The sequence below is a fragment of the Pinus tabuliformis genome, chromosome 5_2 (assembly GCF_031772625.1).
Source record: "Pinus tabuliformis cultivar Carrire ecotype Pingquan chromosome 5_2, CPIR1, whole genome shotgun sequence".
In the NCBI taxonomy this organism is placed as follows: Eukaryota; Viridiplantae; Streptophyta; class Pinopsida; order Pinales; family Pinaceae; genus Pinus; species Pinus tabuliformis.
This window is the reverse complement of record NC_142306.1, coordinates 583,402,744-583,474,832: the sequence shown is the minus strand read 5'-3', so window position 1 is coordinate 583,474,832 and position 72,089 is coordinate 583,402,744. Positions and strand designations below refer to the sequence as shown.

The window sequence follows — 72,089 nt, the reverse complement described above, 5'->3', positions numbered from 1 at the left end:
ACTATTGAAAACATATTGTGCAAAGGTAATACAATTTTGTGAATTACAAAGCAAATTGTATTATGGTTCTTTTAACATTTAACAAATAGTTTTTCTACACACCACACATAATGATGTATATTTATTCAAAAGGAAACTAATTGTTCTATTAACAATTAATTTTGTTGATGTACATGCATATTAATATAGTATAAACTATATTTAGTTTTGGTTAGTTTTAGTGTTTGCGTATGGTGTACATGTACATTAGCATAGCATAAAGCACACTTAGTTTTAGTTTTTGCATGTGGTGTACATGCACATTAACTTAGCATAAATCACATGTAGTTTTAGTGCTTGCATGCAATTAAGCTTAACTTGGTTGCTTTATGGATTCATTTTTTCATCACTAGTGAATATACAGAGTTCATTCTCTCTTCCAATTTTCATCAATTCTTGCAAGTTTATCCAATTATTCTCTAGCTATGTTGTTACCTATGGAGGATCTAATAACTTAACATGATATCAAAGCGATGAGGGGCTTGGAGAAGGTGCATGAACAATTTTTTGCAGATTTAAATATCAAACCATTGAAATCTACAAGGAGATTGAAAGTGCTTAAATTTTCCACAGATTGAAAGTGTCAAAAACTACTAAATGATGGAATTAGTGAAAGAATGGAATGCCCTGCTTCCACCATTCTCACATCGTACACTTATTATGAATGGAAGCCAGATTTTGCTTCATCTTAGGAGCAAAGGCTTGTACCAAATAGTCTTAGAAATTCAGAGGAAATCAATGTCAAAGGATGAGAAGTTTGAATGGCTTAATAAATCTGACATGACTTATGGAAGATTGTGTCTATGTGTGTCTTCTGATATTATTTATTAGATCATAGATATTGAATGGCTATGTGAAATCTAGATTACATTGAAAGGATTATATCGTGACGAAGATGTCCAAGACAAACACCATTTGGAGATAAAGAGCTCGATCTATTATGGTAGTCATGAAACCAATGAAGATTTCTTCAACAATGTGGACAAATATTTTGATACAGTGTTGCACATGAAGATTGTTTCTTATATTGTTGGTGAGACTTTGTACAATAATAAATATGTTGCACATGGTGAAATCTCTTTCTCTGCTAGTGATGAAGACTCCGTTACAGATGGAGACACTGCTTTTGAAAACATAGAAGAGAAGTTTGATTCATCTACTATTTATGATGTTGACAATGAAAATCTAATGAGGTCTCAATTTGGTGATACCTCGCATGCACTCTTTGTTGTAGATCCATGCCTGCATCCAAGGAGGCATCCATAACACCATGCATGCAGATGCATGCATCCATGAAGGCATCCCTAGAGTCATGTATCCAACCTGAGAGAAAGCCATGCCCATGCATGCATATATGGTATGTGCATCTGATCATCAAACACAAGTTGAGGTTGCAGGGAATCCAAATTGGCATGCAACCATGGATAAGGAGAATCAATCCCTGATCTAAACATGGGAGTTAATACCTCTACTTCCGAAAATGAAGTGTGTTCTTCCAGATACATTTGTAGGGAAGGAGTCCACCTTTGGCTATGTACTTAGTTTGGGATTTGTCCCTATTTGTTCATTGAGCAAGAAGCAGATTGTCATTACTTTATCATTAGCAGAGGTTGGGTATAGAGGAGCAGTCAATGTTGTCATTCAGACTATTTGGTTATAACATTTCCTTTTTGAGCTTGGTATCATTATCCATCATCTAAATGTCATATGGTATGAAAATCATAATACACTGAAGTTTTGTGGAGATCCAATGCAGCGGTTGCGATCCAAACATATTGAGATCCACATGCACTATATTAGAGGATTAATTCATGATGTGATCATCTTTCTATAGCATTGTCCCATTTCTGAGCATATTATCGACATCTTCACCAAGACTGTCATTGAGCAAAAGTTTCACTTTCTGTGGGATCATCTCAGGGTGAAGAACACAATTTCCTAGCAATTGTCTTTTCTTTTACATTTGCATTGTGTTTTAGGGAGGGGTTTTGTTCCCACTCAGTTTTATTCTTTCTTCTTTCATGCATTGTACATAGGTACCTAAAATGGCCTTGTTGCTAAGACTCATCCATATTGAATCATACTCACCTAAGTTATGCTTAAGGGGAATGTTGGTGCACATGCAATTAACATAGCATAAAGAACACTTATCTTTAGTTAGCTTTAGTGCTGGCATGTGTTTTACATGTACATTAACATAGCGGAAAGCATAGTTAGCTTTAGTTAGATTTAGTGTTTGCATGTGGTGTACATGCACACTAACTTAGTATAAAACACACTTAACTATCGTTAGCTTTAGTGCTTGCATACAATTAAAATTAATTTAGCTACTTTATGTATTGATCCTCTCATCACTAGTGAATATACATAATTCACTCACTCTTCAATTTTTCTCAGTTGTTGCAAGTTTATGAATTTATTCTCTAGCAAGGCCCTTATGTGTGCAAGTTCTAATGATTTAACAAATTTAATTAACTAACATCAATTGCAAAGTCAACATAAAGTTGAAAGTTTATTGAGAATTCAATTAAAGAATATACTTAAAGTTGAAATGAGCATGACTGTGTGACATATCCACTTTATGAATGGGGGCATATTATATTTATTCCTGACCCTTTTGGATAGGTGGCATTCTGTTGGTATATATGGTTTGTATGAATTGAAGAAACTGTTAGGCCTAAATGATATATTTTACACATAGTATCTGCCACTCACAAAAAAAACTTCACTTTCTCCTTCACTTCCTTTTGACTACAAAACGTGCTTGGGGAAGTGAGAATGGGTTCTTTAAGTTAATTGAATTTTGTATTAAAAATAGAGTAGTGATACATTTTTAAGATCTATATATTATATTATGGAAATAATTTAATAAGTAGATAAACTTAGTTAAAAATTATTCTAATAAATTCAAATGTGTGTACTGTAATAAATAATGGCATTTCAAGAAAGATTGTGAAAAGATGTGAGAATCTAAGCAAGACTCCAAAAAAGAAGAAAATCTAGTTGAATCAAGTGTAGGTATGTTTGATGAGGTATTATCTAAGAGTAATGTTTCAAAATACTATGAAGAATGGTTGTTAAGCTCTCGTGCTTCACATAATATATGTCCACATAGAAGTCAATTTTCTTCTTATCAAGTTTTTGATGGTGTGATGTAGGAGCATCCAATTAGGGAGGCGACAACAGAACATGCTGTTTCAAGATTTTTTTTTTTTTAATTTACTTTTTAGTTTAATTTTATTGTTATTCCTTTTCAAGAAGGCTGTCACAGCCAATGTCGTTGCTTTTTATTTTTGAAAGTAAATAGATTAGGGAATAGTCTTAAATAAATTAATACTTAAATAACAGCAAAAGGGAATGTAACTGCAAATTGCAACTGCAGGTAGCTCCTCAACTGAATGAGGCTACCAGCAACTTAAATAAACAATCAAAAGATGAACAGAGGGTTGCTGCCAACAAAGGAGGATAGAAACCAGAGAATGTAAACTCTAACAGAATATTTTAAAACAGTAAAGAGAAGCATTTCATGTATCAAATGGTTGTTATTATGAATGACTATAATCTGGTACTGTGCATGAAATTAACTACACGATTTAGGGACTGTTAATGAGAATGTGCATCACATCGAAGCAACTAAACACTGCAAGAGAACTCATTCAGGTACTTCACGAAAGCAAATCATTGAAATTCTTACAAGTAGAAGATTTATCATTTCTATATCTATATATATATATATATATATATATATATATATATATATATATATGCATATATATATATATGCATAAATATTTGTTAGTTCAGAGACAACATCCTGTAACCCAACACAGGTTCAGAGCATAAGGCATAGTGCCTTCCAAAAAAATATTCAATTGCCAAACAGTGCTCAAATATTTTCATTATAGACCAAGAAGGGTTCCTGTGACCCAGGACCAACTAAACAAACAGAGACGGGACAACGCTCAACAACCAGAGCCGAACTGTACAAAATTGTATTCAAATTCACAACCAAAATATCAGTAGTGCCACGGTCACCAACGACCAACTAATGACCAAGAAATTTCGACAGACAGACAAAACTGAGGACTAGCAAAAATGAGACTTTGTCTCTACAAGAACAACCTACAGGACTATAAAAGATAAACAGGAAGGACCCTACCTGGTTCAAGTGGAGATCGGAACGAAAGAGCGAAGAAACAGTAACCGTCAAGGACCAAACACTTGCCACCACCACAGAGGAGCGAATCACCTGCACAGTCAAGAGACAACAATTAGACAGGTAGCATAACCAGTTATGTGGAGAATAAACCGAGAGAAGGGTAAAGATGAGTACCCTGAAGGTTACCTGAAGTGGAGAGCAGGTTCCATAGTCGAAGCTAAGACCAACAACATTCAAGCCACAACCACAGAGCCACGAAACCCCAGCTGCTCACAAGGAGCGGAATTGTTAGTGGAGGAAAAGCAAAGAGGGAGCCTGAAATCGAAGCAGAGAGGTTACCTTGTGTTAGAGCTGAACTGTCGCCAGGGAAGTCGGACTGAGGACCTGACATGAATGTGCACCATAAACACAGTCAAACGCAGCAGAGACAAACCAGAATTGCAGGAAACCAACTAAAATTACAGAGAAATCACCGCATACCCAGGATGGCCACAAAGCCCAGTATTGTTTCGGAAAGCCACGCAAGAAGTAGCTACCAAACTCTTTGATACAACATCTTAACATTACCCAGTAAAATATAACCAGAGCTGAGGCTAGAACCAGCAGACAATGGAAGGCAGAGAGTCTTTACCATTTGGCGAAAGGAACCAGGTAAGGGCACAGAGGAGCAGAGCGAAACCAACAACAACAATAACCCAAGCTACAACCAAAACCCGCGCCATAGAACCATAACATGGTGACCATGACAACCTCGAAAAGGTGGCGGAGTTAATGCTCCATTAAAACCTCACCAAAAATCCCAGTTGCATATGAGCACGGGAACGGATCACGTGGGCTAGTTGCCACGAAGGCACTGTTGAGCCTCAACCTTGCACCCATTTACCTGTCCTCCCAACAGCTTTTCCCTATTCACTTCTCTCTTCTGACATCATTTCCTCCATCAACTTGTTCAATTCATTGCATTATATGTCTTTTTAACATGATTTGTTGACTGTGCTAATGATTGACTGTTTGTTTAGAATTTTGGTACATGTTCAGCAATTCCGCAGCTGTTCTGCAATTCCGCAGCTACTCAGCAATTCCACAGCTGTTCAGAGATTCCGCAGCCTTTTTGTTGTTTGCTATACTCCACGTGTCTTCTCCAGGAACGGGCCACATGGGCACGTTGGTATGGATGTCTACATGGTTCGTATGCTATTGGTTGGGCCAAATCAGTCACGTATGCCCCTGGTCAACGCAGGAGTACCCACGGTCAAACAGTTAAGTTCCAGACGGTGGCACGGCTCTGCGTGAGCAACTGAGACACGGAACCACAGCTGGCACTTCCTCCACGCCACGAAGACAGCAAGGGACAGGATCTAACCATAGATTTACTCCCCATGATGACCGTTTCCTCCAATCGTGCAAGGAGTTGCCTGCGTGTTGCTGCGTAGTTAATTAGTTAAGACTGTAGTTGCTTAGTTTACGCAGAGGACAGTTTGTCCCTGTGCCTATAAATAAAGCGTTTGCCAACGCTTAGAGATTAGCTTTTCAATATTGTAATTGCTGTAATTGTTTTGGTTATCAAACTCTGTTTTAAAGTCTGTTTCTACAGCACTTTTTGACTGTATTTTGACATGCTGGTTTAATATAAGAAGATTGTTTCTGCTCATCTCTGCGTAGCTAATCTTTAGCTGGTTGAGTGGATGGAGGGCCCCCATCTATCACAACCTATGTACAGTAGCATTTAACTTTATTTTCCTGCCTTTCTTTGTTTTCATTTTCACATGTACAATAATGTATAGTTTGATTTCTGCAGTTTTCGTTTCTTTGAACATGTATAATAATGTACAGTTTGATTTCATGCCTTTACATTTCCAGCACTTTTCAGAACTGATCAATTTGTTTATGCAGGTGTGTTAGGAGCCCGGGATAGTGTGTTTTTATTTCTTTTTATTACTGATGGTATTTGAAGTTGTCTTGTCTTAGCTGCTGGTTTTTACCTTGCTTACGCAGTTTCATTGCTAGTTTACTTTATCAAGTTTTTGACAAGTTGCTTACTAACCTTTTGATGGTCTTCTCATCATAATCGACTAACCTTTATTGGACCAAAATATCATTGAGTGGCAGCTTGGTTTGATTAGCTTTTTGACTCATATTACTGATTTCTTCTTAACTGTTTTTCACATGAACAATTACAGCTAGAGGCAGAGTGTTAAGCAAGAATGAAGTGTTATGATTTGTCATTTAAGTTTTGCAGTTAAAAGTAGTTTCTTTCACTTTCCATTGAGTTAACATAGATGCTATTTTTGGTTCTTATCAGCAGCATAGATAGTGGACTAGTGCCATTAGTCACTTTGTTTAATGCTTTGCTTTCATTTGAAGTTTCAATTCCATTGCAAGTCACTTTTCAAGTTTTCTCTTTAAAAAGTTCTAGAAGCATTTAGAAACCACCATATGCACACACTCGCACTCATTTGTTTATAAATCCATCACTCCATCTTAGGAAGTTAAATCAACCACAAACATCATCTAAAAACGACAAAAAGAACTAGGAAAGGTTGCTTAAGTACATACTGTACACTTCACTTCATCAGCTTACGAGCCCCGGGTTGACAATTTATGATAGCAATTTAGACAACACTAAATTGACTAAACATTTTGGCGCCGTTGCCGGGGAAGTGAAATTAGGTAGCCAATTCTAAAAAAAATTAAGAAAATTTCAAGAAAGGGAAATTGATAACCTCTCAAAGTATGCTCTCCTCTTGCACCTAGAGTGATCTGGAGGATCAGAAAAGAGAAAGTTATTGGTTTAATAGTTTCTTAAGTATGCTCTCTTCTTGCACCTAGAGTGACCTGGAAGAACAGAAAAAGAATTATTAGCCTGACTTGAAGAAAAATAAAAAAATGACATGCATAGAGCTAGAGATTCTAGGGGAAGGTTTTTAGCTAGAGCCAGAAGTTCGATTTTCACAAGTCCATCTGCTTCAAGGAATAGACAAGAGACACCTCCCTCATCTCCCACTGATACTCCTAGCCCTAGGATTCCTGGAATTCAAGAGGCAAGAATTGACTCTCCCACACCTTCTATTGAATTTGAATCAGAAAGAGATCCTTTCCTTTCTTCTACAGAAAGACCTATTGTAATTGAAGAAGTAGAATCATCTGAAGAAGAGGGAGAAATTCCTCCTCATTCACCCTTTGTAGAAGAACCAGAAGATTCTGAAGTCTCTAGGGAAACCATTATGACAGAGGAAGGAGGTGGTAGAGGTAGAGGTAGAGGAGGAGGAGGAGGAAACAATGGAGGAGGTAGAGGTCACATTGGAGGAAATAGAGATGGGGATAACTCATTTGGGTTTCCTATCGTTGATGAGGATTCCCGAGCCACTATGAAAAACATATCACCATCTGTCCTCCCAAACTTCCATGGGTTAAGAACTGAGGACCCTGAAACATTTCTATTTGAGTTTGAAGTCGTGTGTCGAACTTATGACTATCTGGATGACTCTCAAAAACTCAAATTGTTCCCTTCAACATTGAAGGATCAAGCTTTGAAATGGTTCATGGGGTTACTCACTCAATCCATTAGGTCTTGGGATGAAATGAAACAAACATTTTTGGATAGGTACCTGGACTATTGTATGCCTACTAATCACAAGGATGAGGTATTTAAAATGGTACAAAGAGAAGATGAGAGCCTAGAAGATTTACTTGAAAGATTTCAATATAACCTGAAAAGAGCAAAAATGAGTAACTTGGATGAGGAGACCTTGAAAGCCCTCCTATTAAAAGCCATTAGAGATGAATGGATAGATATCTTGAACATGATGGGGAAAGGAGATATATCTCAACTTTCACTTAATGATATAGCAGAACTATGTGTCCATCTCTCAAGGGGCAAATCAAAAACTCAAAAAGGGCCTAGAGATCCTTCTCTCCTTAGAGCAAATAAATCTGCAACTGGATCAGTAAGTAGGGCTGAGATCGGCAATATGCTTGATGAATTCAAAACTGACATCTTAGGGAGTCTTAGTGAACAATTAGATACCCTTAAGATTCACAATAAACAGAAAGCAGAAGCCGAGGCTTTGGCCATCTTTTGCCCAAAATGTAGAAAGAAACATGCTTTAAGGGAATGTCCCTTGGATGCACACGTTGCAGAAACATGTGTAATTTGCTCAGAAACTCATGAGACCAAGGATTGTCCTTCAATCCCTGGGCTCAAAGCAGTCTTTCAAGAAGATCCAAATACACTTGAATCTCTCTGTTTTGTTGCAAGGAAACCTTGGCAGGGGCAACAAAATCAAGGGTTTAACAACTCTATGAATTTTCAACCCCAACCAAATTGGAATCCTTGGCAACAACCTTGGCCTCAACCTCAAAATCCTTTTCAATCATGGATGCAAAGCATGCAAAATCCTTATGGGAGATTTGCTCAATTCTATCAATATCCTCCATCTTTTCAGAATCAGCAAGCTCCACAACTTCTAAATCAAAGTCAACAACTATCATTGCCATTCCCTCAACAACAACAACCTTCTCCACAAAATCAAAATTCTCAACTCTTGCTCCAATCCCAACAGAAGTCAAATCAACTTCCTTCTCAGCCATTGCCAAACCCCAATAATAGGAACCCTCAAAATGCTTACATGATGGAAGGTCAACCATTCCCTACCTATATGATTGTTCCTCTCAATGAAGTACAACTCAGATCAGGTAGAATCCTAGATCAACCTTCTATAAATGTTCAACAACCAAGCATTTCTGAGGAAGAATCTCTTAGAGCTAATAAGGGTTCTGAAGCATCCCTTCAACACCCAAACACTCAAACAGAAAAAGAAAAAGAAAAAGAATCAACCCCCACAACTCCCATAGTTGAGCAACCTACATCTGTGGCCACACCTCCTTTTCCTGAAAGGTTACAAATCGACAAAGGAGTGGAAAAGAAAATTTGGTTGCCTGACTATAATTTTCTAGATGAATTGAAGAATGTCTGTATCAAGATTCCCTTGTTACAAGCCATTAAAGAGATTCCCATTCTAGCAAAAACAATAAAGGAGTTGAGCCTTAAAAGACCAGGAAGGAAACCAAGAGATACCAGAAGGATCCACCTGGTAGGAAAAATTGCAGACATTATGATGGGAAAGATTACCATGCAGAAATATGTAGACCCCGGTAGTCCAATCGTCAAAACACATATCAATGGGGTAGAAATACCAAATACTTTGATTGATTTAGGGGCTGCTATCAACATTATGAGTAGACAGACCATGGACCAGTTAAAACTTCCTAACCTTCTCTTTACACCTACTTTACTGCAGCTTGCAGATAGATCAATCATTAAACCTGATGGTGTATTGGAAGACATTCCAGTCTCCCTAGACTCTTGGGAATATCCAGTTGATTTTATGATTTTAACTCCCAAGAACAATCTAGGAGGACATCCTCTTATTTTAGGAAGACCTTGGCTGGCCACAGCTGATGCTTTCATAAGTTGTAGGTCTGGGGATATGTATATTTCTGATGGCAATTCAACAAAGAAGTTCAATTTGTATCCTCCAGCGAAAGCAATTACAGAAATAGGAGATAATGAGTGGGTTGATGATGAAGATACTATACAACCTGTCTTTACCATTTCTGAGATTAGTGAAGATAGTCAAATTCTGAATACATTAGAAAATTTTGAACCATCTTCAGAATATGACTCTACACAATTTCAGTTGGATTCTGACATAAAGTGTCTATCATCTAGACAAATGTCTCTTTTCTCTATGGAAGAATTTGGTAGTTCTGCCATCGAAATCTTTCCAGGAAAAACATTAAACATTAACAAAAACTTGGAAAAATTTCAACAGGAAGAGCTAACCAAAGTCTTGCAAAGACATTCTACTGCTTTTGCATGGGAGTATACCGACATGAAAGGTATTGACCCTAAGACTTGCATTCATCACATCTACATTGAGGAAAACAGTAGACCAATCAGACAACCTCAAAGAAGGATGAATCCAAATCTTAGGGAGATAGTGAAAGAAGAGCTCCAGAAGTTACTCAATGTAAACTTCATTTACCCTATTTCAGATAGCCAATGGGTTTCTCCCTTGGTCATAGTACCTAAAAAGAATGGTAAATGGAGAGTTTGCATTGATTACAGAGAATTAAACAAAGCAACCTTGAAGGATCACTTTCCTTTGCCCTTCATTGATCAAGTATTAGATACTTTAGCAGGTAAAAAGTTTTTCTCATTTTTGGATGGTTTTAGTGGTTACAATCAAATTCAGGTAGCACCTGAAACCACATTTACTTGTCCTTGGGGAACTTTTGCTTACCGAGTACTTCCTTTTGGATTATGCAATGCACCCGCTACATTTCAAAGGGCTGTACTAGGAATTTTTTCAGATCTAATTCATGATTGTGTAGAGGTCTACATGGATGATTTCACAGTTTATGGTAACACATTTGAAGAAGCATTAGAAAATTTGGAAAAAGTTCTAATTAGATGTAAAGAAACAAATCTTTCATTAAGTCATGAAAAGTGTTTTATGATGTTTACTGAAGGAATTGTTTTAGGACATCATATTTCAGGAGATGGAATTAAAGTTGATAGATCCAAAGTAGAAGTCATCTCCAAGTTACCTATTCCAAATTGCCAGAAAGATGTTAGAAGTTTTCTTGGGTTTACTGGATATTATAGAAGATTTATTGAAAACTTCACTAAGATAGCATCTCCTCTTTTCAAATTACTTACCAAAGACTGTGAGTTCAAATGGGATCCTGAATGTCAGTCTGCCTTTGAAACTTTAAAGACTAGAATATCTGAAGCACCCATTTTGAGAGGGCCAAATTGGAAACTCCCTTTCCACATTTCCACTGATGCTTCAGATACAGCTCTAGGAGCTGTTTTGGGACAAAAAGATTTGGTCCCTTATGCCATTTATTACACCAGTAAAAATTTGACTCCCACCGAGTTAAATTACACTGTGACTGAAAAAGAATTCTTAGCCGTTGTTCATGCAATCAACAAGTTTAGACACTACATAACCGGCTATGAAACTTTTGTCCATACTGATCACTCCGCAATTAGATATCTCATGAACAAACCTATTACTAATGGCAGAGTTACAAGATGGCTTTTACTTTTACAAGAATTCAACATTACTGTGTTAGATAGACCAGGGAAACAAAACACAGTAGCTGATTTCTTGTCTAGAATCCAAAACACTAACGAAGATTCTCCTGTAGAGGATAAGTTTCCAGATGAATACTTGTTTGCAGTAACTACCAAAACTCCTTGGTATGCAGATATTGCTAATTATCTAGTGACAGGGAAGCTACCTCCACACTTATTTCCTAATGAGAAAAGGAAAATCATTCAGGAGAGTTCACATTATTCTTGGATTTCTAATGAATTGTTCAAAACAGGGCCAGATTGTATGATCAGAAGATGTGTTCGGGAAGATGAAATGCCTGACATCCTTAAGGCATGTCATGATGAACCATGCGGCGGGCACTTTGCTGACAAGAGGACAGCCTATAAAATCCTTTCTTTAGGATATTATTGGCCTTCTCTCTTTAAAGATGCAAAGCAGTATGTTAGAAGGTGTGACAGCTGCCAAAGAGTTGGGAGACCAACTCCTTCAAATGAAATGCCACTACAGCCACAGGTATGCATCGAACCCTTTGAGAAATGGGCTCTAGATTTCGTTGGACCTATTAATCCACCATCTAAGCAAAAGAAGTACATATTGGTTTGCACTGATTATGTTACTAAGTGGGTAGAAGCCAAGGCATTGCCTTCTGCCACTGAAAATTCAGTTGTTCAATTTCTTTTTGAGGATATTTTTACTCGTTTTGGTGTCCCAAGAGAAATTGTGACAGATCAGGGAAGCCAATTTACATCTAAATTGATGGAGAAGCTGATGGAGGAATACAAAGTCAAGCACAGAACATCTACTCCATACCATCCGCAATCAAATGGTCAAGTGGAATCTACAAATAAAGTCCTTGAAGGCATTATCACCAAGACTGTTCATCTTCATAGAAGAGATTGGGCGGAAAGGCTTCCTGAAGCCTTATGGGCCTATAGAACTACATGGAGGAACACAACAGGACATTCTCCCTATGAACTTGTTTATGGGAAAGAAGTCCTGCTCCCCATTGAGTTCCAAATCAAGACCTTCAAGATGGCAGTTCAATTGGGGATGAGCCTATCAGAAGCTCAAAAACACAGAATGGACCAGCTAAATGAGCTAGATGAAATAAGACAAGATGCAATTCTAAGGACCGATCTAGTTCAGCACCAAAGAACTAAATGGCATGATCGACACATCAAAGAAAGAAAGTTTCAGAAAGGAGATTGGGCACTATTGTTTGATTCCAAGTTTAAGGACTTCAAAGGAAAATTTCAAACTCATTGGCTTGGGCCATATGAGATTGATGAAGTCTTTAAAAATGGAGCAGTTCGAGTGAAGACCATTGATGAGCTTCAGACTCCTCTCATTGTGAATGGCCATAGATTGAAAGTCTACCACAAGCCACTCTCAAGAGAGGAATTTATTAAGTTGTTCCAAGAAGATTCTGCAATGAGGCTAGTGGAGAAGAACTCTTCTCCTCCATCAGCCTGATCTTTGTTTCTTTCAATTGAAAAAAAAAAAAAAAAATGAAAAAAATCTCTTGTATAAGCCTGAAAACCAATCTTGGATTGGCAGTCTTATGCAGAAAATATGAAGTGAAAATCAGGGTCACCTGACACTTTATATTTTCTCTTTTTCTGTTCATCTCATCCATCTCATCCATCTCATCATTTTCATTCCACTTCATTTTCTTTCAGTCCATTCATCCCATCTCATTTCCATCAATAAAGTCCCTCTCAGGACTATTCCATTCAGTCAAGTTGTTTTAATCCTCTTTGTGCAGGCAGAAAAGTGTTGCTGCAATTTCCACAGCTAAATTCCGCAGCTGATATCACGATTCCGCAGCTAATACACTCTGTCCCTGCAACAAAAACAAACTCTGTTTCAAAAAGAAAAATCTGCAGTCAAAAGCACCAGCATCATTAAAGAGCAAGGACACATGGCATATACAAAGGCAGCAATAAATCAAAGGTTAGGGATCAAAATGCAAATACACGAAGGTATGTTCTAAATTTCTAACTAACAGTTATATCATTTATGTATGGTTTTCGGATTATGGTAGGAGGCACGTAATGTAATGATGGACAAGATCCCCGTTCACTCCTTATAATCCTCATCCATTATGCTGCGTAATCCACCTCACCACCTTCCTAACGGTTCCCTAATTGCTGTTGATTTGAACTTAATACGGCCTGCTCTCTCTCATTAATTTTTCGTACCAGAGTGACGTGTACTGTTGTATCACGGCTCTCCAATTGATCATTCCGCAGCCAAGTGTACGCAGCCACCCGACGTTCAGGGATTTGGCCGTTGTATCCTCTACCCATAACTCCGCTTCTCGCATGCATAACCTCATCTTCGCATTGTTATCTACGCTCTTACCGTTTTCACTCTCGGTTTCATTCATCACGCTGCTTCACCGTGAACATCCTCTGTTCTATTTTCCTCACCTCTCCGCTCAAAACCCTGACCACCAGTCTCGTAATTGCATCACGGCCATTCTGCTGTGGCCGTAATACCCACTGCTGAGCACTGTTTTTTTCCGTATAGCTCTCTCTCCAATAGTCAAACAACGCTGTCAGAGCAGCAAGAGAGCTGGTAACCGAAATGGGCAAGTTATTAAGAGCAGAGCCGGAAGGTTCTAAATTTTTAGACGGTTACCCACAAACGAAGAATGCCCTGCAGAAGGCCAAGTGGTTAAAATTTATTCAGAAGTTCAAAGGATATCACAAGGAAGTTACCAAGGCCTTTGCTCGGTCGTTTGATGGAAAAACAAATACTGTGGAGATTGGAGACCTACAATTCACTGTCACAGAGAGCAGCTTGGCTCAAGCAACTGCTTTGCCTCGTACTGGAGAACGTTGGTTCAAAAATCGAACTGTTGAAGGCCAAGAGTGGAAGAACATGCTGAAAAATCCAGGTATGGATACCACTATCTTCACCAAAGGAATACCTGTAAGTGTCATTAAAAAGGAATGGATTGCCTTACTTTTGCTAGTTCAGAAATTTTTAACATGTGAAGGCAGATTTGGTATAATGTATGTTTATCATACAAAGATAATGATGCATTTTATGGGTGAACATACCATCAATCTTCCTTATTTCTTGCTAGCTAGTCTGAAAAAAATGAGTGCCACTGTTCAGAAAAACGTGGGAAACATTGAGCCCCACCTATATCACCATGGACTCATTAAAATCTTGATTGAGGAGCAGTTAAAAATCAGAAAGGATACATGGGAGAAATTCCTTGTTAGAAACCATTTTCAAGAGGCAGCAGAAGCCTCTAGTAGCTCTCCTAGGGTGCCAAAAAGAAGTAGAAGAAAAGGGAAAGAAATAGTTACCCAAGAAGAGACTGTTGCCCAAGACACTGCTGTAGAAGTTGAAGAAACTGCCCAAGAAATTGTTACAAAAACTCTTCAAGAAATTGCCCAAGAAACTGTCCAAGAAACTGTTCAAAAGGAAAAGAAAAAGGGAAGCAGAACAAAAAGACAAAAGGGGGATAAAGGGAAAGTTATTTTGCAAGAGTCATACCCTTCAAATGAACCTTCAAGTGAAGAAGATACCCAAACATTAGCTCATAGGCTTACTCAGCTTCATGAAACTGCCAGCTCCAAAAAGAAACAAAAGCAAAAACAGCAAGAACCAAAAAGTACTAGCCTGCAAGTAAGGAGAAGCAGTAGACTTATACAGAAGAAGAGTGTGACTAAAAAGAAACAGTCCCATTTCATTGATTTGGGCACACCTGAGAAGACTCCAATTCGGCTAGCTATTGAGCTAAGTCCTCCAAGAGAGGAAAGTCCTTTCCAGCAAGAGAGAGAAAGCAGTTTTCAAGGATTTGAATTTAGGCCAAGACAAACACCTGACATTGACCCTGTCCAGCAGGAAGCATATGATTATTTGGAAACATTAGAGCAATCTGTTGCTGGCCCTAGTACTGTCTTGCCCCTTGAACAGCAGGTTCAATCTTTGAAGCAAGAAGTATTTGAGCTAGAGGTCCTAAACCGCCACATCAAACAGGAAAACGAAGCACTAAAAGAACAAAGAAACGTGGACAAGATGATCCACGATAACACAATGCTTCATTTGGGTCTTTGGCAAAGAAAGAACAGGAAATTGAAGAAGAAATGCAGGAAACTGAGCAGAGCCTTGGTCAACTTGAAATTCAGGTGCTTGGTTAGGAAACCAAGAACAAATTTGGCAACAGGAAGGAAAAGGAGAAGGTTGGATGTCTTGGCAGAGGCATCTGAACATATGAACTGAAGGATTATTACAAAATTTTGGTTGCATGAGGACATGCAACACCCTCGCAGTGGGGGTATGTTGAGCCTCAACCTTGCACCCATTTACCTGTCCTCCCAACAGCTTTTCCCTATTCACTTCTCTCTTCTGACATCATTTCCTCCATCAACTTGTTCAATTCATTGCATTATATGTCTTTTTAACATGATTTGTTGACTGTGCTAATGATTGATTGTTTGTTTAGAATTTTGGTACATGTTCAGCAATTCCGCAGTTGTTCTGCAATTCCGCAGCTACTCAGCAATTCCGCAGCTGTTCAGAGATTCCACAGCCTTTTTGTTGTTTGCTATACTCCACGTGTCTTCTCCAGGAACGGGCCACATGGGCACGTTGGTATGGATGTCTACATGGTTCGTATGCTATTGGTTGGGCCAAATCAGTCACGTATGCCCTCGATCAACGCAGGAGTACCCACGGTCAAACAGTTAAGTTCCAGACGGTGGCACGGCTCTGCGTGAGCAACTGAGACACGGAACCACAGCTGGCACTTCCTCCATGCCACGAAGACAGCAAGGGACAGGATCTAACCATAGATTTACTCCCCATGATGACCGTTTCCTCCAATCGTGCAAGGAGTTGCCTGCGTGTTGCTGCGTAGTTAATTAGTTAAGACTGTAGTTGCTTAGTTTACGCAGAGGACAGTTTGTCCCTGTGCCTATAAATAAAGCGTTTGCCAACGCTTAGAGATTAGCTTTTCAATATTGTAATTGCTGTAATTGTTTTGGTTATCAAACTCTGTTTTAAAGTCTGTTTCTACAGCACTTTTTGACTGTATTTTGACATGCTGGTTTAATATAAGAAGACTGTTTCTGCTCATCTCTGCGTAGCTGATCTTTAGCTGGTTGAGTGGATGGAGGGCCCCCATCTATCACAACCTATGTACAGTAGCATTTAACTTTATTTTCCTGCCTTTCTTTGTTTTCATTTTCACATGTACAATAATGTATAGTTTGATTTCTGCAGTTTTCGTTTCTTTGAACATGTATAATAATGTACAGTTTGATTTCATGCCTTTACATTTCTAGCACTTTTCAGAACTGATCAGTTTGTTTATGCAGGTGTGTTAGGAGCCCGGGATAGTGTGTTTTTATTTCTTTTTATTACTGATGGTATTTGAAGTTGACTTGTCTTAGCTGCTGGTTTTTACCTTGCTTACGCAGTTTCATTGCTAGTTTACTTTATCAAGTTTTTGACAAGTTGCTTACTAACCTTTTGATGGTCTTCTCATCATAATTGACTAACCTTTATTGGACCAAAATATCATTGAGTGGCAGCTTGGTTTGATTAGCTTTTTGACTCATATTACTGATTTCTTCTTAACTGTTTTTCACATGAACAATTACAGCTAGAGGCAGAGTGTTAAGCAAGAATGAAGTGTTATGATTTGTCATTTAAGTTTTGCAGTTAAAAGTAGTTTCTTTCACTTTCCATTGAGTTAACATAGATGCTATTTTTGGTTCTTATCAGCAGCATAGATAGTGGACTAGTGCCATTAGTCACTTTGTTTAATGCTTTGCTTTCATTTGAAGTTTCAATTCCATTGCAAGTCACTTTTCAAGTTTTCTCTTTAAAAAGTTCTAGAAGCATTTAGAAACCACCATATGCACACACTCGCACTCATTTGTTTATAAATCCATCACTCCATCTTAGGAAGTTAAATCAACCACAAACATCATCTAAAAACAACAAAAAGAACTAGGAAAGGTTGCTTAAGTACATACTGTACACTTCACTTCATCAGCTTACGAGCCCCGGGTTGACAATTTATGATAGCAATTTAGACAACACTAAATTGACTAAACAGGCACCCACCTCGGATTTTGGGGTGATCCATCAAATTTTGGTATCAGAGCAGTTCTTTCCTTAGGGAAGAAAAAAAAAATTATGGAGGTAGGAAGAAGGAGTAGAGGTAGAGCTATTCGGAGGGTAGCCGATGAAGGATTGCGTGAGGAAATCGGGATCCTAAGTGCCAGATTAGCAGCAGTAGAAGCAAGGAGGCGCAGGGATCTACAAGGTGGTGATGATAGTGAAGAAGAAGCTGCAACTATGATAGATGGGTCCGATGAGGAAGGGCCAGAGATAAGATTGTTGAAATCTATTCTATTAGCAAGCAGCAAACCGAAGCCTGAACTGTCAAACTATGATGGCAGTTTATCCACTGAAGTATTATTGGACTCGATTAGCGAGTTGGATAAATACTTCGAATGTGAGGAAATCAGTGAGGATAGGAGGGTCAGATTTGCAGCTACAAAACTGAAGCGACATGCAACACTGCCATGGGACTGTGTGCAGGCGGAGCGAAGGAGATCAAATAAGCCACCAATTAAAAAGTGGACCAGAATGATCGCCAAGATGAAAGGTAAGTTTTTACCTAAAGACTATTAGATTGCTCTATATAGACAGGTACAGAACCTGAAACAAAGAGCAATGACTATGAAAGAATATACAGAAGAATTTTATAGAGTGAATCTGCGAGCGGGTTATGTTGAAGATACCCCAGAAAAGACAGCAAGGTTTGTGAATGGATTACGGATGGAGATACTGGATGAGATTAGTATTCTCTCTCCCAAATCTATAGAAGAAGCATATCAAAGTGCTTTAAAAGCAGAGGAGAAGATCACTAGGAGAAAAAATGCCAGGAGAGGACGTGGATTCGGCCGAGGAAGGGGACAGTCCTTTGGCAAAGGTAGAACTACCAGCACCAGTGAGGAAGGCAGTAGTTCCAAAACTGCAGGGTCAACTGATAAAGACGATAACACTAGAGGGGGAAGGCCTTACCAGCGAGGGAGAGGTAATGAAAAAGGTAGAGGGAATTCCTATCAGTGTTACAAGTGTCACAAATGGGGACACCGGTCTTTTGAATGTCCTGAAAGTGATCAAGCAGGACAAAGAGGAGCATATGTTGCTCAACCAGAGGAAGCTGAGGCCCCACCTCAAGAAGTGGAGAAAATGCCTAAAACAAGAGAGGCCTTGGTGTTGAACAAAGTCTTGTTGAAGCTAGCTAAAGAGTTAGCTGATCAGACATAGCAGAAAGCCCTGTTTTGGACTATGTGTAAGTCACATGGGAAGTGCTGTAAACTGATCATTGACAATGGAAGCATTGATAACCTGGTAGCCACAGAGATGGTAGAGAAATTGGGTTTAAAAAGACTGAAACACCCAACCCCATACTGGGTGTCTTGGTTACAAAAAGGGCATCAACTGCTTGTTGATGAGCAGTGTGAAGTGGAATTTCATATTGGCAGGTATAAGGATAAGGTGACATGTGACATTATGCTGATGGATGTGTGCCATATACTACTAGGTAGACCATGGCAGTATGATAGGAAGGTAGTGCACGATGGGAAGACAAACTGTTATAAGTTTGCGAAGGATGGGATCAAGCATACGTTGGTACCCATGAAGGAAGAGGACACAACAGAGAGCAGTGGGACAAAGGCATTATTATTAGGAGGAAAAGAGTTCCTACAACAGATTGGAGATGATGAAATAAAGTTTGCAATTGTGCGGAGGCCAAGGACAATGTTAATTCATACTGAAATTAAGGATTTGCTGGAGGAAATTCAAGATATGTTACAGGAATTCAGTGATATAGTAGTAGATGATTTGCCAGATAAGTTACCCCCAAAATGGAGTATCAACCACCATATTGATTTCATCCCAGGAGCTAGTTTACCCAACAAAGCTGCTTACCGAATGAGTCCAAAGGACAATGAGGAGATTAGGAAACATGTACAGGAGTTGTTGGACAAAGGGCTGATTTGGGAAAGTTTAAGTCCGTGTGTAGTTCCAACAGTCTTAGCTCCCAAGAAAGGAGGAGAGTGGTGGATGTGTATCGACTCTCGAGCAATCAATAAGATTACCATTAGATACAGGTTCCCTTTACCACGAATGGATGATATGATGGACTGCTTGAGTGGAGCAGCGTATTTTTCAAAGATTGATTTAAAAAGCGGTTATCATCAGATACAGATTCGAGAAGGAGACGAGTGGAAGACTGCTTTCAAAACCAATGAGGGCCTGTATGAATGGCTGGTCATGCCATTTGGATTGAGCAATGCACCCAACACATTCATGCGCTTAATGAACGAGATGCTGAAAGAATATATCGGGAAGTTCGTTATTGTGTATTTGGATGATATCCTTACTTTTAGTAAGACTAGGGAAAAACATTTCTGACACGTCAGGTGTGCCTTGGAAAAATTACAACAGAATAAGTTGTTGTTAAATTTGAATAAATGTGCATTTTTTAAGGAGTCGATTTATTTGGGATTCGTGATTTTAGAGAATGAGTTAAAGATGGATCTGGAAAAGGTTGCAGCCATAGTTCGCTGGCCATCCCTAAAAAGTTTATTTGAAGTACGGAGTTTTCATGGGCTAGCAAGTTTTTACCGGAAGTTTATAAAAAAATTTAGTGGGATTTGTGCACCCATGGTGGACACCATAAAAAAAGCAAATCAACCTCTTCATCGGACTGATTCGGCTAAAAAGAGCTTTCATCTACTGAAGAAGAAGATCACCAAAAGACCCATTTTGAGGTTGCCGGATTTCAACAAAATTTTTCAAGTTCGTTGCAATGCCAATGGGACAACCATTGGAGCGGTACTCAGTCAAGAGGATAAATCAGTGGCTTATTTCAGTGAAAAATTAAATGAGAGTAGACAGAAATATACGTCCTATGACAAGGAATTCTATGCAGTGGTGCAAGCGCTGAAACATTAGAGACACTACTTGTTGGGAAATGAATTTGTTTTGTTTTTGGACAATTCTGCTTTGCAATATGTCATGCAACAACATAAGATGAATCATAAACATGCGAAGTGGGTGGAATATCTCCAGAGTTTCACATTTGTGTTGAAACACATCAGTGGACAAGCCAACAAATTGGTAGATGCGTTAAGCAAAAGAGGTTTGATTTTACAAGAAATCAAAGTGCAGGTGTTGGGCTTTGAACATCTCAAAGATCTGTATGAGACAAATGCAGATTTTCGGGAAGCATATGAAGCTTGCCAAAATCCACTGTTGAGAGACAATAGTTTATGGTTAGATTATAACATACAGGAAGGATTACTATTCAAAGGAGGACAATTGTGTATTCCAAAATGTTCAATGAGGGAGAACTTAATTCAAGAGAAACATAGTGGTGGTCTAGCTGGACATTTTGGCATAGACAAGACTTTGGACCAGGTAAGTCATTTCTATTATTGGCCAAAGATGCGGTGAGACGTACAACGGTATGTGGCTAGATGTAAGATGTGTCAGCTGGCAAAGGGACACAATCAAAATATGGGACTGTATACGCCCCTACCTATTCTGGATAGGCCATGGGACTCAGTCAGTTTAAACTTTGTCTTGGGTTTGCCGAGGACACAGAAAGGATACAATTCAATCATGGTAGTAATGGATCGCTTTACTAAGATGGCACATTTTATTCCTTGTAAAAAGACTAGTGATGCCACGCATGTAGCCCATTTATTCTTCACAGAAATTGTCAGACTGCATGGCTTACCAAAATCTATTATTTCGAATAGGGACGTGAAGTTTACAGGCCATTTTTGGCAGACTTTATGGTAGAAATTAGATACTAAACTAAACTTTAGCTTAGCTTATCATCCATAGACCGATGGGCAAACTGAGGTAGTAAACCGAAGTTTGGGAAATCTGCTACATAGTCTAGTTGGAGAGAATTCATGACAGTGGGATTGTGTACTCGCACAAGTGGAGTTCACTTATAATGATTCACCCAACAGGAGTACAGGCAGAAGCCCTTTCCAGATCCTATACGACATGCACCCTCGTGGAGTGCATGAGTTATGAGATTTGGGTCGGTTGGAATGGAGGAGTGTTGACGGAGAAGATTTCGCCAAAATGATTAACGATCTTCACGAACAGGTGAAAGCTAAATTGCAGAACAACAGCCAAAGATATAAGTAGAAGGCAGATTTAAAACGACGGGAAGTGCAATTTAATGTAGGAGACCTGGTACTGGCACACCTATGAAAGGAGAGGTTTCCTAAAGGATAATATAACAAGCTCAAACTAAAAAAGATAGGGCCTTTCCGGATATTATGGAAATTCTCTGCCAACACATATGAACTGCAATTACCCCCGAGTATTAGGATCTCACCCATTTTCAATGTAGCAGATCTATACCCTTATATTTCTGCTAATATGGAGGACAATTCAACATGACACACATGGGACACCCAGGGAGACGAAGAGACAGGGACATGGATCAAATAGATGCCCCTAGCCAAGCCTTTGGAGATTGACCAAATACTGGACACTCAGGTAGCTAGGCGCACACGCCGAAAGGAGTACTTGCAGTACTTGGTTAAGTGGAAGGACAGTCCAATTGAGGACAGTTCCTGGTTGGATGCCGGACAGATTCAACGCGTCGGGTATTTGATTGAAGAGATCATGTACAGGAGCTATGAGTTTCATTCACCCCGGGAGCCTGATGCAGGAGCATCCAATTAGGGAGGCGATAGCTGGACATGCTGTTTCAAGATTTTTTTTTTTTTTTTTTACTTTTTAGTTTACTTTTATTGTTATTTCTTTTCAAGAAGGCTATCATAGCCAATGTCGTTGCTTTTTATTTTTGAAAGTAAATAGTTTAGGGAATAGTCTTAAATAAATTAATACTTGAATAACAACAAAAGGGAATGTAACTGCAAATTGCAATTGCAAGTAGTTCCTCAACTGAATGAGGCTACCAGCAGCTTAAATACACAATCAAAAGATGAACAGAGGGTTGCTACCAACAAAGGAGGATAAAGACCAGAGAATGTAAACTCTAACAGAATATTTTAAAACAGTAAAGAGAAGCATTTTAGGTATCAAATGGTTGTTATTATGAATTACTATAATCTGGTACTGTGCATGAAATTAACTACATGATTTAGGGACTATTAACGAGACTGTGCATCACATCGAATCAACTAAACACTGCAAGAGAACTCATTCAGGTACTTCACGAAAGCAAATCATTGAAATTCTTAGAAGTAGAAGATTTATCATTTCTATAAATATATATACATACATTGGATAAATATTTGTTATAGTTCAGAGACAGCATCCTGTAACCCAACACAGGTTCAGAGCGTAAGGCATAGTGCCTTCCAAAAAAATATACAATTGCCAAATAGTCCTCAGATATTTTCATTACAGACCAAGAAGGGTTCTTGTGACCCAGGACCAACTAAACAAATAGAGACGGGACCACGCTCAACAACCAAAGCCGAACTGTACAAAATTGCATTCAAATTCACAACCAAAATCTCAGCAAAGCCATGGTCACGAACGACCAACTAATGACCAAGAACTTTCGGCGGACAGACAAAACTGAGGACCAGCAAAAACGAGACTTTGTCTCTACAAGAACAACCTATAGGACTGTAAAAGATAAACAGGAAGGACCCTACCCAGTTCAAGTGGAGACCAGAATGGAAGAGTGAAGAAACAGTAACCGTTAAGGACCAAACCCTTGCCACCACCACAGAGGAGCGAATCACCTGCATAGTCAAGAGACAACGATTAGAGAGGTAGCATAACCTGTTATATGGAGAATAAACTGAGAGAAGGGTAAGGATGAGTACCCTGAAGTGGAGAGCAGGTTCCATAGTCGAACCCAGGACCAACAACGTTCGAGCCACAGCCACAGAGCCACGAAATCCCAGCTACTCACAAGGAGCAGAATTGTTAGCGGAGGAAAAGTAAAGAGGGAGCCTGAAATCAGAGCAGAGAGGTTACCTTGTGTTAGAGTAGAACTGTCACCAGGGAAGTCGGGTTGAGGACCTGACAAGAACGTGCACCATAAACACAGTCAAACGCAACAGAGACAAACCAGAATTGCAGCAAACCAACTAAAATTACAAAGAAATCACCACATACCCAGGACGACCACAAAGCCCATCATTGTTTCGAAAAACCACACAAGAAGTAGCCACCAAACTCTTTGATACAACATCTTAACATTACCCAGTAACATAGAACCAGAGCCGAGGCTAGAACCAGCAGACAATGGGAGGCAGAGAGTCTTTACCAAGTGTTTAGTCAATTTAGTGTTATCTAAATTGCTAGTATTTATTGTCAACCCGGGGCTCGTAAGCTGATGAAGTGAAGGTGTACTATATGTACTTAAGTATCCTCTTAGAGTTTTTCTTATCGTTGGGGGTGTTGTTGCGGTTTAATTATGTTCCTAAATGGAATGAGAATTTATAAACAAGTGAGTGATGGTGTGTGTGTAGAGTGAATTCTAAATGAGTGGAAGTGTGTGTTGAGTGATTTCTAACTATTTGCTTGAAAGGAAATGCTTGGAATGAATAAATGAAATTGAAATGACTTGAAATAAACTTTGAAAGCAAATGACCACTACCAATGGCACTAGACACCGTTCAAGTTGCTGCTAATAAAAGAAAAAAGAGTCACTTTTAAAACCCAAGAATGAATATTATCTCTCTCTAACTCAATGCCTCAAAGCACATGTACTGTGTAAAGCACGGAAAGAAAGTAGCTTAAGTGGAATTATAAAAGTGAGAAAAATATGCTTGAAAGACTAATGATAATAATTTGCTATTTCTAATACTCTACTTCAGCCATATGTACTATGGGAAGCATGATTAGAAAGTAGTGAGGAAATAGTCTAGGAAACACTTTAAAATCAAAACTTTTACTTTAAAGACTAGTGGTAATGATTTACTCTTTCTAACTCAATACTTCAAAGCACATGTACTGTGTAAAGTAAGGAAAGAAAGTAGCTTAAGAACAGTCCAAAAAGCACCCAAACAAGCTGCAAGTTAGTGATATTTTGATCTTAAAAGATAGTAGTTTATGATGAAGATCATTCATGTATGTTAACAGCTCTTTGAGAAATAAGATTAAAAACTAACTATAAAGACAAAGGCAGCACTTGAATTGTCAACTTCAAATACCATTAGCTGTAAAGCAAACACAACACATATAAAAATAAATCCCGGGCTAAAAGAAACCTGCAAAGAAATAACACTGATCAGCTGAAAATAAAGGAAAACAAGTAAATAAAACTATACATGCTTAAGGAAACAAATGAGAAAATAATGAAATGCTGCACATGAAATACTTTACAAAGGCTGAGATGAGCAGGGGCCCTCTGTTCATTCAGCCACGAGAACTCAAAGATCTGGAAACTTCAAAACAGTGCTATATTGATTTCTCCATTTGCAAAAAGTTTACAAAACAGAGTGCTGGAATAGCACTAGAAAACAGAGTTCACAAACGCTTCTAAATTCAACACGAGTGCAGCAAAATACAACTAATCAAAAGTTCTTTGAGCGTACGCAGACGCATCAATTTATAGGAGCTTCTAAGTTATCCTACGCGTACAACTAGTTAACAGAAAAACAATAAAACAGTATGCGTATTAATGGTCCTTGGACACATCACGGTTGCGTGGACGAGTTCAGTGGTTCTTGTCGACATGGATAATAAATCCCTGTTGGATTGCGTCCTCTGCCACCCGTAGATCATAGACAGATCACCATTTAAGGTGCCGTGACCAAACAGCTCTCAAACACCGTTTAAACCACCTTGAGTTGACCGTGGCTAAACCAGCTTTGACCATGGGTGAAAGTGACGTGGATGGCTGGAACAAAGGGACAGGAACCTCGAGCACACTGATACCTGAGTGCCCATGTGGCCCGTCTAGCAAACTGACACGTGGATCATAGTGTTTAACAAAAAGGCTGCAGGATCTTCAGATAGCTGCGGGATCATCAGATAGCTGCGAGATTCCTGCAAGTAAGTCAAAAACTAAACAAATAGTCATCCATTAGCAAAACTTGCTTGATCATGCTTATTGACACTGAATGTAATGATCTGAGAGGTTTTATGGTGAAAATGAGGCAAAAGTGAAGGAAAGATAAGGAAAAGTGGAGGAAAATGGTAGACAAATGGGTGTAAAATAGAGGTTCTACATACCCCCACTCCGAGGGTATTGCATGTCCTCATGCAATGAAAACACAATTCAGTCCATCTGCTGGGATGCCTCAGCTAGGACATCCAACCTCCTTCTCTTCCTTTGTGTAGAAACATTAACCTTTGGCCTTTTGAACATGCATCTGAATTTCAAATTAATTAAGGCTCTGTTCAGCCTTCTGCATCTCTTCTTGAGTCTGCTATGTTTCTTCTGCCACATGCTCATGTGAAGATAGGTATTATCTTGGATTGCCTTGGCAATATCAGCTTGCTGCTTCATTTCTTCATTTCTCTGTTTAATGTGACGGTTCAGCACTTCCAGTTCATAGATTTCTTGTCTTAGTAAATCTATTTGCTGCTCATGAGGTATGACATTACTTGGGCCAGCAGTGTTTTGCTCCAATGTCTCATAATAGTTGTACACCTCTTGTTGAACTGGGTCAACAATTGGTGACCTCCTTGGACTATATTCATGCTCAATTTCAGTTTCAAACTCCGGCTGAAATGGACTGTCTTCTCTTGGAGGAGTAGCTGCCTCACGTGATGATGGACTATCCTCAAGGTCTGCTTGTGTAGCACCCTTCTCAGGTGTGCTAAGATCAACGAAGAGTGTCCTCGTGGCTTTCCTTTTATTCTGCAATCTACTACTCCTTCTTACAGTGGCAGCACTATGTGTTTCTTTTTGTGCCTTTTCCTTTAGTTTTTGAGCTTTTACTTTCTCAAAGAGGGCAGTTTTCTCATGGAGTTTAGTTATCCTCTGTGCTAAAGGCTGGTTATCTCTTTCTTCACCACTAGAATGATCTGGGGTCTGGTCAGTTTCTCGGACTATGGATTTCCCCTTATCTTGTTTTTGTTTCTTTTTGTCCTCTCTTTTCTTTTTGGCAGCTTCCTTAGCAAGTTCAGCGAGGGTTTCCGAGATGACCTCTTGAGCACTGTCTTTAGTGGGTTCAATCTCAGGTTCAGGATGATGGACTTCTATTTCTTCTACAGTTTGTCCTTCTAAGACATCAGTCTCAGAGATACTTTCCCTTCTCTTCCTTCTGCCCTTTCTAGGTATAGAAGACTCTCCAGGCTCTGCAAAATGATTCCTTACAAGGAATTTTTCCCATGTGTCTTGTTTTTCTTTTAACTGTTCTTCTATCAATAACTTTACAAGACCATGGTGACAGAGGTAAGCTTCTACATTTCGTGGATTTCGTTGAGCCATGGAACACATTTTCCTAAGGCTTTGAAATAGGAAATAAGGAAGGTTTATATCATGTTCTCCTTGAAACTGCAGCATAATTTTACCATGATAGACATACAACACTCCAAATCTCCCTTCACAGGTGAAAAACTTTTGTACTAATAACAATAGAATTTTCCATTCTTCTTTAACATGGGAAATTGGGATGCCTTTGGTAAAAACACTTGTGTCCATACCTGGGTTTTTAAAAATCCGCTTCCATTGTTGATCCTGGACTGCCCGGTTTTTTAACCAACGTTCACCGGTTTGTGGAAGAGAGGTAGCCCTTGCTATGCATCCTTCGCTGACTGTAACTGTTAAATCTCCCACCTTTGCCTGGCTGTCCTTATCCGTAAACGATCTTGCAAAGGCTTTGGTTACTTCCTTATGGTAGCCCTTAAACTTTCTGATACATTGTAACCAATTGGCTTTTTGTAGTGCCTCCTCAACCTGTGGATATGCCTCCAAGAATTTCGAACCTTCCGGTTCAGCCCTCAGAAGCTTTCCCATCGACTCTTCAGCTTTGTTTAAACACAAATTTGATGGTGACCTTACACAGTAACTCCGTAACTTCACACAGTAACTTCTCGGTCTCTGTTCAGACTCGGTGGAACAGAGGGTATACGGTGCAAAAACAGTCTCAGACACCGGGAATTCACGGCTTGAATTTAGAGTTAAGCGGTGGAATTAGCGTGGTCACGGTAAAAACAGTGGCTAACAGTCGTAATACGACTGTATTACAGGTTTACGGCTATACGGCAGAGGGAAAACAGAGGATGGTTTATGGAGGTAATCGTAGTGAGTGAAAACGAAACAAGGGAGATAATGGCGAGGAATAGGGTGTTATGAACATAGAGGGTTTTGAAATGACGAACGGAACGGCTACATTCTCCAATTTCGGATGTGGAGTGACACATGGCTGCGGAACGAGAGCTGAGAGACGTAATGCGGTAGGTTACGTCATTAGGGTACAAGACCTTAATGACCGAAACAGCCACATGTAATTTCAAAAATCGTGGTTATTATGAGCTGGTAGACGTGGAGGATTCGGAGATTTGTAGTCGCATGGGAAAAAGAAAATGGGTAATCATTACGTTTAGTGGCCAACAAAACATAACCCAGAAAGTTCGCATAATGAAACAACCATAGGTTTAGAGTTTTGAACATACCTCGGATCACATTCGATTTGGCTTCTGATGATTTACTAACCTTTTGTTAACTTTATTGCTAGCACATGATCTTTTCTCCTTGTCTTTGATGATTTTGAACTGTAAATATTTTCTTCAGACAAACTGTGTTTCTTGTGCAGATACAGAAGGCTGCAGGAAAGCTAATCGGCTGCAGGATTGTCAAATGGCTGCAGAAACTGTAATGAAGTCTTCTAGCTGCATAAAATACTTTAGTTGCCTAAAAAAATCTTTATTAATGAAGTGAAATGGAATGAATGAATGAATGAATGAGTGAAAAGCAGTGAGGTGAAGTGAAGATGGTAAGATGAAAGAAAATGGTGAGATGAAATAAATGAAATGGAAATGAAAGAAAGAGAGAGATTTTTTTTTTTGGAAAACATGAGGTGTCAGGTGACCCTGATTTTCACCTTATGTTTTCTGCATGAGACTGCCAATCAGAGATTGGTTTTCAGGTTCATACATTTATTCATTTTTCTCTTTTTTTTTTTTTTCTTCTTTTTTTTTTTCTTCTTTTTTTTTTTATTTATTTATTGAAATTGAAATTGAAAGAAACAGAGATTAGGCTGATGGAGGAGAAGAATTCTTCTCCACCAGCCTCATTTCAGAATTGCCTTGGAATAACTTAACAAACTCCTCTCTTGAGAGTGGCTTGTGGTAGACTTTTAACCGGTGGCCATTCACAATAAAGGGAGTTTGAAGTTCATCAATAGTCTTCACTCTAACTGCTCCATTGTTAAAGACTTCATCAATCTCATATGGCCCAAGCCAATGAGTTTGAAATTTTCCTTTGAAGTCTTTAAATTTTGAATCAAACAATAGTGCCCAATCACCCTTTTGAAACTTCTTTTCTTTGATATGTCGATCATGCCATTTGCTTCTTTGGTGCTGAACTAGATCGGTTCTTAGAATTGCATCTTGTCTCATTTCATCTAGTTCATTTAACTGGTCCATTCTGTGCTTCTGGGCTTCTGTTAAGCTCATCCCCAATTGAACTGCTGTCTTGAAGGTCTTGATTTGGAACTCAATGGGGAACAGGACTTCCTTCCCATAAACAAGTTCATAGGGAGAATGTCCTGTAGTGTTCCTCCATGTAGTTCTATAGGCCCATAAGGCTTCAGGAAGCCTTTCTGCCCAATCTCTTCTATGAAGATGAACAGTCTTTGTGATGATGCTTTCAAGAACTTTATTTGTAGATTCTACTTGACCATTCGCTTGCGGATGGTATGGAGTAGATGTTCTATGCTTAATCTTATATTCCTCCATCAGCTTTTCCACCATCCTTGATGTAAACTGGCTTCCCTGATCTGTTACAATTTCTCTTGGGACACCAAAACGAGTGAAAATATCCTTGAAAAGAAATTGAACAACTGAATTTTCAGTAGCAGAAGTTAATGCTATAGCTTCTACCCACTTGGTAACATAATCAGTACAAACCAGTATATATCTATTTTGCTTGGATGGCGGATTAATTGGTCCAACAAAATCTAGAGCCCATTTCTCGAAAGGTTCAATACATACCTGTGGCTGTAGTGGCATTTCATTTGAAAGAGTTGGTCTCCCAGTTCTCTGACAACTGTCACACCTTTTAACATATTGCTTTGCATCCTTAAAGAGAGAAGGCCAATAATATCCTGATGAAAGGATTTTATAGGCAGTCCTCTTATCAGAAAAATGTCCGCCACAAGGTTCGTCATGACATGCTTTAAGGATGTCAGGCATCTCATCCTCTCGTACACATCTTCTGATCATCAAATCTGGCCCTGTTCTGAACAATTCATTAGAAATCCAAGAATAAAGTGAACTATCCTGAATGATTTTCCTTTTCTCATTAGGAAATAAATGTAAAGGTAATTTTCCAGTAACTAAATAATTAGCAATATCAGCATACCAAGGAGTCTTGGTAGTTACTGCAAACAAATACTCATCTGGAAATTTGTCCTCTACCGGAGAGTTCTCATTAGTGTTTTGGATTCTGGACAAGAAGTCAGCTACTGTGTTCTGCTTACCTGGTCAATCTAACACAGTTATGTTGAATTCTTGTAAAAGCAAAAGCCATCTTGTAACTCTACCATTAGTGACTGGTTTGTTCATGAGGTATCTAATGGCAGAGTGATCAGTGTGGACAAAGGTTTCATAGCCGGTTATATAGTGTCTAAACTTGTTTATAGCATGAACAACGGCTAGAAACTCCTTTTCAGTAACAGTATAATTTAACTCAGTAGGAGTCAAATTCTTACTCGTATAATAAATGGCATAAGGGATCAAATCCTTTTGTCCCAAAACAGCTCCTAAAGCTGTATCTGAAGCATCAGTAGAAATGTGGAAAGGGAGTTTCCAATTTGGACCCCTTAAAATGGGTGCTTCAGATATTCTAGACTTTAAAGCTTCAAAGGCAGATTGACATTCAGGATCCCACTTAAATTCACAATCTTTGGTAAGTAATTTGAAAAGAGGGGATGCTATCTTTGTGAAGTTTTCAATAAATCTTCTGTAATAACCAGTAAACCCAAGAAAACTTCTAACATCTCTTTGGCAATTTGGAACAGGTAACTTAGAGATGACTTCTACTTTAGATCTATCAACTTTGATTCCATCTCCTGAAATATGATGTCCTAAAACAATCCCTTCAGTAAACATCATAAAACACTTTTCATGACTTAAAGAAAGATTTGTTTCCTTACATCTTACCAGTACTTTTTCCAAATTTGCCAAAGCTTCTTCAAATGTATTACCATAGACTGTGAAATCGTCCATGTATACCTCTACACAATCATGAATCAGATCTGAGAAAATTCCTAGTACAGCCCTTTGAAATGTGGCTGGTGCATTGCATAAACCAAAAGGGAGTACTCGATAGGCAAAAGTCCCCCAAGGACAAGTAAAGGTGGTTTTGTCTTGATCTTCAGGTGCTACCTGAATCTGATTGTAACCACTAAAACCATCCAAGAATGAGAAATACTTTTTACCTGCTAAAGTGTCTAATACCTGATCAATAAAAGGTAGGGGAAAATGATCCTTTAAGGTTGCCTTGTTCAATTCTTGATAGTCAATGCAAACTCTCCATTTACCATTCTTTTTGGGCACTATAACCAAGGGAGAAACCCATTGGCTATCTGAAATGGGGTAAATGAAGTTTACCTTGAGCAATTTCTGAAGTTCTTCCTTCACAATTTCCCTAAGATTTGGATTCATCCGTCTTTGTGGCTGCCTAATAGGTCTGCTGTTTTCTTCAATGTAAATATGATGAATACAAGTCTTAGGGTCGATTCCTTTCATGTCGGTATATTCCCATGCAAAGGCAGTGGAATGTTTTTGCAACAGTTTAGTTAATTCTTCTTGTTGTAGTCTTTCCAAGTTTTTGTTAATGTTTAATGTTTTTTCTGGAAAGATTTCAACTGTAGAACTACCAAACTCTTCCATTGAGAAGAGAGACATTTGTCTAGAGGAGAGATATTCAATATCTGCATCTAACTGGAATTGTGAAGAGTCATATTCTAAAGGTGCCTCAAAATTTTCTAATGTATTTAGAATTTGACTGTCCTCACTGATTTCAGAGATGGTTAGAACAGGTTGAAGAGTTTCCTCATCATTAATCCACTCATCTTCTCCTATTTCTGTTATTGCCTTTGCGGGAGGATACAAGTTGAATTTCTTGGTAGAATTACCATCTGATATATACATGTCTCCCGACCTACAACTTATGAAAGCATCAGCTGTGGCCAGCCAAGGTCTTCCTAAAATAAGAGGATGTCCTCCTAGATTGTTCTTGGGAGTTAAAATCATAAAATCAACTGGATACTCCCAAGAGTCTAGTGAGACTGGAATGTCTTCCAATACACCATCAGGTTTAATGATTGATCTGTCTGCAAGTTGCAGCAAAGTAGGTGTAAAGAGAAGATTAGGAAGTTTTAACTGATCCATGGTCTGTCTACTCATAATGTTGATAGCGGCTCCTAAGTCAATTAAAGTATTTGGGATTTCAACCCCATTAATATGAGTTTTAACAATAGGGCTACCGGGATCTACATATTTTTGCATGGTAATTTTACCCATCATAATGTCTGCAATTTTTCCAACTAGATTTATCCTTTTTGTGTCTCTGGTTCTTTTTATTGTTTTTTTCAAACTCATCTCCTTTATTGTCTTTGCTAGAATGGGAATCTCCTTAATGGCTGTTAACAAGGGGATCTTGATACAGACATTTTTTAATTCATCTAGAAAGCTATAGTCAGGCAACCAAATCTGCTTCTCCACTCCTTTATCAATTTGCAATCTTTCAGGAAAAGGAGGAATAGCTGAAGATGTAGGTTGCCCTACTAAGGGAGTTGATTCTTTTTCTTTTTCTTTAATGCTTGGGTTTTGAAGGGATACTTCAGAACCTTTATTGGCTTTGAGAGATTCTTCCTCAGAGATGCTTGGTTGTTGAGTACTTGTAGAAGGTTGGTCTAAGATTCTACCTGATCTGAGTTGGACCTCATTGAGAGGGACAACCATATAGGTAGGGAATGGTTGACCTTCCATCACATAAGCATTTTGAGGATTCCTATTATTGGGGTTTGGTTGAGGTTGAGAGGGAAGTTGATTTGGCCTCTGCTGAGATTGTAACAAGAGTTGAGAATTTTGATTTTGTGGAGGAGGTTGTTGTTGAGGGAATGGTAATGACAATTGTTGACCTTGATTTGGAAGTTGGGGAGCTTGCTGATTCTGAAAGGATTGAGGATATTGATAGAATTGGGCAAATCTCCCATAAGGATTTTGCATTTGCATGCTTTGCAACCATGCTTGGAAAGGATTTTGTGGTTGTGACCAAGGTTGTTGCCAAGGATTCCAATTTGGTGGGGGCTGGAAATTCATAGAGTTGTTAAACCCTTGATTTTGCTGCCCCTGCCAAGGTTTCCTTGCAACAAAACAAAGAGATTCAAGCGTACTTGGATCTTCTTGAAAGACTGCTTTGAGGCCATGGATTGAAGGACATTCCTTGGTCTCATGGGTTTCTGAGCAAATTACACAGGTTTCCACAACTTGTGCTTCCAAGGGACATTCCCTTAAAGCATGCTTCTTTCTACACTTCGGGCAAAAAATGGGCATGGCCTCGGCTTCTGCCTTTTGTTTATTCTGAATCTTAAGGGTATCAATTTGTTCACTAAGACTCCCTAAGATGTCCATTTTAAATTCATCTAGCATATTACCGATTTCAGCCCTACTCACTGATCCTGTTGCAGATTTATTTGCCCTAAGGAGAGAAGGATCTCTAGGCCCTTTTTGAGTTTTTTATTTGCCTCTTGAGAGATGGGTACATAGTTCTGCTATATCACTAAGAGGAAGTTGAGAAATATCCCCTTTCCCCATCATGTTTAAGATATCTATCCACTCATCCCTAATGGCTTTTAATAAGAGGGCTTTTAAGGTCTCTTCATCCAAGGTGCTCATTTTTGCTCTTTTTAAATTATATTGAAATCTCTCAAGTAAATCTTCTAAGCTCTCATCTTCTTTTTGCATCATTTTAAAAACTTCACCCTTATGATCAGTAGGCATACAATAGTCCAAATACCTATCCAAAAAGGTTTGTTTCATTTCATCCCAGGTCCTAATGGACTGAGTAACTAATCCCATGAACCATTTCAAAGCTTGATCTTTTAATGTTGATGGGAACAGTTTGAGTTTCTGAGTGTCATCCAGATAGTCATAAGTTCGACACACAACTTCAAATTCAAACAAGAATGTTTCAGGGTCCTCAGTTCTTAATCCATGAAAATTTGGGAGGACGGATGGTGATATGTTTTTCATGGTGGCTCGGGAGTCCTCATCAACAATGGGAAACCCAAATGTGTTATCCCCATCTCTATTTCCTCCAATGGGACCTCTACCTCCTCCATTGTTATTGTTATTTCCTCCTCCTCCTCTACCTCTACCTCTACCGCCTCCTTCTTCCTCTGCCATGATGATTCTCCTAGGGATTTCAAAATCTTCTGGTTCTTCTACAAGGGGTGAATGAGAAGAGATTTCTCCTTCCTCTTCAGGTGAGTCTATTTCCTCAATTACAATTGGTTGTCTGGTAGGAGAAAGAGAAGAGTCTCTTCCTAGTTCGAACTCAATAGAAGGTATAGGAGAGTCAACTCTTGGTTCTTGAATTTCAGGACTAGGAGTTTCGGTTGGAGATAAGGGAGGTATCTCTTGTCTATCTCTTGAAGCAGATGGACTTGTAAAAATTGAACTTCGAGCTCTAGCTAAAAACCTTCCCCTAGAATCTCTAGCTCTATGCATGTCATTTTTATTTTATCCTCAAGTTAAGTTAAATAGTTCTTTTTCTGATCTTCCAGTTCACTCTAGGTGCAAGAAGAGAGCATACTTAAGAAACTATTAGATTAATAACTTTCTCCTTTCTGATCCTCCAGATCACTTCAAAGTGCAAGAGGAGAGCATACTTAGATAGGTTATTAACTTCTTTTCTTGAAGTTGTTGTTTTTTTTTTTATATTTTTTTCTTCTAAGAATATGGCTACTTAATTTCACTTCCCCGGCAACGGCGCCAAAATGTTTAGTCAATTTAGTGTTATCTAAATTGCTAGTATTTATTATCAACCCGGGGCTCGTAAGCTGATGAAGTGAAGGTGTACTATATGTACTTAAGTATCCTCTTAGAGTTTTTCTTATCGTTGGGGGTGTTGTTGCTGTTTAATTATGTTCCTAAATGGAATGAGAATTTATAAACAAGTGAGTGATGGTGTGTGTGTAGAGTGAATTCTAAATGAGTGGAAGTGTGTGTTGAGTGATTTCTAACTATTTGCTTGAAAGGAAATGCTTGGAATGAATAAATGAAATTGAAATGACTTGAAATAAACTTTGAAAGCAAATGACCACTACCAATGGCACTAGACACCGTTCAAGTTGCTGCTAATAAAAGGAAAAAGAGTCACTTTTAAAACCCAAGAATGAATATTATCTCTCTCTAACTCAATGCCTCAAAGCACATGTACTGTGTAAAGCACGGAAAGAAAGTAGCTTAAGTGGAATTATAAAAGTGAGAAAAATATGCTTGAAAGACTAATGATAATAATTTGCTATTTCTAATACTCTACTTCAGCCATATGTACTATGGGAAGCATGATTAGAAAGTAGTGAGGAAATAGTCTAGGAAACACTTTAAAATCAAAACTTTTACTTTAAAGACTAGTGGTAATGATTTACTCTTTCTAACTCAATACTTCAAAGCACATGTACTGTGTAAAGTAAGGAAAGAAAGTAGCTTAAGAACAGTCCAAAAAGCACCCAAACAAGCTGCAAGTTAGTGATATTTTGATCTTAAAAGATAGTAGTTTATGATGAAGATCATTCATGTATGTTAACAGCTCTTTGAGAAATAAGATTAAAAACTAACTATAAAGACAAAGGCAGCACTTGAATTGTCAACTTCAAATACCATTAGCTGTAAAGCAAACACAACACATATAAAAATAAATCCCGGGCTAAAAGAAACCTGCAAAGAAATAACACTGATCAGCTGAAAATAAAGGAAAACAAGTAAATAAAACTATACATGCTTAAGGAAACAAATGAGAAAATAATGAAATGCTGCACATGAAATACTTTACAAAGGCTGAGATGAGCAGGGGCCCTCTGTTCATTCAGCCACAGGAGAACTCAAAGATCTGGAAACTTCAAAACAGTGCTATATTGATTTCTCCATTTGCAAAAAGTTTACAAAACAGAGTGCTGGAATAGCACTAGAAAACAGAGTTCACAAACGCTTCTAAATTCAACACGAGTGCAGCAAAATACAACTAATCAAAAGTTCTTTGAGCGTACGCAGACGCATCAATTTATAGGAGCTTCTAAGTTATCCTACGCGTACAACTAGTTAACAGAAAAACAATAAAACAATATGCGTATTAATGGTCCTTGGACACATCACGGTTGCGTGGACGAGTTCAGTGGTTCTTGTCGACATGGATAATAAATCCCCTGTTGGATTGCGTCCTCTGCCACCCGTAGATCATAGACAGATCACCATTTAAGGTGCCGTGACCAAACAGCTCTCAAACACCGTTTAAACCACCTTGAGTTGACCGTGGCTAAACCAGCTTTGACCATGGGTGAAAGTGACGTGGATGGCTGGAACAAAGGGACAGGAACCTCGAGCACACTGATACCTGAGTGCCCATGTGGCCCGTCTAGCAAACTGACACGTGGATCATAGTGTTTAACAAAAAGGCTGCAGGATCTTCAGATAGCTGCGGGATCATCAGATAGCTGCGGGATTCCTGCAAGTAAGTCAAAAACTAAACAAATAGTCATCCATTAGCAAAACTTGCTTGATCATGCTTATTGACACTGAATGTAATGATCTGAGAGGTTTTATGGTGAAAATGAGGCAAAAGTGAAGGAAAGATAAGGAAAAGTGGAGGAAAATGGTAGACAAATGGGTGTAAAATAGAGGTTCTACACCAAGTTAAAAATAATTAATATTATTTTTGTATTAATGGAGAAAATGGTTACATTGTTGTAACGTTCTCCCTAGTTTAGGATTAGTTCCTAAAGTTTAGGGGTTTGGGTGCAACTTCCTATTTCCTAGTATTGTATTTATTGATATAATCTTTCATTGATGATATATAGAGTGTACGAGAGTGATCTCTCTGTTTTTGGTGAGTGTAGTCTCCAGGTGCAGGCCACACCTGAGAGATACATCTCTTTCTTTTCAATTATGTTCACATTTTATCTTGGTCTCAGAGCTCAGATTAGGTGAGCCTGACTTTTTGTCACCTGTGAGGCTGAAGTGCCTGTAGTAGCTAGCTTGCCTGTGTGGCGGAATTGCCTGTGTGGCTAGAATAGCCTATGTGGCTTGAAGTGCCTTTGTGGCTGTGTGTACATGAGAGCTCTGTGCTCAATTGAGCAGGTGGACTGCAGAACACCTGGCTCGGACTCGATTTTTTTTTTTTTTTTTTTTTTTTTTTTTTTTTTAATTCTGAGTAGAAAGGTCGATTAGCGCGGATTTTGCACTGACAGTCGCACCAGAAAGAGAATTAGCGCAGATTTTATGGGATAAATCGCGCCAAAAAGCCCGATTAGCGCGGGATTTTACTGGGAAAGTCGCGCCAATTAAAATACTCTAAGCGATTTTCAATTAGCGCGGATTTTTCGCTCGGGGTAGCGCCAAGGGGATCTGCGAATAGCATGAACTTCGTTTGGCGGTTTGCAAACAGTGCAGATCGGCGGAGTTGCAGATCCGTCCGGGAGAGACAGATCGGGAAAGCGCCAGAGGAGATCTGCGGGAAACCTCGACTTCGTTTGGTGATCTGCAGGGAGAGCAGGATCGGCGAAGTGGCAGATCAATCCGGGAGAGGTGGATTGGATCAATTGTGATCAGATCATTGTTTCGGTTGTGTTGAAAACGCCAAATTTACTCATTGGAGCGGGAGTGCCAGACACTGTAGATCAGTGGCAGAGGTGACAGATCCATCTGACAGGTATTGTTTTTGTTGTTGTTAAGTAGATTCACAATGAGTAATACGATGGAATCTTACCTTAACGAATTTGGTAAACTCAACGGATCTAACTTCACGAATTGGAAGTTTAAGATCCAGACCCTGCTCGAAGGTGCGAATGCTTGGGCCATAGTGACAGGCGATGAGCAGAAGCCGACTGCAACCACACAGAAGGAAGACTGGGAAAAACGAGAAAACAAGGCCAAAGTCCTATTGAAGATGTCTGTGAAAGACAATGTCATTGCACACATCAGAGACTGTAAAACGTCCGCAGAGATTTGGACGAAAATCAAAAGTCTGTATGAGACCCAGAATACAAACAGAGTTTTGGCTCTGAAAAGCAAGCTATTTTCAATGAGGATGGACAAAAGGGAGTCTGCTACTACATTTTTCGCGCGAATTAAGGATGTTAAAGACAGATTGGGGGCCATTGGAGTGGCGGTGGCTGATGAAGATCTTGTTGCAATTACAATGAATGGGATGCGTGATGATTTCCAAACCTTCATCACTGGAGTCTCAGCAAGGGAGAAAACACCCACGTTTGATGATCTCACTGCGATCTTGCAGCAAGAGGAAGAGCGACGGCAGAACCTGAATCTGAACCCCCAAAGTGACGATCTTGCGCTGGTGGAAAAACGACGACTATCTAAAGGGAAGCAGTCACAACAAAAATCAGTCCAGAAAGGAGGAAAAACACATAAACATCACTGTCATAAAGGTATGCTTGCAAATCATTCTGAAAAGAAATGCTTTTATTGTGGAAAGAAGGGTCATATACAGAGAGATTGTTATTATAAGAAGCAGGCTGATGAGGCAAGGAGGAAACAGGTAAATGCAAAGCACAGAGGATACTTTGTTGAAGAAGAAGACTTCAGTCATGAATTTGGACTATTCACAGTCAACTGTGCCCTTTCAGCATCTAATGAAGATGACATCTGGTATGTCGATTCTGGAGCATCCTCTCACATGACAGGTAATAAGGAATTTTTTGATAGTCTTGAAGAAATTATAAATGAATCAAAAATATATCTAGGGGATGATAATGGATATCATATTAAAGGTCATGGGGTGATTTCAGTTAAGTTACCAAATGGAAAAATTAGTCACCTTTCAAATGTTTTATATGTACCTGGAATAAAGAAAAACCTGATATCCGTATCCATGATGGCTGATCAAGATATGCATGTCGAATTCTTCAAGACTCTCTCTGTGATAAAGGATTGCAGGAATGAAATTGTTGCAACAGGCATGCGAGTTGGAAGCCTATACGGACTGGATGCAAAAAGTATATCAAAGCAAGCCATGGTTGCAGGAGAGTCGATAGCTGAACAACTCTGGCATCATAGGTTTGGTCATCTGAATCTGCAGGATCTCATGTTGTTACAAAAGAAAGGTATGGTCGAAGGTCTCCCCATCTTTCGTAACATTCAGTTAAACTGTGATGGTTGTGCCTTAGGAAAGATGCACAGAGAAGAGTTCCCTGTGCATGATAGGAGGAGGCAAACAGAAATCTTAGAGCTAGTGCACACCGATGTATGTGGTCCCATGCAGACAAGGTTGCTAGGGGGAGCATACTATTTTTTGTTGTTTACTGATGACTGCACTAGGTATTCATGGGTTTATTTTTTAAACAAGAAAAGTCAGACTTTCCAATGTTTTATAGATTTCAAAACCCTGGTGGAAAAACAGTTTGGAAAAAGTATTAAAATTCTCCGATCTGATCAAGGAGGAGAATACAAATTAAAGGAGTTCATGAAATTCTTCAAATCTCATGGGATTGTTCAGCAGTATACAGTGCCACACACACCACAGCAGAATGGAGTTGTAGAGCGCAAAAACAGAACCTTGGTGGAGTGCGCAAGGAGCATGTTACAAGGTAAGGGTCTATCTAATACTTTTTGGGCAGAAGCGATAAATACTGCTGTATATTTGAAAAATAGAAGTCCTACTAGGTTTCTTGGCTTCAAAACCCCTTTTGAAGCCTTATATGGATTTAAACCAGCAGTAAACCATTTAAGAGTATTTGGGTCAAAAGCATTTGCCCATATACCCAAAGCTGATAGAAAGAAACTTGACCCTAAGGCAGTGAAATGCATCTTTGTTGGTTATGGCACAGAATTTAAAGCATACAAATTGTTCAATCCTGAGTCTCGTAAGACATTTGCAAGTAGAGATGTAGTCTTTCATGAACAGGTACAGGAAAGGAAAGCTGATGTTGGAGATGATTGGCACATTCCATTGCTGTTGGAGGAAAGCAGTGAGGATGAAAGGGAGCAGGAACAGGAGCAGAAAGAAGAGAATGAAGAAGAACAGCAAGAAGGTGAAAAAGCAGGCTCAGTTATTGCAGAGGAAACAAATTTGAGGTAAGTCCCCTACCAAGGAGGTCAGGTAGGAAGACTCAATTACCATTGAAATTGAGAAACTATGCTTTGATGTCAAAGGTTTTGAACATTGTAGAACCCTCTAATTACAAAGAAGCTAGTCAATTTAAGGAATGGAGAGCTGCAATGAATGAAGAAATGGAATCAATTCTTAGAAATGATACTTGGGATTTAGTTGAGCTGCCTAAGAATAAAACACCCATAGGATGCAAATGGCTGTTTAAACCAAAAATGAATGCAAACGGAAGTATAGATAAGTTAAAAGCTAGGTTGGTTGCAAAAGGATATTCACAGCAGGAAGGTATAGATTTTGATGATACTTTTGCACCTGTAGCAAAGCTAAATACAATCAGAATGCTTATTGCTTTAGCTACTAAATATAATTGGGAATTACACCAGCTTGATGTTAAATCTGCATTTTTAAATGGTGATTTAAAAGAGGAAATTTACTTAGTACAGCCAGAAGGATATGTAAAGCAGGGGCAGGAACAGCTTGTTTGTAGGTTGAAAAAGGCTTTATATGGTTTAAAGCAAGCTCCCAGGTCTTGGTATGAAAAGGTTGATTCTTTCTTTATAGAGCATGGTTTCCATAGAAGCTTAAATGACCCAAATTTGTATACCAAGTACAATAATCAGGGGCAGATTATTTTGATTTCTTTATATGTGGATGACATGATTATAACAGGAAATGCAGATGATTTAATCAAAGGAATCAAAAGGTTGATGGCACAAGTTTTTGAGATGAAGGATCTCGGAAGCATTCACTACTGTCTGGGATTAGAAGTATTCAGAGATACTGGGCAAACTTTTCTTACCCAAGGGAAGTATGCTAGAAATCTGTTGGAAAAGTTTGGTATGGATCAGTGTAGATCAGCAGCGACACCTTTGCAGCAAAATCTGAAATTGAGCAGTGACGATGGCACTAAGGAGGTTGATGCCACTATGTACAGACTGCTGGTTGGCAGCCTGATATATCTTACAACAACCAGACCTGACTTGGCATACTCTGTTAGTGTGTTGAGCCAATTTATGTCGAAACCGCTTGAAAGTCATTAGATAGCAGCAAAGAGCGTGTTGAGGTTATGCATTCAACATAGGTTCCGGGGTCATAGCTTGGAGCAGCAAGAAGCAGAGTACTGTAGCCTTGTCTTCATGTGAAGCTGAGTATCAAGCACTGTGTGCAGCAACGTGTGAAGCGATCTGGTTGAGAAGGCTTCTCAAAGATGCAGGAAAAGAACAGAAGAATCCCACTTCCATCAAAAGCGACAACCAGAGCACCATTAAATTAGCATACAATCCAGTGTTTCACAAAAACACCAAACATATAGACACTCAGTTCCATTTTGTTAGAGAGAAAATACAGTCTAAAGAAATTGCTATTGTATATTGTAAAACTTGTGACAATGTGGCTGATATTTTCACAAAGCCTCTTGCACGAGTGAAATTTCAATTGTTTAGAAAGATGCTAGGAGTCCAAGAGAACCCTTTCTCCATTAAGGGGGGGAGTTAAAAATAATTAATATTATTTTTGTATTAATGGAGAAAATGGTTACATTGTTGTAACGTTCTCCCTAGTTTAGGATTAGTTCCTAAAGTTTAGGGGTTTGGGTGCAACTTCCTATTTCCTAGTATTGTATTTATTGATGTAAACTTTCATTGATGATATATAGAGTGTACGAGAGTGATCTCTCTGTTTTTGGTGAGTGTAGTCTCCAGGTGTAGGCCACACCTGAGAGCTACATCTCTTTCTTTTCAATTCTGTTCACATTTTATCTTACCATCGAGCGGAAGGAACCACGTAAGGGCACAGAGGAGCAGAGCGAAACCAGCAGCAACACTAACCCAAGTTACAACCAAAACCCATGCCATGGAACCATAACACGGTGACCAAGACAACCTCGAAAAGGTGGCGGAGTTAATGCTCCATTAAAACCTCACCAAAAACCCCAGTTGCATACGAGTGCAGGAAGCGATCACGTGGGCCAATTGCCACGAAGGCACCCACCTCAACTTTTGGGGTGAGTCATCATGGTGGTATTGTTCTTATGGGAAATAATGTTTCATGTAACATTGTACATCTTGAAAACATTAAATATTAATTTTTTTTATGATATTATGAGGGTATTGAAAAAAGTTAGACATGTTTGTGAAATAAAGAAGAATTTAATTTCTTGGGAGTTTTGGATTCTATAGGTTACAAATGGACTAGTCAAAGTGGAGCTCCTCATGTGTCCAATGGTTCTTTGGTGGTTCTGAAGGCTAGAAAGATTGAAAACCTTTACAAGATGGAAGGGAGTACTCAAATCAATGAAGTAGTGACAGTATCTAAGGATTTGAGCGAATATACTTATTTATACCATCAATGACTAGGTCATATGAGTGATGAACATATAGAGTTATTGATAAATTGAAAATTTCATTCAAAATTAAAACTTTTGAATTTGAATTTATGCAAACATTGTATTTTGGAAAGAAATGTAAATAGAATTTTAAAGAAGGAAGTCACACAAGCAAAGTTGCTCTAGGTTATATCCATTTAGATTTTTTGGTGGCATTCCATATAGTTTCCTTTGGAGGATCATCATATTCTATAACATTTATAAACGATTTATTTAGAAAGGTGTGAGTCTATTTCTTGGAAAGAAAATTTGATGTGTTTAATATATTCAAACAATTTAGAGTTATTGTAGAAAATAAAACTAGAAAGACAATCAAATGTTTAAGAGATAATGGAAGTGAGTTCACATCTTTTGAATTTGAAAATATTGCAAAGAAGTTGGGATTGAAAATCATAAACCTATTGTATATGTTCCCCAACATAATGGCATGGTAAAATATAAGTTCTTGACTTTTTGTAGAAACATAAGAAACATGCTCATCAATTCCAAACTGTGACAAAAGTTGTGGTTAGAAGAAATCACTAATCCCTGTTATATAGTAAAAAAATCACCATTAGTTGCAATAGATTGTAAACTTCACAATGATGTATGGACAAGCCATCCTTGTGATTATTCAAATTTAAAGGATTTTGGTTGTGAAGATTATGCTCTCATTCATAGAAACCAACATTCTAAGTTAGTCCCTAGATTATGAAATATGTCTTTGTTGGTTATGATGATGTAATTAATGGATATAGATTATGGGATCCTACTTCTCACAAAATCATCATTAGAAAATATGTAGTATTTGATGAATCCCCCTCATTAAATTAGATATTGGAAAAGGTGATTTGAAACATGAACAAGTGCCATTAAATCAACAACATCAGTTAAGGACTCTACCATCTACAAAAACTAGGAAACAAAAAGAAGTTTTTGATTTAAAAGAATAAGTAAATGCATAAGATAGGAAAATGTGGAAATTCCTTAATCTTCGTACTTGTAGTTTAAATATTAGACTTTTTTAATCTTTTCTAATTGTTTTCTTTATTTATTTTGCCCTAGAAAAAATACTAGAATTGCCTAATTTAGGTGAATTGGAGATTTTTCAAGACAATAGAACCATCTAAATATTAAAAACAACAGTTTGAACAATAATAAATTGCAATTTTACCAAAATTATATTATTGGATTTCAACAATTACACTGTAGATTCCTTTAACAACAATAAATAGAAATTTTACCAAAACAATATTATTGGATTTCAACAATTGCCTTATAAGATTCAAGTGATAATTGTTCAAAAAAACATTAATTAATGTTTAGAGTTGTCCATACTCCTTAAATCCACAAGTTTTATGCATTGTTCCAACATAGTACTATCTCTTATCTCTTAGCTTAGTACGATATAATTACAATTCATTTGTATCACAATTTTATTTGATTTCAAAATCACAGAAAATTAAGTAGGATCTAATTGTAATTCACTTTCATCACAATTTTATTTGATTCAAGATTTCAAAACATCTTCTCATATCTACATTGGTTTGTTTCCCTATTTCTGTAATGCTTTAAATGTATTTTTATGCTTTAAAGTTCATGTATCCACAATGCTCAATGAAATTACAACAATAATCTGAGTCAAAGTAATACATAAAATATATTTTTTAATATTGTATTTAAGAACAACAAATTCACTTACGCAGTTGTGCCCGTATTTGTTGGGACTCAGGACACCACATATCTCCACAATGGTATGATATTGTCCACTTTGGGCCTAAGCCCTTATGGGTTTGTTTTTGGGCTTTACCCCAAAAGGCCTCATTACCAATGAAGATATTTGTTCATCCTTATATACCCATGATCCTTCCCACTTCTACCACTTCTAATAAATGTCGGACTTTGTTTGTATACCCAACAATCCTCCCCTCGAACAAAGGACCATCGAGCCTCCCCTCAAACCATCCGCAGGATTCTCCCCTCTCTACCAACCAGGATTCTCCGCTCCAATGCGTTGGAAGCACACGCCTTACATGGTAGCACCACCTGTCTCGAGAGCTTGCTCCATCCCAAGTCAACTCCTCTTCACCGTGTTGGTAGACAAGACACGTCCATGAAGAATCCGGAGCACACCGCCTGTTTAACCGAGCTCATCCACAGGCTTACGGGGGATACCATCTTTGTTCGGCATTCCGAGGATTCATCCATTTGAGTAACCTCGAACTTGGCTCTGATACCACTTGTTGGGACTCAGGACACCACATATCTCCACAATGGTATGATATTGTCCACTTTGGGCCTAAGCCCTTATGGGTTTGTTTTTGGGCTTTACCCCAAAAGGCCTCATTACCAATGAAGATATTTGTTCATCCTTATATACCCATGATCCTTCCCACTTCTACCACTTCTAATAAATGTGGGACTTTGTTTGTATCCTCTACATGACATTCGATATATTCATGTCATTACCGTTACATAACTAAAAAATTATTCGTTACAAAGAAAACTGTTTAACTACATTTGTTTAACCAAGTTCGTTGTCAAACTAACAGTATTTATTTGAAACGAACATCAGTCAGAATAAGCATAAGAAAGATCATAAGCATATTAAAAAACCAACACCAAATTTAAATTCCACAAAGAGGTAATTGATCCAAATGACAAAAGACACTCGTTGTTCAAATGTGGTATAAATGTCTCACATACCCACTTGAGAATACAATGAAATCCCTTGCGACAGGAATTGTAGGTATGCTTCTTTTGAATGGAAGAATAAATTGTGCCCAAATAATTTACAGTGTATAATATCACAAACAAAGCTTCACCTTCAACTTCAATTTTCCAAGATAGTGTGAAGACCAGCGAACATAGCACATTTCCTTCGATTACATTGGAATATCTATTGGAGGCATAATATGGGCATGAAGATCAAAATACATACAATAGTGATAAACCTTGGACAGATAACTAAGAATAGACCTGTCAAAACAAGTGGCATTCACACTTTTCTATTCTTCTAATTATCTGATTTTCCTTTGAAGATTTAACAACGATTTCTGTGACATCTTCGGAAACACAATTCCAGGATTTCGAAGATGATTTTCGAGCAATAACCCTTCTCTTATCCTCCGTAAAAGCCCTCTCCTACGTCTCAGTGGAGCATCTGAAATTCGATAGTTATGGATATATCTAATAAGAGAAATTGATAATCTTTTAGTCCAATTCTAATGTAGTATATTTTAAGAAGTTCAAATTTGAGATATCACACAACTAATTCTGAACTTGAAACAATTCTGATAACTGTTAAGAGAAGAGAAGGTCTAGTCTGCATCAGGGCGATGGTTATGCAATAAAGGCTAAACCTATAAATAAAGGTTAACTGAAGCATTTTCAATGTATATTCAACATTGGTGGTAAGTTTTCATATCTTTTGATTTCGATTTAGAGTGCTCAAACATACTCCAGGCTTATTTGACCTCAACATTCGTATAGATTTATGCACGCTTCCACATTGGTTTGGGAAATGAAAATTATCTCTCAGGTTTAATGTTCTCTGTGATTCATTTGGGTAATGGAAAGTATTTCTCAAGTGTTATTTTACTGGGTTTAAAGGTTAAGAAATGTGTGTGTTTAAATTATCAAATTTAGTAAGAAAATTTTGTTGTAATTTATAAATTATCTAATAGTTGTAAAAAGGTTCTAAAGGTTCTATTAGCTGTAAGAAGAGATATGAGAGAAGAAAGATAAAAAGAGATAGGACATAATGATATATGGGAGAAGAAAGATAAGATGAGAAAGGAGATAAAGAAGAAGTATGATTTGTATACATCAAAAGACCAAATAACTATATATCTATATTTGAAATAACTACATATTTATATTTAAGAAGAGATATAGGAGAAGAAAGCTAAGAAGTGATAGGACATAAAGAAGTATGATATGTATACCTCAATAGACCAAATAGCTGTATATCTTCTATATATGGGCACTAAGGAACTAAATAATTGGATCAATAGTTTCTATTAAAGACGACCAAATAACGATGGCAACACTTAGTCATTAAATGGAAGGATCAATAGTGTCTTCACACAAATTAGTGTCATTTTAGTAGTTAAATAGCAGGATCAACAGTGTCTTCACAAAAAATAGTACCATTTGGATCGGGATAGGGTGGAGTGATTTCTTGTGAGTATCAGAAGTCACGATTGCATAAATAATAAGATGAAGGATTATCAGGAACATGAGGCACTGTTGCAATAATAATACAAGGAATGTCTGTGAGGATTGATAAGGATATGATTATCTAAATTGTAATGGAAATGACAATTAGGATTAGCATGAATTGCTATGAAAATAATAAGAAAAATTTCGATGACGATAGGGGAATGATAATAATTTCAATGAGTATGGGGAATGAGAGTGAGAACATGGAAGGAATTTGTAATTTACATGTTTGAGCTCTGAATTATGAGGATGGGGAATGAGGGTGATGTTTAATCAGACGGAATTTGGAATTTTAAACAATTTTTCTCTGAATATATGCCTTTAAGTCCCAAGACTTAGAGATAGCCGGCTCAAAATAAAAACCAAAATCAATTGTGATGAGAAAATGACAAAGGGACATTGTAAGTCTATGCAGAGACCGTTGCATAAAGAATCAAGACTGATAGCCAGTGATGCCTATCAGGATCTACAGGGTCACTGTGAACACTGAAAACATAAGAGGAACGCCCATTAAGTCCAGCAGGCATAACAACAATAGGAATTCCTATAAGCCTTAGCGAGCACCATTGCAGAAGAGGAATGGTAGTATACAGACAGTAGGTTTGCTACTAACCTACTTACCATAAATGACTTTAATTGGACTGCTTGCAGTGGGTGATGGATTCTTGGATAACACTTTGTACCTCCATCAATGTGTTTTCACTGCGGTAGTAGTTCGGAAGTGGCTACTGCATAACGGAAGGCAATTGTTTCCCCGTACCCAAATTCTTGTAAACCATCTTCAAGATACCAGAAAAATCTAAGAATGACATATGCTTGTCACTTCTCCCTGAAACTTGACATCCGCCATTTTTCACTCCATTTTTTAATCTCGGTTCCTCCACTTCTATGGACCTAATTTTATCATTAGACCTATGTGAAATCTGAACATAAAGAGGCTTGATATTATTCACATACTTCCCAACAATATCCTTTGCTTGCTTCTTGTCTCTATCAAATTTTGACAAATCTGACCTTCTCCATCATCAAAACTCTCCGGCTTCTTTTGAAACACATGATTGTTTCCATCCCTCTTGGAATTCATAAAATTATCTCTAGCGAAAAGAGACATCAACGGTACTTCCTCCACCTTGAATTTCACTGTAAGGAATCTATTCTGCTTTGGCACAGGAGAGCCCATACTAGTACCAATGCATGCATATTCAGCAGAAGGAGACTGCAATTCCATGCCATGGTTAACCAACTTTTTAAATCCAAACAAATATATCTTCAACTTGGTAGCAGTTTTGAGCAACCAGGGAAAGTGAGTCTTGATTCTTACAGGGACATTACTAAAAGAGTGTAGCGACGCATGAATATTCTCAACATCAATATCATACTAAAGAGGTGTGGGAATTAGTTGCAGGGGAAGCAGATGGCGTTGGTAAAACATGTTACTTGCAGGAGAGATCTAGTAATTTGGATTTGCGGAATTTGCACTATAATTAGAGAAATTGAATTCAAATTCATCTTCGCTTTGATTCTCTTCTGGGCTTGAGGTTTGGGTTGTGTTCGTTGGGGAGAAGAGCACTGAGATATCAATTTCAAAATTTTGGGCATCGTCTACATAAGATGGATTCTCATGATCATCAACCTGATTATCATATGAATAAGAACCTTCTGGGATTTCTAGATGGTATTTGTAGATACTAATACAGTTATTCTCCATTCGAATGCAACCTCGTAAATCTATGATATGACGCTACTATAACGCCTACACTTACGAAGAACCTGAGAACTTGAGTACTGATTGAGCATGCTCTTAGCGATTGCATCGATGAATTGTCCAAGATTGTATCATTTTTTAATAGGGACAATCTACGGAATGCATGGCCAATTTTTTTGTATTGAAACGTACTCATCATCATCACGTGGGCACTTCGTTATAAGCGAGGTTTGGGCTGCCATCCACCTTTATATTTCCATGTAAATTTGTGGGGTTCTAGAAGAATGTTTTTCAGCTTTGGATGTAACTCCAGGTTGCTTAATAGATAGCCATGTTGGTAGTTTGCATGGTGCTTGGATTTCAGATATCTAAGCATTCACCGAATCAGTTTTTTTAACCTGAGAAAGTTGTTTAAAGCTAAACCACAATCGTAAAAATTAATTGGTATGCCACTTTTTAGTGTTAGTTTTCCGTTAGGTATGGTGGAATCATTTTTAATCATTTGCAGAAAAGATTAACCCTTTAGATATGACTCTATAGATCATATGCTTGAGATTAGCTTTTCTACACACCAATCATTAGTAAACTAACAAACTTTGGATGTTCACTCTTTTCAATGCAGAGGTAGGTGAGGAAGTGGTTTCGATAGTGAACTAACAAACTTTGGATGTTCACTCTCAATGCAGAGGTAGGTGAGGAGGTGGTTTCGATAGTAGGCACAACAACCTTGACACAAAATTCAATGTAGGTAAACCCTGTCAATAAAAAAAATTGCATAACATCCCAAACCAAGACAAAAGAACGCTTGTTTGGTAAAAATTTCAACTCAAAAATTAGAACCTACGGAAGTAACTCTTTAATGTGATTTTGATGAGTCACGACATCTTCGAAACTCCATTAAAATTATATGGTAATACAATAGTGTTTTTATTAGTCCATTTTCGAAACTCCATTGAAATTATATGCTAATACAATAGTGTTTTTATTAGTCCAATTTTAATAACTTGAAATTTGCTGGAGTAATTTCTATTTGTGATTGGAGAAATATAGTTAGAGGTGGACCATAGGGATGAACAATTATGTGGTTGGTTTACCATTGCATATAAGTATATAAGAGGCAAGTTGTACGCTACATATAATATGGGAGGTTATAATTCAATGATTTCTTTTTTATATGACAAATCATAATCATGGTTGTGTTGGAGTAACTCTTACTTGTGATCTGAGAAATGAAATTAGTCAACCATTGTGGTTTCTTCTTCCTTGTTTTTCTTGTTTGTTATTTTTCAAATATTTTTGTATGTCTGTTTGATCTGAGAAATGAAATTAGTGAACCATTGTGGTTTATTCTTCCTTGTTTTTCTTGTTTGTTATTTTTCAAATATTTTTGTATGTCTGTTTGTTTAAAGCCAACAAAATCAAGGGGAAATATATACACTATTATTATTATATATAAACAATGTATATTGAGTACTAAGTATTGTAGTTTTTTGAAGACTATATATTTTGGAATATTTAATCATTTATGAGTTGGTTTGTATGGTGTTTTAGATTTTATGGCAAGGGACTAAGGATGGAAACTACTTTTCTGGGAATTAATCTATTTCAAAGAAGTGCAAGCTCGCTTAAATTTTCCACAATTTTATGATAACATTTCATTGGTGGATAAATCGTTCTTCTATTTAACAAAAAAGTTGTTGAAAATATTTAATAAAATATAAAATTGAAGTGTTTTTTGGCTACCAAAATAACTGTGAAAGAAAATGAAAAACTTAAAAAAAAAAATGAAAAAAACTCTAATAGAATATAAAGTAGAGTGTTTTTCTATTAGCGGAATAACTATGGGAGAAAAAGAAAACTATATATATTAGAATATAAGGTTAAAGTGCTCTTTGTTAGCAGAATAGGGTTTAATCAGATAGTTCTGATCCTTCACATGTAAAACCTTGTTGTGCATGTAAAATCCGGTTGCATCATTTTGGGATTCGAGTGTTGAGCTCCGAGTTTGAGATTATCCAGGGTAAAAATGAGAAAAATATTCACTTTGCAGAAATTCCACTAATACAACTTCTAAACCAACCATTAAACTAATGTGCGATGCAATCCCCGTTTATTTTTGCTACCCACATTGCCGAGTGTCTACGTCTTGACATTTAAGAATACATATTCCTATATCTGGACTTCTATTTCCAAACTTAATGCTCGCTTTGACAACAAATGGCATACACACTTTTTACAATACCAAGCAAAACCATATTTTGTTTTACCAATGTTTGACTCTGTGTGTATGTGTCAGGAACAAAATTGGTCTTGGTTTTTGGCCAACTTTGTCTAGTATGTGCTATAAAGTAGTATTTGCCCATTACTATACAAAGGAATGTCGACAACCTTAAACGGAGAGGTGGAAAACGACGTTAAATGGAGGGTGAGGAAAACGTTAAACGGATGGGGAGGGTGATTAAATGGAGGGTGGAGGAAAACGTTAAACCGAAGGGAAGGGGAGGGTTATTATGTAAAGTTGACTTTTAAAAATGCCACGTGGAATATATTTACATTATCAGCCTACAAATATCTATGGTTTTATTTCATAAAACATCACAATAAAAAACGCCGTCAACTTAACAAAATTGTTGGCTCACTTTGGAAACAAAATATGTGATAAAAGAACTCAACAATAGAAAGTATATGGGCTTATGCGGTTAAATTTTAAATTCAAAGGTATAATTTTTTTTTTTAAATTAATTATATATTATTATTACTAAGAATTTGTATATTGTAATAATTTTTTTGGGAATAGTCTTACCGAGGAATTGCTCGGTTTCCGTCGGCCACCAGGCAAAATGTCCGGCTTTGACCGTCGGCAATTCCTCCGCCCTTTGCCATCCTCCACGAGCTCCGCCACCCTTTGCCACCTTTCCGCATTAAAGTCCTGATTTGATCGGAGCTGGTCTGACAGAATTCGTGCCGCGGGGAATTAATGCGCGTTTCAATTCGAAATTTTGCAAACTGCATCTTTACCATTCGGAGAATGTACTTGCGCGTTCAAAATTGGCGTAATGAAGGCAACACCTTTACCATTCGGAGAAGCGCAGAGAGTATGCGACACCCAGGGAGGAAAACTGAAAGAGGCGTTTAGGATTCTGCAGGAGGAGGGCATTGGAGGGCAAGGGCTAACCAGCGTGTCATAGGACATTAAATGCCTTATGCAGGCCCCTATGGAGGCCCCTTCACCATGCATGCCCATGGGCTCCCATGCCAACATTCCGGCATCTGTGCATTTCTCCGGGACAGATACCGAGACTCAATTAAACCATGGACAGATAACGATGACGAGCAATATTTCCTATGCTATTGGGTATTCAATGCGGTTTAAGAGTACTATGATGGGGCCAGCAATCGCTTAGAAACTTCACCATACATGCATGGGCATGTAACGGGACAACTCTCGGGCCGGGAAAGGACTCCAGCGTCACCGGAAAATACTGACGCCACATGCAGGACCTCCAATGTCAGACGAAGTGGATGGGCGGGACAAATTGGGCGCGCGCCGAACAGTGGATCGATTTGAAATTTGAATTTCTCTGCATTCATTGTGAAAATTTACAATGTATCTGCTTTTCTCATTCTCGTTCTCATTCTCAGACAGAGGGCACCAGAAAAAGCAAAACGATTCATCTGTAGCTGCTCTATGCCTTGGTCCTCATACTGTTCACATATATTTTTCTTGATATTTATGTGAACCACATGCACATATTTGGCTTTCTTGGCATTGAGTTTTGCATTTCTGCGGCTTGCAAACGCCCAGGCTTAACTGCGCAAGTGTTTAAGCATAATGAATGGGAAGCCATGGCCAAAAACAACAGCGAGTTGTGCGAGACGAGAGAAGGATTCTTGGACAAAGATGAAGATTAGGTTGAGAATCCATGGCGTCAGATGATGTGGATAGGAGGCAGCTGCCTGCCCTCTAAAAGGTCATCTCATTGAGAAGCTCGACGATCGCAACAATTTCCGCAGAGGTTTCGCCCTCCGATTTTCCAACGATGTGGAGGACAAAACGCACATCTTGCCGTGGCTTCTGCCTTCCAAGGCGATCGATCTCCATCGCAGACAGCGACGGGTTCTGCTGGATCTGGGTGCTAATGCATTCAGCACCAGCCTAGCCTGGTTTCTTCGCATGTACCCCTTCGATTTCACCGAGATTCACGCCTTCGAAGTCGATTCCAAGCTCCTGCAAAAGCCGAACCCTCTTGGTTTTGACGAAGAGAGTAACGTGGCACAGACGAATCCCTCCTCCCTCACTGTAAAGGCCACTCCCCAACCTCCGCAGTGGATGGTGGATCGAATCCAGCTGCACTACAGCTTTGTGTCAGACTGAGATGATAAAGCCAGCAATGTCATAAATATAATGAGGTTTATGAAAGAGGAGCTGCAATTGAAAGCGACTGATACAGTGGTTGTAAAGATGGACATCGAGGGAAGCGAGTGGCCGATTCTGAGGCGATGGCTCAGCGATCCAGAGATGCCTCTCATTGTGGACGAGCTCTTTGTGGAGGTTCACTACAATCACCCATCCATGTGGAACTACTAGGTAAGATCACCAGGCAAAATGCGAAAAAAGCTTCTTGCAGATCTCAGATGGCATGGCTTCTACGCCCACTTTTGGCCCTAACTCATTAACCTACCTCACGCCCTCCTTTCATGTTCACCGTTGTTGCTCTCTTTCCACTGACCATCTGCCATCTCTGATCATCAAAAGAAAGGAACAAGACATAATCACATGGAATTTACTGGCCTATTTTATTCTTCGAGGGATCTTATTTAGCTTTCTCTTTCGCTTTTATTTATATTTTTGCAGTTAGACACAGGTTGACAATCATGCTAGAAAAGTGTTGGGCGTTTTGAATTGATAGAGCCAGTCTGCTTTTTATGATACTTTGTAAAGTAGAAAGTATGGGTAAGTTTGATTTAAGAAAAGTTCTGAGTTGATAGTTGAACATCCTTCAAACGGCACTGTAAATTTGGAGTTCACCAAAAATTGTAGCGTTTGGCTTATGGAATCTCTGACCAATTTAAAAGAAATTGTACTTTGATCAGAGATAACAGTTGAACATATTTAAAATAGATTATTATGGATAAGTAGTAAGAGAAACGGTTTAGCTTATGAAGGCTTAAGCAAATTAAAACAAATGGTAATCAATAATAAAAAAGAGAGAGAAATGATGATCATTGTGAAGAAAAGCGTTGCATGTCTTTATGCTTTTGAAGTCGTATATAGATGTTGTATTTGATATGTATTTAATATTAAATTTTAATTATAAAATGGGTTTATAATTTTTATTTTTAATTTATATATTAAGATAAAAGTGGAAGAAGATAAATCAGTTAAAATAAAAATAAGACCAAAAACAATTATGTGAGAGGGTGAAAACAATACAAATTAGATTAAAATATTATAATTATTTAAAAAATAAAATAAAAAATAAGATGTAATATTTAAAAAATAAAAGTGAAATTTTTTTATTATAATTTTTTATTATTAAGTTGTTGATTTTGAATTAAAAGAATAATGAAGAAGAAATAACATCTTATTATTGGTCTTCTACAAAATATTTTTAGTTTAAAATTAAATTAGGAATTTAAACACTAAGCATTTACATGTATAAATTTGAAAATATATTGATTTTGACAAAATGTCATTTTCATTTACATATACAAATTTGAAAATATCTTGGTTTTGACAAAGTGTCATTTTTCTAAGATTCATGAAACTTCCATTGTATAGAGCATCTCATTTAAGGATCATTCCTACCACATAGTTTCTCATTTCCTAAGATGATTCTATAGCATCTTAAGATGACCCTATAACATTTTGAATTTCTTGGTTGAAGAGAAATCCAAATTATTCTTCCAAGATAACTATGATAATACATTCTTCAAGCTATTTGTTAGGATATTTGTGATGATCTTATAAATTGAGTAATTAAGAAATTAGTTTATGGTCCTCGAAAGATTTCAAAAGATTTTTCTTTAGAATTAGGGCTTTAAATGTCACATTTAGGGTTTTTGGATTCTTTAATTAACTCTCAACAAATTAATCTCCAATAAAATTTTATAGAAACCCATATAAAATTCCATTATCTTTTCTTCACCCTCAAGAAATCCTCTTCCAACATGTGATAGACACCCCAATAAATTTCATTGTCGAAGTGTGTTTGAAGAAAAACCTTTGCCTCTTTCTTTAACTCCCAACAAATCCTCCTCAAACATGTTATAGAAACCCAAATAAAATTCCATCACCTTTCCTTACCCCTCAACAAATCCTCTTCCAAGATGTTATAGAAACCCAAATAAAATTCCATCATCTTTCCTTACCCCTCAACAAATCCTCTTCCAATATGTTATAGAAACTTAAAGAAAATTCCATTATCTTTTCCAAATAAAATTCCATCATTTTTCCTTACCCCCCAATGAATCCTCTTACAACATGTTATAGAAACCCAAATAAACTTACATTAGAAACCCAAACAAACTAACATTATCTTTCCTTAACCGTTAACAACTCTTCCTCTAACAAGGGGCTATGTGTAAGTATGTCCGAGCTTAATTTGGAGTTGACATGTGTCCCTCTTAAAATAAAAATAAAATATTCTCTAAATAGAAAAGCAATGTTGGCTATAACCAACATAGACCAACACACATTAAAATGGTTTTTGTTTGTTATTAATATATTTTTAATTCTAAGTGAATAGTAATTCATAAAATTCACAAAATATCTTCATTTTATAGCCAATGTGAAGCAAAGTGCTAAAAATTTCTCTTATGTGATTTCTACCGAAAGACTTTTCTTAATTTATTATGGATCACAGAAGCCTGAATACAGATATTAATATATTTTTAAGTATACCTGAATATTAATTCATATTAAACTATTTTATTAGTAAGTCACATTAGATATTTATTATACACAACATTAAAATATTTTTTTTAACATTATATATATATATGAAATTTTAACCTTTGTTATTGGGTTCCCAAGTTTTGACAACCAATGGTATTTGAAACTTCATATATATCTATATACGAAAAAAAAATGTTAAAAGAATATACTTTACTATTGTATATAATAAAATATCCAATGTGAATTATGAAAATAATATTTTAATATGAATTAATATTGAAGTATACTTAAAAATAAAAAGTTTGAAGTGGTATGGTGTTAGTATTTTACAGTTTAATATATATATATATATTTTCAAATACAACAAAGATTTTTTGGACATACAAGTTTAAGTTATGTAATCTCTATAGCATTCAAAAATACAATTAGACAATGAAATGCTACACATTATTTTTGCATTCTAAAATAAGTTTGCACCTGAAGAAATTTAACCCCTCTCGGCTCATGTTAGATTCGTACTTAAGATAGATCTATGCTACTAAAATACATGTTATAGATACCCAAATAAAATTCCATTATTTTTCCTTAACCCTCAACAAATCCTCCTCCAACATGTTGTAGATACTAAAGTAAAATTCCATTCTCCAGTTACATCCAAAACAAGACTTTTGATTGTCCAATTGTATCAAAAGCAAGACTTTTGGCTTTTTGAATAAGCACTTCACTAATTTTATTTCTTTTGGATATTTCAACTTATTACCTCAATGGGTGCATCATAATGAAAAGGTAAGTGGCTAGGTTGAGAGTTACACATCACACTTCATGTTTAGATTTATACAGATCTTGATGCAATGTAAGCTATATAAATTTTTGGAGTGATAGAAATTACAATGCCCTAATTTTATTGAACAAAGTTGATTGTGCAATAACAATATGACCCTATAATAATATATAAGGGCAAAGGATATTATGATGCGATAAGGGCTTGGAACCAAGGATGGATCTAGAAGGTTTGAATTCTAGTTAATTCGATCATGCATTCTAGTTACTCAAATGAAAAAAATAAATAGCTATAAGCTAGTTCTTTGGTAAGGAATTTTTAATTGATTGAACATTTTAAATGTCTATTCTCTCTTATTTTGAAATGAACAATCCAACAATGCTCATGTCATAAAACAAAGACAATATTGATTCATAATTTACTACAAACATATATGGAAGATGTTTAAACCCCACAATATAATAAAAATAAAAAATAAAAATAAAAATAAAAAAAAGATTATGTAAAATAAAAAAAGGTAGATACCAAAATACATGAGCAAGAGAAAAAGGAAAACTCAAACTAGGAAAGTGCTCACCCATAATTGAAAATCATCAACAACTCCTTATAAATGAAATTTAATTTTCCACCAACATTATGAGCTATGTCCATATCAATGATGCCTAAATTGATTCCCATATTGGCTTTGACATTACCAATGACAATCTTAGTACACTCTAACTCTCAACTTTTTGTTTGCTAGTTTTTGTGACTTGCATGACTAATCTATGGCTTGAGTAGCCACAACCTAGGGGCATCTAAGTCATCAAAATTACTAAGGGATCACACGTGGCTTGGGCCACACCAACTCTTAGCATGTATGGACTTTTGCCCACAGAGTTTCGAACCAGTGACCTTACACCATGGAGTGCCTTAACATAGCACTGTGTCACTGTTTACTCTATGCCTAGTGGGATACCCTAGCTCTCAACTTTGGTTGTTTACTTTACCCTCAATAAAAATAGTCCACAAATCTATGGAAGTTATCAAGGCCACAAAGAAACTTGTAAGAACATTAAGGGTTGCAACTACATTTTAAAGAATGAGCAAACAATTTGCAAGGAGAAATGAGAGCTTATATCCATTTTCAAATATGTCAATACATGGTTGATAGTGCTGGAAACAAAAATAACCCTAATGCAATTTCAAGTTATATCAAAATGTCATTCTTGCATAAAGAAACATGTTCAATGATTTCTATCTTATGTTTTTTTAGTCTTACAAGTTATCTTGGTCATTTAAGGATTTACATCCCATCAATATACTCTTCAAACAATGGCAAGAAAGAATTGATGAACCGTGGAGATCGGTGAATGCTACGTCCATGGAATATTTGTAACAAATAAAACTGCTACGTCCATGGAATATTTGTAACAGGCAAATCCACCTAAAGGGATCACTTCTTGTCGACTCAACCACAGAGTCTGACCTCGAGAATGCTGAAAGAATTGAACGAGTGACATCTCAATAACTATGGTACTTTAATAACAGGACTCAACCAATTAACCCTCAAGACTATATATATATATATATAAACTTTTCAAAACTATATAAAAAATTAATGTAAAGAAAATGAACTAATAGCAAGCTTAAATAATTTTACTTCCAACAAATCAAAATTATGACAATGTCTAATAATTAAAAAAAAGACTTGAAAAAAGAGAGTTAATAATCATAACAATTGTGTTGTCTTATAATAGTAACTTGATACACCTAGTACCATGATATAGCCCATTCAAAATGATAATTTGTGTTACATGCCTTGAAGTCATGATTGTAACTTAATATACCTAGTACCATTAGTACCATGATAGGGCCCATTGCAAGTGTGATTCTTTATCCCTCCTAGAAATTCATTGGATAAAAACTTGAAGTCACTTGTTTTACCTACAATTTTTGAAATATCATAGTTCTCTCTTTATATACAATTGAGTCTGGATGAAGGTACACAAATGCACACCTTTACTCTCATTATTCATAAATTTACACCCACACTTCATATACAAAAATATTGATCCCTTAACTTTGCACTTCCACCCAACCTTAAGCTACTTTTCTTGGCATTAATTCGCATGTATACATGCTCTCCTACCTGAAACTCTTTATAAGTGTTTTTTTTATCAACATATGTTTTTTGCCTATCTTGGGCAACCTTCAGATTCTATCAAACTTTCTTCACTGTTTGTTCCATTTCCACAAGCATATCAATCCCTAGGATTAACTTATCTTCAAGATTGTTCCAATTTGTAGGTGTTCTGCACCTTTTTCCCTACAACACTTCATAATGGCTCATTTTCAAAGATTCATGATAATTGTTGTTGTATGAAAATTCAACAAATTGAAGGTATTCCTCCCATTTGGTTGGTTATTACATCACATACATTCGTAGCATATCTTCTAGGGCTTGATTAACTCGTTCGGTCTGCCCATCTATTTGTGGATGGTATGTTGTACTGAATTGAATATGAGTGCCTAACCCAGTAAAAAGGGCTTTCCAAAATGCAGAAGTAAACTTTACATCCTGTTCAGAAATAACTACTTTTGGCATGCAATACAACCGAAATATCTCCCTCATAAATATATCTACAATTTCAACAATTTTGTAAGTATATGTGATAGGGATAAAATGAGTTTTTTCTCTCAACTTATCCACCACTACCATGATAGAATAATTTTTCTTTCTGGATTTGGGCAAGCCTATTATAAAGTCCTATTGTAGCAGCTACAATCACCTTCCAAAATTTTTCCTTCGCTTCATTTTAGAGCCTCCCTCCTCGAAATCATAGCAGCTATCCTACAATGATAAGGTACTTATGTTTATTTGTTTTTATCTGTCACTTAATAGCTTGTGTTCACTCACTTGTTCTGTCCCAAAATTTTGAATTTGATCCTCAAAAAAGTCGTATTTGTTGTACTTAGCATAATGCTAATTTTCTCTTAAGGTTTTCAACATTATCTGAAGGTGCTCCTTATGCTCTTCTAAGTTCCTTGAGTATATAATAATGTCGTCAATAAAAATCAAAACAAATTTATCTAGGTAAGGGTGAAAATACTATTCATTTAACTCATGAAAGTTGCGGGGGAATTAGTAAGCCCGAACGGTAAGACGACAAATTCATAAAGACCATAATGGGTTCAAAATGTTGTCTTGCAGATTACTCGCACTTTTATTTTGATTTGATGATACCTTGACAATAGATCAATTTTAGAAAATTGAGTCGCTCCCTTGACTTAATCAAATAAATCATCGATTCTTGGAAACAGGTACTTGTTTTTAATAGTTAATTTATTTAGTTGCCTATAATCGAGACATAGGTGCAAGGTCCCATCTTTCTTTCTCATAAACAACATTGGGGCTCCCCAAGGTGATACACTTGGGCAAATGTACCCTTTATCTAGCAACTCTTGTAACTGCACCTTAAGCTTTGTTAATTCAGGCATACTCATTCAGTAAGGGGATTTTTACACTGGGGTAGCTCCTGGAACTAGCTCTATATTGAAATCAATTTCTATTTTTGTGGGAAGCCTGATAATTTTTTTCGGAAAGACATCTAGGAATTCTTGTTGTCACACATGTGAACCTTGTAGTATTCATCATCATGTAGAATCATAGAATATCAAGGTTACTTTCTATGATCACCTTATAGTACCTGGACCTATTTCTGAGCGCTATGTTGCAGATGGTCTACTTCAATATGCCATCGAGTATCATGAATATGAGTTGTCAAGACTGTATTCTTTATAGCAAATGATTCAATCTGAGGTAGTGATTGTCACTATTATGATGCCATCATGTTATTATTGAGATCACTGTATGACATAGACTGAAACTGTGGGAGACACCAAAATTGTTGATATGTACTCGAGTTCTGAACGCTTCATCTTTTGACTAAGATTACTTGATCCTAGAACTTTAGATAAGGATCCAAATCAACCTTGCTGTAGGACTAAATTGTCTTGTTGTCGTAGACTTTCTCCTTAATTATATAGACAAAAGCCCTTACCATTGTATACTGCTGTTGTAGACTGATCCTTCAATCCCTGAAGTAGGTTTTGAAACACAAAACCCTTCAACTTTCTTTGATGCCCTTCTTGAAAAATGATCCTTGAATATATCTTTTTGCCTCCCTTCCTTTGACTTCAGCACCTTAGCTTTGATACCATGTTGAAGAATCTAGGGCAAATTATGTTAATAAGATTCTTCTCACCAGGATAACTATTTGTGAGATATTTTTAACTGTTTCTTATTAGCACTATCTTCACTTTTTATTATTAGAGTGCATTCTTAGTTCATCAAATAGTTACCAAAACAAAAGAGACAAGGACATAAGATGTTGGCTTTCTGCCAAGGCCAAAACCTCTCACTCTTTAAGAGGAAAACCCAGTACACAAAATTTTTCTTATAAAGATTCCAATTGACGAATACCAAGACCATTACCCTTGACCTATTAGGCCACTCCAAGACCAAGACACCAATCCTCTTCTTTTTTGCTGCTGAGATCATCATCATCACTGTTTCTTCACTGAGGTCATCATTATTGCACCGCATATATCATTATAGTTGCACCATCGCAACACCTTTATTAAGATCATTGCTACTCTTCGACTAAGATCATTGCTGCTCCTCCATTAAGACTTTCACCATAACACCGAGATCTTTATACTAAGATATGTATATATATACCAAGATCTTCATCATGCTAATGACTATGTATTAACTATGATTACTTCTATGCTCAAATTATAGTTGCATCTTAAACGTATGCCGAGATAGAGAGTGATAGTTTAAGATCCTCCTCTTCACAAGAATGTCGAGACTGTATGTTGAGACAAAGGTATGCCAAGAGTATATTACTGAGAGATCTTCATTACACATATGTGGAAAATGGGACTACATCTTAGTATGTTGAGACATTACTTCATTAATACTATGAGGAGGCCGAGACATCACCGAAAAACACAAAGATCCTTATTCATCCACAACACTGAACTACTGTACTCATCGGATATTTCTAAACCACTGTACTTGTCCAAGATTTCAAATGATCTGAGTTCCTATCCTTCTTATAATGTAGATCCTTTTCACACCTATATATAGTGGTTTGCCTTGCATATATGCCGACATGAGAGAGGGAACCGTTGTGTCTCTTTATTTGAGCCGACATGATTTTTTTAATTCATTTTGCAGGCCGACATGATGAAGAAGATTGTGCTTATCATTTGGAGGGCTTCTTGACATTTCTATAGACTTGTATACATTAAACATAAGCTCAAGAAGAGCTTCTTCATACATGACATTGACTCTTTGACTTAATAATAAATCCCAAGGCTCTCAATGTGAGCCACTAACAAATAAACCTATTGCTCATGAAACCCACGCAACAAGGCATACAAAAATAATTTTATTTCTTTTATTTCATCATTTACAAAGATCATTTCATTATGAAGACTGAACCTAGTTACACCTTTTTCAACACAATGTCACATTGTGACTAAGATTTTCTCAATATGAAAATTAACCATGGCCCAACGTCACATTGTCACAAAGATTGGCTTGATTTGAAAATCAATCATGCTCAAGAATGGTCAACCATGGTTGAATGCCACATTGTGACAAATATTTTCTGAATATGAAAATGAACCATGGTCAACCATGGCCAACCACGGTCAACCATATTTATTTTAGGGTTTATAATATTTATATTTCAGTTTATATGCTTTGGGTTTATAATATTAATCGCTTGGGTTTAATATTATTGCCTTGGATTTATAATAACTTGGGGTTTTAGAAAAATGTATAGCATTTTATAAAGATAGATGTTTTCTCTTTGTATTAACATTTTAATGTGGAGAATATGAATCATAAATAAAATATTTCAATGTCAACTACTTATAAATTATATAAAACAAGTGAAAATAAAAAATATTATAATTAAAACAATTTTTTTAGTGTGTTTCCCAAAACCAACCTCGATCCATTTAACTATGGATCTACCAATACTAGTCCAAAGGAATAAAATATCTAAAGGTGCAAAATTTTCCTTGAATTTTACATTAAAAAATGTTTGCATTTTGAGATATTTCATCCCTCTTAATCCTTGGTTTATATATATATATATATATATATATATATATATATATATATATATATATATATATATATATATATATATATATATATATATGGGGAGAGAGATTAGATCATATCGACTAGATTTTTATATGTACTGACATTTTAATGTGGAGATTGAGAGTCATAAATAAAATATTTTAATGTGAACTACTTATATATTATATAAAACAAGTGGAAAAAAAAAACGTATAGCTAAAATATTTGATTAGAGTGTTGGTCAAAACTAGCATAGATTCATCTTAACACTGGTATATATTATATAAGACAAGTGAACAAAAATAATTTTTTTAAGTTAAAAATTTACTATTGTGTTGCTCAATATTAGCATAGATTCATCATAATTCTAGATCTACCAAGAGCTTAGAGGAATCAAAGCTCCATATGTAAACCTTTACTCAAGTTTTACACTTAGAATGAGATTTGCAATTTGACAGATTTGATTCCTCTATGTGCTTGGTAAATCTAGATTCAAAATAGTTCTATCCTAATTTAAATATGAAATTTATAATTTCGTTCATCTATTTTTATATACCCTAAAATAATTGTAGTATCACTTTATTTCTTTAATATATACTAAGTTTATTTAAATATTTTATTTTGGTTATTTACATTTCTTCATTTATCCTATAAAAATGCTTCACCAAAACATTATCACATATTGATTATTTTACTTTTATTTATTTATGATAATTATAAGTAAAATATTTTTATGTTCATATTAAAAACATAATTATATATATAGAGAAAAAAATAATTTAAATTAAAATATTTCTTATATTTTTATTTTTTATTAGTCTATATATATAACCTTATGGATATATGTTTTCTATTTCCAAATATGTGGCATTTATTCACATTTTAAAGTAGAGAATATGAAACATAAATAATTTAATGTCAAAAATTTATAGTTAAAATAGTTTATCAATATAAATCTATAGATTTACAAATAGTCAAGAGAAATCAAATCTCTATAAGTGCAAACCTTTCCTCAAATTTTTCATTTAAAAATCATTTGCATCTCAAAATATTTGATTATTTAATCATTTATGGGTAAATGAATCTACTGGTTGCATCACAATGAAACTCAATTATTTTTAAATTTTCAAAACTTTATATTACGGTATACTATTAAACACAATATTACAATAATTTATTTATTTTAGAAGTGTTTTGGGAAAAGGGATATTGAGTTTATATTAAGCATTTTGTAAAAAAAAAGTTAATTTGGTATAATTCTTTTTTTTTTCTGGTTTTTGAAAGATAGTGAAAAAAGAGCAAGGTGGGTTGGTTGGTTTTGTTTGTAGCATTATTAAGTTTGAAGTTTGGAGGTGATGGTTTAAAAAATACTAGGATTTTGAAGTTTATGAAATGAAAAAATTACAATTGCCACATGTATACATCACTATTAGTGCATACACTAATTTTATAATGAACAAACCATATTTCAAATTAAATTATTAAATAAGATTTTTTTATTTTTATTATAAGAGTAATATTGTTAAAATCTCAAATCATATTTGGTGATTATCATTCTCATTTCTTTTAAAATATGCATTTAATATATTATTAAATTTTATCATATTTATTATATTCTTAATTTTAGTCTTAAAATTTATGCATTCAATTTTATATATATTTTAATTATGATATTTATAAAATTTAAATTGTATTTATTTCTTAATAAATTTTTAAAATAATAATTTAAATTGATTTAAAAAATGAATTTATTGTATAAATTACGATAACAATTAGATATACATAGAGAGAGAAATGATCATCAAATTTTAGAAGAAAAATAAAAATAAATTATTTCATTTTTATCTGAATATTGATATTTTATATTAATTAGCTTAGTCATATAAATTAAATGATAGATGAATTCCAATCCGCTTAAGATATTAATGCAACCAAAGAAAAAAGTTGTGGAAATAAGGTTGGCAAGGACCAAAATCTTAGGATTGGACGTTAATCAACTACGTGGAAAAAAAACTAACCTTTTAATAAGTAAATCATTAGAGATCCTAATTTATAAAACACAAGTAATTTAATAAAGTTAATCAGATACTTTCATTAAATTGTAAGGATAAAGATAATTATTTTTAATTAAATCTTAAATATACACTTAATATTTATATATATAAAAAAAAAAATCTCACACCCTTATTCAATATAAATACACTTATATCTAACAACTTTTTTTTCAATATTAATATACTTATAGACATAAATAAAATTATTAAAAATAAACTTACAACATTAAATGTAATCTAAAAATAGAAAACAAAACTCCACAATATTACCAATTATAATATTTTATTCCAATTATAATTTTACAATAATTACCTACCATATTTTTAAATTTTTATTTATTTTTCTTTTATAATAATCACAGTTTTTTCTTTTTAATTTTGATACTTTATTTAATATTTTAAAAAATTGTTTTAATTATTTTATGCAAATTGCAATATTGCCCTAAACTTAAAATTTCATGTTCATATTAACATTTTCATTCATTTTATAATATTTATGGACATTATTTATATGTAAATCAAAATATTATACATATGTAAATCAAAATACTATACAGTATCGTTTTTTAGTATGAAAAAAACCAACCTTATATATTAGTAACTCAGAAATATGAATATAAATTTATTAAATATTTGTTTCAAAATAGGTATAATTTTTTTATAAGGTTAAATTTTATAAATAAAAATTTTTGGGAATTTTTTTTATTATAAATTAATGAAAATATAAAATAAATATAAATATATAATCAATTTTTAGTTTCATATGGGAGATCGTGAAAACTTACCTAAAAAATTATAATGCTATCACACATGTATCCCATATTTGTAAAACCAACCAAAAGATCTCATATTTATGAAACCAACCAAATTGTCAACTCCCTTATATAAATATATATTATTAAATAAAAAAATTCTAAAATCAATATCTTCTTGATATTTCCATCGGCAAAGTATCATGTCAAACCTATATTTATATGATGTCTTTTAACTTATTTATACAATCCCTTTTAACACATTATTATTAATTAAAAAAATCAATATTTTTTTATTTAATTTTTTTACCCGAATGTAATATTAAAAAAAATTGATTAGAATGTAAACAAATTATTATTAACCAATTTTTTTACCAGCGGAAAAGAAACTATATTTTTCTCGAGTATTTATATGAGAATATTTGATTATGCTTAAACACTTGCGCAGTTAAGCCTGGGCGTTTGCAAGCCGCAGAAATGCAAAACTCAATGCCAAGAAAGCCAAATATGTGCATGTGGTTCACATAAATATCAAGAAAAATATATGTGAACAGTATGAGGACCAAGGCATAGAGCAGCTACAGATGAATCGTTTTGCTTTTTCTGGTGCTCTCTGTCTGAGAATGAGAACGAGAATGAGAAAAGCAGATACATTGTAAATTTTCACAATGAATGCAGAGAAATTCAAATTTCAAATCGATCCACTGTTCGGCGCGCGCCCAATTTGTCCCGCCCATCCACTTCGTCTGACATTGGAAATCCTGCATGTGGCGTCAGTGTTTTCCGGTGACGCTGGAGTCCTTTTCCGGCCCGAGAGTTGTCCCGTTACATGCCCATGCATGTATGGTGAAGTTTCTAAGCGATTGCTGGCCCCATCATAGTACTCTTAAAGGTCGTACTATAAGGCATTAAAAAGGCATTAAAATCCCTATAGCATGGGATTTATGGCTTGCCGATAACGATACGACTCAATTAAAACATTGACAGATATTTTCCAGACGCTGCACGTAGCTGTATTTCAAATTTCAAATTTCAGTTTTGAGCGCCCCTCTATTTCAAATTTGAAATTTTCGTTTTGCACAGCCCAAAACACTACATGAATTCCCATGCCCGGGATGTTGGCTTACTGGTGTATTTTTTCCATGGCTGCTGGAATTCCCATGCCCGGGATGTTGGCTTACTGGTGTATTTCTTCCATGGCTGCTGGATAACCAACTGCTTCTTTGTTTTTGGTGCTGGTTGTTTTCTTAAATTTTTGAAGCCATGGATGCCATTGTCATTTCATGTTGCATGTGGAAAACAATGAGGCTTTCCCTCAGGTAACGTCGGTCTCTCTGTTTCACCTGGCATCTGACCACGATGAAATTGTGAAACATAACGCCCTCTTCAATCAATTTTTGCCTCTCGGCCTGTCAATTAATACTTGGACTGTAATATCAATTGCTCTGCGTGGAATTCAATTCGATGTCATCAATTATGTTTCCTTGCAGCTGAAACAGGAGGAGGCCGCTGTTAGAAATGAAATTGTGGACGGAGGAACCATGTAAGGTGAAGGAGGCCTTCAACGTGTTGGACGGAGATAGCGACAGGGAAATCAGTTTGTTGGATCTCCAAGATTTCTTCGCTAGCAGTTGCTTCCGCATGGGGAAGGGGCTGAGCAGAGAGGAAATTGAGGGAAGAATAATTGTTTCCCATGCCGACAACAGCGGCTCAAGCAGAGAGGAAATGGAAGACAGGACAATTGTTGCCGACACCACTCTGTGAATTTTGAAGAGTTTCACCAGATTCTATGGCTCATTACACAAGAAATCGATGAAATAAATGAACCCAGATCCAACACTAATAATGGTGAAATGTGGGCATTGAAGGAGGTGTTTAATGTCATGGAAAAAGACAGAGATGGGATTGTGAGCATAGAGGATCTGAAGACCCTGTTCTCCCTACAAATCGAAAATATTTTGTTGCATGTTCGAATCTCAGGCCAATGAAGACGATGATGAGATAAATTTTCATTAAAGTCATGTTTGTGGATACAGGAAGCGGTTGCCTCCATAGCATAAGTCTGATTACAATATGGACGTCGATTGAGATGCCCACCACTAGAAAATCATAGGTCGACGACAATCAAATTTGTTTTCCAATTAGGTTTTGGTTGGTCCGTTTATTTTCTTTTCAGGCTCCGCCATTTAATGTGATTGAAACTGTACGAAATGGGCTACATTTTCGGAGTGTTAAATATTTCATTTTTATCAGTCCTGTAATGTTTCATTAAAGCGTGTAATATTGTGATGGAATTTAATTTTCAGTGAGAATAATGCAAATGCTTCTCCTGTGGGCACGATCTTTTACATTCAATGTAACACTTGTGATGATGTGAAGTTCATGAATTGCTTGTTGGAGGCTACCTTCGTGATCTTATGAACTTCAAAATCGTTCACATTGTGCACATTTGGTGGGTTTATAAGAGACAAAATGGAATGCTTTATCATTGTTAAATGTTACTACTTATGAAATTAAAGTTCTCTCCATAAGCTTTGGTAAATTGGCTCCTTTTTTTTTTAATGTAAGATGAAATTTGAGTCATGAATAGAGTTATTGTATTAAAGGAAAAGAAGGGATATTTTATTTTATTTTATTTTTTTAAATCAAAATTTAAGAAAATTTAGATAGTTTAATTAAAAATGTTTTGTTTAGTTAAATTGATTAAAAATATTAAAAAAAATAATAATAAAATTTAAAATTATTACAATGAAAATGATTATATATATATTAGATTTGAAATTAAAATGATAATTAAATTTATAAAAATAAAAATGTGTTCATAATAATAAATAGTTGTATATTTGTTAGAGAAATTGAAAATTTATATATCATACTTGTATATATTTAAAAGATAAAAAGAGTTGTTATTAGTAAGATGCTAAATATTTAGAAAAAAAAAACACCCATTTTAAGAGATTTGAAAACAAAAATGAAATTATCTCATTTGGGAAATGTAAAGCATATAAATAAGAATTTAGGAAGAACGAAAAAGGTTGAGATGGTGTGTAAAATAAATTCTTATTCTATGCTTTACATTTCCCAAATGAGATAATTTCATTTTTGTTTTCAAATCTCTTAAAATGGGTGTTTTTTTTCTAAATATTTAGCATCTTACTAATAACAACTCTTTTTATCTTTTAAATATATACAAGTATGATATATAAATTTTCAATTTCTCTAACAAATATACAACTATTTATTATTATGAACACATTTTTATTTTTATAAATTTAATTATCATTTTAATTTCAAATCTAATATATATATATAATCATTTTCATTGTAATAATTTTAAATTTTATTATTATTTTTTTTAATATTTTTAATCAATTTAACTAAACAAAACATTTTTAATTAAGCTATCTAAATTTTCTTAAATTTTGATTTAAAAAAAATAAAATATCCCTTCTTTTCCTTTAATACAATAACTCTATTCATGACTCAAATTTCATCTTACATTAAAAAAAAGCCTAGCAAAGCTTATGGAGAGAACTTTAATTTCATACGTAGTAACATTTAACAATGATAAAGCATTCCATTTTGTCTCTTATAAACCCACCAAATGTGCACAATGTGAACGATTCTGAAGTTCATAAGATCACGAAGGTAGCCTCCAACGAGCAATTCGTGAACTTCACATCCTAAGTGTTACATTGAATGTAAAAGATCGTGCGCACAGGAGAAGCATTTGCATTATTCTCACTGAAAATTAAATTCCATCACAATACTACACGCTTTAATGAAACATTACAGGAGTGATAAAAATGAAATATTTAACACTCCGAAAATGTAACCCATTTCGTACAGTTTCAATCACATTAAATGGCGGAGCCTGAAAAAAATAAACGGACCAACCAAAACCTAATTGGAAAACAAATCCGATTGTCGTCGACCTATGATTTTGTAGTAGTGCGCATCCCAATCGACGTCCATATTGTAATCAGACTTATGCTATGGAGGCAACCGCTTCCTGTATCCACAAACATGACTTTAATGAAAATTTATCTCATCATCGTCTTCGTTGGCCTGAGATTCGAACATGCAACAAAATATTTTCGATTTGTAAGGAGAATAGGGTCTTCAGATCCTCTATGCTCACAATCCCATCTCTGTCTTTTTCCATGACATTAAACACCTCCTTCAATGCCCACATTTCACCATTATTAGTGTTGGATCTGGGTTCATTTATTTCATCGATTTCTTGTGTAATGAGCCATAGAATCTGGTGAAACTCTTCAAAATTCACAGAGTGGCGTCGGCAACAATTATCCTGCCCTCCATTTCCTCTCTGCTTGAGCCACTGTTGTCGGCATGGGAAACAATTATTCTTCCCTCAATTTTCTCTCTGCTCAGCCCCTTCCCCATGCGGAAGCAACTGCGAGCGAAGAAATCTTGGAGATCCAACAAACTGATTTTCCTGTCGCTATCTCCGTCCAACACGTTGAAGGCCTCCTTCACCTTACATGGTTCCTCCGTCCACAAATTTCATTTCTAACAGCAGCCTCCTCCTGTTTCAGCTGCAACGAAACATAATTGATGACATCGAACTGAATTTCACGCGGAGCAATTGATATTACAGTCCAAGTATTAATTGACAGGCCGAGAGGCAAAAATTGATTGAAGAGGGCGTTATGTTTCACAATTTCATCATGGTCAGATGCCAGGTGAAACAGAGAGACCGACGTTACCTGAGGGAAAGCCTCATTGTTTTCCACATGCAACATGAAATGACAATGGCATCCATGGCTTCAAAAATTTAAGAAAACAACCAGCACCAAAAACAAAGAAGCAGTTGGTTATCCAGCAGCCATGGAAGAAATACACAAGTAAGCCAACATCCCGGGCATGGGAATTCATGTAGTGTTTTGGGCGGTGCAAAACCAAAATTTCAAATTTGAAATAGAGGGGCGCTCAAAACTGAAATTTGAAATTTGAAATACAGCTACGTGCAGCGTCTGGAAAATATCTGTCAATGTTTTAATTGAGTCGTCTCGTTATCTGTCCATGGTTTAATTGAGTCTCGGTATCTGTCCCGGAGAAATGCACGGATGCCGACGAATGTTCGCATGGGAGCCCATGGCCATGCATGGTGAAGGGGCCTCCATAGGGGCCTGCATAGGGCTGCCGCATTGGAGTGGTCTGGTGTACGTACGACCGAGTGCTAGAGGAGTGTGTTATGGAGAAAGCATGGGAAGAAGCCAAATTCATCCAAGCCCACATGATCCGAATCGGATTCAACGCAGATACAGTTTTAGCAACTAAGCTTTTGGGACTGTATTCCAAGTGCGAGAATTTGGTGGAAGCTCGCCAAGTGTTCGATGGAATGTTTGAACCGAATGTAGCCTCATGGACTGCTATGATCGGTGCTTACTTTGGGTATGGATATGGTGAGAAGGCGCTGAAGTTGTTTCATGAGATGCAAAACAAGGACCTGTATATAAGTGGCCACTACAAATAGCATTCTGGAGTCTGGGCTACAAAATTGTGATTACAGCAAGGCTGTAGAGCCCTTCTAAAGTTGGCTGCCATGTAAAAATGTAGTGAGAGTTGAAGGCATTCACTCAGCTTTCTGCATCTTTGAGTCATCAGTCCCCTCTTGTTGTGTATATATACAAAATGCAATGATTGCTGGATATATACAAAATGGGTATCTTGATGAAGCAGTGAAGTTGTTTCAAGGAATGCCAGAACGAGATATTGTCTCGTGGAATACAATGGTTTCAGGTTATGTATAGAGTGGGAATTTCTATGAGGCATTGACACTTTTCCAGGAACTGCAATCGACGGACACATTTGCCAGTGTGCTTCCAGCATGTGCCAATTTGGTAGCTCTGCAACATGGCAAGTTGGTCCACAATTGTATAGTTAAAAATGGATTTCAATCTGATCATGATGATTTTGTGGGTAGTGCCCTGGTAGACATGTATTCCACGTCGGGTTTTTGATAGGATGCCTAGACATGATGTGGTGTCATGGAATGCGGTACTATAAAGGATGCACGTCGGGTTTCTGATAGGATGCCTAGGCATGATGTGGCGTCATGGAATGCGGTACTATAAAGGATGCACGTCGGGTTTCTCATAGAATGCCTAGACATGATGTGGTGTCATGGAATGCAATGATGTTAGGATATACAATGCATGGTCATGGCAGGGAGACCCTCTTACTCTATGAAGAAATGAAAGAGGTTGGCACCATGCCAGACAATGTAACCTTTGTTGGTGTCTTGTCTTCTTGCAGCCATGGAGGCTTGGTGAAGGATGGTTGGAAATATTTTCATTGCAGGAGTCAGAATTATCACATGGAACTAGAGCTTGAGCACTATTTGTGCATGGTTGACCTCCTTGGTCATGCTGGGCATCTGGATGAGGTGCAAGTCTTTATTGACAAAATGCCAATAAATCTTGGACCAGCTGTGTGGAGATCTTTACTAGGTTCCTGTAAGGTCCATAAGAATATAGAACTAGGAGAATCTGTGGTGCAACTACTTTTTGAGTTAGATCCTGAAAATGCGTCACCGTATGTGCAACTGGCAAACATCTATGCAGCGGCAGGTAGGTGGGATGATGCAGAAAATGTCCGGAAAATGATGAAAGACGGGGGGTAAAAAAGATGCCAGGATGCAGCTGGATTGAGGTAAATAACAGGGTTTATGTTTTCATGGCAGGAAACAGATCAAACTTACAGATGCAGGACATTTTTGCAGAGTTGGAAAGGTTGTCTGGGTATATGAAAGAGGCAGGATATGTGCCGGACACAGACTTTGTGCTGCATGATGTGGAAGAGGAGCAGAAGGAACATGTTCTCTTCCACCATAGTGAGAAGTTGGCCATTGTATTTGGGCTTATCAACACATATCATGGGACAACCATTAGAATTGTTAAAAACCTTCGAGTGTGTGGTGACTGTCATTCTGCCACCAAGTTCATTTCCAAGATTGCTTTACGAGAAATCATTATGAGAGATACTAAACATTTCCTTCATTTCATGGACGGGCAGTGTTCTTGTGGGGATTTTTGGTGATATGCTACTTAAAAATGAATTATACCCAGCCTGAAATAATGACAAACTTGTGTATATCTACTCTGTGTTGCTAATGCAATTAATTTTTTCAAGAACTTGTGTGTCAAGAGATTCTATTTATTAATCTGAATCGGATAAATTACTTTCGAAAATGATACTTCATCGTAGAGTATATATGTTTGGTGGCAGGCCTTAACTTCTTCAGAGAACGTTGTATTAAGCACTTCTTGAAGATTTGATTCTATTA

General features: G+C 36.6%; 2 pseudogenes; both read left to right on the top strand.

Moving 5' to 3' along the window:
* Positions 1–51,584: 51,584 nt before the first annotated feature.
* LOC149160333 (uncharacterized) lies at positions 51,585–52,813 on the top strand (annotated as a pseudogene).
* An 18,046-nt stretch (positions 52,814–70,859) lies between these two features.
* On the top strand, positions 70,860–71,842 carry LOC149160332 (putative pentatricopeptide repeat-containing protein At3g23330 pseudogene; annotated as a pseudogene).
* The last annotated feature ends 247 nt before the right edge of the window (positions 71,843–72,089 follow it).